The sequence below is a fragment of the Rutidosis leptorrhynchoides genome, chromosome 4 (assembly GCF_046630445.1).
Source record: "Rutidosis leptorrhynchoides isolate AG116_Rl617_1_P2 chromosome 4, CSIRO_AGI_Rlap_v1, whole genome shotgun sequence".
Taxonomy (NCBI): Eukaryota; Viridiplantae; Streptophyta; class Magnoliopsida; order Asterales; family Asteraceae; genus Rutidosis; species Rutidosis leptorrhynchoides.
This window is the reverse complement of record NC_092336.1, coordinates 612140193-612212281: the sequence shown is the minus strand read 5'-3', so window position 1 is coordinate 612212281 and position 72089 is coordinate 612140193. Positions and strand designations below refer to the sequence as shown.

The 72089-nt window shown below is 32.9% G+C and overlaps 3 protein-coding genes and 1 long non-coding RNA gene across 5 annotated transcripts; 2 read left to right on the top strand and 2 right to left on the bottom strand.

Moving 5' to 3' along the window:
• The first annotated feature begins 39346 nt into the window (after positions 1–39346).
• Positions 39347–40519, top strand: LOC139843024 (uncharacterized mitochondrial protein AtMg00810-like). The gene has a single exon (XM_071833111.1). It carries the CDS (start codon positions 39347–39349, stop codon positions 40517–40519), a length of 1173 nt encoding a protein of 390 aa, XP_071689212.1.
• Positions 40520–43967: 3448 nt separating this feature from the next.
• On the bottom strand, positions 43968–45040 carry LOC139843023 (uncharacterized). The gene is made up of 2 exons (XM_071833110.1): positions 44155–45040; positions 43968–43972 (listed from the first exon to the last, which is right to left on the bottom strand). The coding sequence occupies exons 1-2, from the start codon at positions 45038–45040 to the stop codon at positions 43968–43970; spliced, it is 891 nt and encodes a 296-aa protein (XP_071689211.1).
• Positions 45041–56259: 11219 nt separating this feature from the next.
• On the top strand, positions 56260–58691 carry LOC139904054 (FCS-Like Zinc finger 14-like). Its single transcript, XM_071885986.1, has 2 exons — positions 56260–57073; positions 58480–58691. Exons 1-2 carry the CDS (start codon positions 56520–56522, stop codon positions 58637–58639), a joined length of 714 nt encoding a protein of 237 aa, XP_071742087.1. The 5' UTR covers positions 56260–56519; the 3' UTR covers positions 58640–58691.
• A 2383-nt stretch (positions 58692–61074) lies between these two features.
• LOC139904053 (uncharacterized) lies at positions 61075–62952 on the bottom strand. Of its 2 annotated transcripts, XR_011778637.1 has the most exons (5): positions 62737–62952; positions 62617–62660; positions 61695–62274; positions 61461–61574; positions 61075–61229 (listed from the first exon to the last, which is right to left on the bottom strand). It is a non-coding gene; the product is annotated as an uncharacterized lncRNA (long non-coding RNA). The 2 variants fall into 2 exon arrangements; XR_011778636.1 differs by having other exon boundaries at positions 62617–62952.
• Positions 62953–72089: the final 9137 nt, after the last annotated feature.

Sequence of the window (72089 nt, the reverse complement as noted above, 5' to 3'; positions counted from 1 at the left end):
AAATAATGATAATAAAAGTTCTCGTCCCTCCCTCGGGTAAAGCAATTTCGGTTCAAAGACCTAGTCTTCAACTTACGACGAATTTTAAAAATCATATTCTTAACTTAATGAGATAAAGTAAATTTTTGTTTTTAAATTCACACAACTTAAATATAAAATTCAAAATTAATATTAAAAATTCACACCAAACTTAAAATTTGAAATGCATAAAATTAAAAATTTATATTTTAAAAATTAAAAATTCACACCAAACTTAATTTAAAAATTTATAAATTCATACCAAACTTATATTAATTTTTCAAATATTTACAATTTTAAATATATTGTTTTTACAAAGTTTACAATATTAATTTAAGATTTAAATATTAATTTTAAAAATATGGTAAAAATAAAATTAAAAATCTTTTTGTCTTTTTATTCCACTTTAATCAATCAAATATTATCAAAAATATGCGCCCCTCTTTTCGGTAAAGTAATTTCGGTTCCAAGACCTAATTTAACTCATGACGAATTTTTGAAATATTTTGGGTTGATTGATTAAAGATATTTATACCTTAAGAATAAACGTTAAATTTCGCAGTGATGTAATAAATTTTTGAATGATATCAATAATTTCGGTCGCCAAACCTAATTTTATTCAATACCAATTTAATACTTTTTAGCGAACAAATTAGCGTTTATTATCAAAAGGTTAAAAATAAAAATAAAAATAAAAACTGTACAGACATACCTGTGAAATAGATTTCTTAGTTATATGATCTATCCCATTCATAAGATAGTCGGTTTAATTGGTTTTCCATGGCTACATAGGCGTAACCTCGAGCATTCAGTGTCTTTTCTTCTAAACATATGAACGGTCCGTCTCTGCATAAAGTAACAAATTCGGTATTTGAATAGGTTTGATTATTTGAACATTTACCTCCATGTGACCATTTTCCGCATTTGTGACATCGTTCTAGGTGTCGTGCTCTTCTTTTCGCTGCGGATTTTGATTTTCCTTTACCAAATTGTAACTTATTATCTTCGCATCTGGATTCTTTTCTAACTCCGTCCATTCTTTCTCTGATTACTGATACTATTTCACTCGGGTGTATGTCATTATTACGTTTAGTGATCAAAGCGTGTAGCATTAGACCATGGTTTAGTTCACAGGCAGTCTTCATTTTGTAAAAACCTAAAAAAATAAAAATTCAGAATGGGGGGAGAAGACTAGTTCTTTAGGGTCTGCTAGGGAAAGACCATTCGGGTTCCATTTTCGAGAACTACACGAAAACAGACAATCTAACTCTAACAGAAATACATATTATCCTTTAAAGACTTGATTCTCCCCACACTTAGTTAGCTGTGGTGTTGAAATTGTGATTAACTTCGTTGTCGACTTCCATCGGACCATGTATGTAATGTTTAACTCTGTGACCATTAACTTTAAATTCAATCCCATTTGAATTTATTAATTCTATCGTTCCGTATGGGAAAACTCTTTTGACTATGAATGGTCCAGACCATCTTGATTTCAATTTTCCAGGAAATAGCTTGAATCGTGAATTGAAAAGAAGAACTCTGTCTCCTTCTTTAAATTCCTTTGAACTTCTGATTCTTTTATCATGCCATTTATTCGTTCTTTCTTTATAGATTAACGAATTTTCGTATGCTTCATGTCTTAATTCTTCTAATTCGTTTAGTTGACTTAATCGTAGACGTCCGGCTTCATGTAAATCAAGATTACATGTCTTCAAAGCCCAAAATGCTTTGTGTTCAATTTCTACTGGAAGATGACATGCTTTTCCATAAACAAGTCTAAAAGGTGTGGTTCCAATTGGAGTTTTGTAGGCTGTTCTAAAAGCCCAGAGTGCATCCTCCAATTTAATGGACCATTCCTTCGGATTTGATCCTACGGTTTTCTCTAGAATACGTTTTAAAGCTCGGTTGGTATTTTCAACTTGTCCACTTGTTTGTGGATGATATGCGGTGGAGATTTTATGAGTTACTCCATATCTTTTAAGAACTTTCTCAAGTTGATTATTACAGAAATGAGTACCCCGATCACTTATTAAAGCTTTCGGTGTTCCAAACCTTGCAAAAAGACGTTTTAAAAAGTTAACTACAACTCGTGCATCGTTAGTTGGGAGAGCTTGTGCTTCCGCCCATTTAGATACATAATCAATGGCTACGAGTATATATAGATTATTATGAGATTTTGGAAATGGACCCATAAAGTCAATACCCCAAATGTCAAATACTTCACATACTTGGATGACATTTTGTGGCATTTCATCACGTTGACTTATTTTTCCGGCCCTTTGACATGCATCACAGGATTTGCAAAGAAGGTGTGCGTCTTTGTAAATTGTAGGCCAATAGAATCCAGCTTCATAAACTTTTCTTGCTGTTAGTTGAGGCCCATAATGCCCTCCTGTTGGTCCTGTGTGACAATGGTTTAAAATTTTACTAGCTTCATCTCCAAATACACATCGGCGTATTATTCCATCGGGACAACTTTTAAACAAATGTGGATCTTCCCAGAAATAGTGTTTTATATCACTGAAGAATTTCTTTCGTCTTTGGTACGATAATCCTTTCTCAAGGAATCCACAAACTAAGTAGTTTGCATAGTCTGCAAACCATGGGATTTCTTTATAATCTATCTTCAATAGATATTCATCAGGAAAGTTGTCTTGTATGGCCGATTCATTTAGAACTTCTAACTCAGGATTTTCAAGACGAGAAAGATGATCAGCGGTGAGATTTTCTGCTCCTTTTTTATCTCGGATTTCAATATCAAACTCTTGTAAGAGTAAGATCCAACGGATTAATCTTGGTTTAGCATCTTGTTTTGAAAATAGGTATCTAAGAGCAGAATGGTCGGTATAGACCACCGTTTTTGCTAGAACGAGATATGATCGAAATTTGTCAAAAGCAAAGACAATAGCAAGGAGTTCTTTTTCAGTAGTTGTATAGTTCGTTTGTGCTCCTTGTAATGTCTTACTAGCATAATATATAGGTTGAAATCGTTTTTCAATCCTTTGTCCTAAAACGGCTCCCATTGCAAAATCACTTGCATCGCACATTAGTTCAAATGGTAGATTCCAATTTGGCGTTATCATGATCGGCGCATTAGTGAGTTTCTCTTTAAGAATATTAAAAGATTTGATACACTCATCTGAAAAGATGAATGGCGCATCCTTTTCTAGGAGTTTATTCATAGGAGTGGCAATTTTAGAAAAATCTTTTATGAAACGTCGGTAAAAACCGGCATGCCCTAGAAAACTCCTAACTCCTCTAACATTGGTGGGATGTGGAAGTTTAGCAATTACATCTACTTTAGCTCTATCCACTTCAATTCCTTCTTTTGAAATTTTATGTCCAAGAACGATGCCTTCTTTAACCATGAAATGGCATTTCTCCCAATTAAGTACTAGATTTGATTTTTCGCATCTAATTAGCATTCGTTCCAGATTAACTAGACATGATTTAAATGTATCACCGAAGACTGAAAAGTCATCCATGAATACTTCCATGCATTCTTCTATCATGTCGTGAAAAATCGCCATCATACACCTTTGAAAGGTTGCAGGGGCGTTGCAAAGTCCAAATGGCATGCGTTTGTAAGCAAAAGTACCATAAGGGCACGTGAATGTGGTTTTCTCTTGGTCCTCGGGTGTTATTGGAATTTGAAAATATCCGGAAAATCCATCTAGAAAACAATAGTAACTATTTCCGGCTAATCTTTCCAACATTTGATCAATGAAAGGTAAGGGAAAGTGATCTTTTCTGGTGGCGTCATTTAATTTTCTATAATCAATACATACACGCCATCCTGTTACAGTCCTAGTAGGAATAAGCTCATTTTTCTCATTTGTAATGACAGTCATGCCACCCTTCTTAGGTACGCATTGAACTGGGCTTACCCATGGACTATCAGAAATTGGATATATCAAACCTGCATCTAGCAGTTTAATAATCTCTTTCTTAACTACATCTTGCATATTAGGATTTAGTCTTCGTTGGCGTTGCACATACGTTTTATGACCTTCTTCCATAAGGGTTTTATGTGTGCAATACGAAGGACTTATTCCTTTAATATCATGAATCTTCCATGCAATGGCTGGTTTATGAGCTTTCAACACAGAAATGAGTTGTGATTTCTCATTTTCAGTAAGAGAAGACGATATTATTACAGGTAATTCAGATTCACCATGTAAATAAGCGTATTCCAAATGGTTTGGAAGTGGCTTTAACTCTAATTTCGGAGGTTCTTCTATCGATGATTTATATCGATATCTGTCTTCTTCTTTTAGCATTTGAATTTCTTCTGTTATTGGTTCATATCCATTAGCTATTAGTGTAGCTAACATTTCAGCTTCATCAATTGGTTCATTACCTTCTCCTAAAGAACATTCTCCTGTTCCTTGTAATTCTGGAAATTTTTCTAATAATTCCGCATGTGCATCTATAGTTTGAATATAATAACATGTATCATCTGCAGATTGTGGTTGTTGCATTGCTCTATCAACTGAAAAGGTAACACTCTCATCCTCTATACTTAGGGTCAGTTTCTTACCGAACACGTCTATCATTGCTTTAGCCGTGTTTAAGAATGGTCTTCCTAATATGAGAGGAACTTGAGAATCTTCTTCCATGTCTAAAACAACAAAATCTACTGGAAATACTAAAGTACCAACTTTAACTAGCATGTTCTCCATTATCCCTCTAGGATATTTTATTGATCTATCGGCTAGTTGTATGCTTATTCTTGTTGGTTTCAATTCTCCAAGGTCTAGTTTAGCGTATAGTGAATACGGCATTAGATTTATACTAGCACCTAAGTCTGCCAATGCTTCTATTGAACTAAGACTACCCAGAAAACATGGAATTGTGAAACTTCCTGGATCGGAGAGTTTTTCGGGTATCTTATTCAACAGCACTGCTGAACAATTTGCATTCATAGTAACAGCCGAGAGTTCTTCCATTTTCTTTCTATTTGATATTAGATCTTTCAAGAATTTAGCATATCTTGGCATTCCTGAAATCACATCAATGAAAGGAAGATTTACATTTATCTGTTTAAACATATCCAAGAATTTGGATTGCTCGGCTTCAAGTTTTTCTTTCTTCATTTTACTCGGATAAGGAAGTGGTGGTTGGTATGGTTTAACATAAGGTTTAGCCTTAGCTGTGTTATCTTCATTAATCTTTTCAATTACCGGTTCTTTTTCCTTATCTTGATCAGGTTGTGGTTCTTGTGGAGTAGGAATAGTTTCATCAGAAGTTACAGGTATTTCAGGTGGTTTAAGTGTTGTACCACTTCTTGTGGTAATAGCTTTAGCTGTTTCATTCCTGGGGTTAGCATTTGTATCACTAGGTAGACTTCCCGGTTTTCTTTCACCTATTAACCTTGCTAGGTTACTTACTTCTTGTTCCAGATTTTGAATAGAAGCTTGTTGATTTCTAAGTGCTTGAGCATTTTGTTCATTAGTTTGTTTTTTAGATGTGAAAAACTGCGTTTGAGTTTCAACTAGCTTCGTCATCATATCTTCTAAATTCGGCTTTTTATCATCGGTTTGTTGTGGTGGTTTGTTTTGAAAATTAGGTCTTTGCTGATTGTAAGTATTATTGGATACTTGTTGATTGCTAGGACCTTGTTGGTTGTTGTATGGAATATTTCGGTTATAATTCTGGTTTTGATTGTAAATCGGTCTTGGCGGTTGATAATTATTCTGATAATTATTTCCAGGCCTTTGGTTTATGTATGAAATATTCTCTCTTTGTTCCATTGTTAATTCAATACTGAGACAATCTTTTGTCAAATGTGGTCCTCCACACTGCTCACAACTAATTCGTATTGAGTGAATATCTTTAGTCATCTTTTCCATTCGTCTCTCCACAGCATCTATCTTTGCGGAAATGGAATCTAAGTCATGGCTAGAATCGGCTCTAGCTGCTTTAGATGATCTAATGATATCTTTTTCTTGGTGCCACTCATGTGAGTGGGAAGCAGTGTTATCAATAATTTTGTAAGCATCAGTTTCGGTTTTCTTCATAATAGAACCACCAGCTGCTATATCTATGTCTTTTCTTGTAATGATGTCGCATCCTTGGTAGAATATTTGTACTATTTGACAGGTGTCTAAACCATGTTGCGGACATCCTCTTAACAACTTTCCATATCTTGTCCACGCCTCATATAGAGTTTCATTTGGTTTATGTGTGAACGTAACAATTTCTGCTTGAAGTCTTACGGCTTTAGATGCAGGAAAGAATTGTTTAAGAAATTTGTCAACTAAAACGTCCCATGTATCAATCGCCCCTTCAGGTAACGATTCCAACCAATCTTTGGCTTCTCCCTTTAAAGTCCAGGGAAATAACATGAGATATATCTGTTCATCCTCCACTTCTCGGATTTTAAATAGTGTGCAGATCCTATTAAAGGTACGTAGATGTTCATTTGGATCTTCCTTCGGCGCACCACTAAATTGGCATTGATTAGTCACCATGTGTAGAATTTGTCCTTTGATTTCATAATCTGGCGCATTAATGTCTGGATGAGTAATTGCGTGACCTTGGCCAGTGCGTTTAGCTCTCATTCGGTCTTCCATACTTAAAGGTTCCAGATTCTCCATAATTGAATTTGTTGAATCGGTATCACTAGATGATTCTGATTTAATGGTTCGTTCCTCAACAATCTCTGTTTGAATGATTGGTGGCTCCGGAGGAAAGTTTAGTGGTTCAGGATCTACGAACCGTTCCTGAATATTTTCCGGATTCTCAATTGTGATGTCGGGTTCAAAAAATGTATTATCGGAAATTTGAACTGAAGTACTTGGTCGACTGGATGACGATTCTAAAGAAAAATCAACGGCGGTTATATTTGCTAAATGTCTTGATCTAGTTACAGGTGGTGAACGTACAAAAGGTGATGAACGTCTTGCTCGGTGCATTCACTGAATATCCTATTAGTTTTTAAAAGGAAAGAAAAATTATAATAAGTTATCCAATCAATAGACTTTTCTGATTTTGCCCACGTTTCGAATAGCCAAAAGATGCAGCAGAGGGGCAGGATTCGTTTGGTCTCAATATAATTGAGGACTGTTTGGCTCCAATAACCCGGTCCACGTACAAATCCAACTATTACTACGAACCAGAAAATTTTGATGTCTATCAATTTAACCACTTAAAATAAATTTTCGTAATTTTAAGAAATTTAGATAAGAAGTAGAATAAAAATCTATATCCTAAAACTAGAATAGCGAGAAATAAGAAAGAAAAAGAGTTCGTCGAAAAAGGTCGAAAAAGAAAAAATGGTTGAAAAATAAAAGGTGACGGAAAAATAAAAGAAACTTATAAAAACTTAAAAATACTTTACTAACCTAACCTTATTACTACAACTAACTTAAAATTATAATCGCTAATTGAAATTACTAATTGGAATGATAATTGATACATAGTAAAAGGTGTCTAAAAATATTAAAGCTTACAGGAAAAACTAAATCCCAAATGGAAATAACTTAAAAAGAAACTAAAACTTAAAAAGGCGTCGCAAAATTCTAAAGCACTTAAATCTTAGTCTAAAGAAAAAGCACTTAAGGAATTCTACGGCAAAGCCTAAAAATCTAGGAGTAAAAATAACTATGGCAAAAACTAAGAATTAAAATTAAATATGAGCTAAAAATACAAAAGTTATGCTAAAACGATTAAAAAGGGACAAAATATAAAAATATACAAAAAGTTGTAAAAAGTACAATTTTTATAAAAATATTATTTTTATATTATTTATTTAATAAAACTACTAATTTTACAATTTAATAAAACTAATTAATACTAAATACATAAATTAAATAAAAAGTAAAAGTAAAAATAAAACTAATAATAATAATAATAATAATTAGGGTTAAATAATAATTATAATTAATTAAAACCCGTAATTAATGCTGAATTAGGGCTTCTGTTCGCCTGTCAGAGAAGCTCCGCGACTTGCGGTATTTAATGCTTCAAACCCCGCGGCTCGCGGGGTTTCAAATTTCAGCTGACAGATTTAATCTTCGACGCGTTTTTTCTTTATTTATTTATTTTTATTTTCTGTTTTCTATTTTTAAATAAATAAAAATTATATTTTTATAAACTAAAATAAAAATAAAGAAACTTATAAAACTTAAATATTTAACAAAATCTTAAAAATACTTATATTTTTGTTTTTCTTTTTATATTTTTGAATATTTAAAACGTATTTTTACAAAAACGAATTTTAATAAAAGTTAACTAAAAATCTTTTTTTTTTTTATATTAGCGTTGCGCTTCCGGCGTTTAAGAGTGTCCCCGGCAGCGGCGCCAAAAATACTTGATGTTATGCGAGGTGTATACGAAATAGTTTATATTTTACTAGGAAAAACTATTAAATACGATACAATTTTATACAAGATATTTATTTATTTATAGAATGGATATACTTAAACCTTGCTACAACACTTATAGGCAGTGTACCTAATCGTACAGTAGTGTAGTTTTTAGTAAGTCCGGTTCGTTCCACAGGGAAATCTTTAAACAAAGCTCAACGCTATATTAATTTACTTTTATAAAAATACAAACATATATATAAGTAATATTATTATTATAAAGGGGGGTTTTTACCGTTTAATGACCGGTTTGTCGATTTTAAGATTTTAGTCGCAGTTAAAACCTAATGTAAAATATAAAATAAATACAAGACTTAAATTAAAGCGTAAAGTAAATAACGATAATGAAATTGCGAATAATAAAAATGCGATAAAATAAAATTGCGATAATTAAAAAGTACGATAATTAAAAGTGCGATTAAATAACAATAAATAAAAGTGCGATAATTAGAAGTGCAATTAAATATAAAATAAAGGAAATTAAATATGAAATAAAAGAATTATGCTTATTTAAACTTCCGTAATCATGATGTTTGACGTGTTGATTTTAGTTTTATGCCCATGGGTTAATTGTCCTTTGTCCTGGATTATTTAATATGTCCGTCTGGTTTTTGTCCATAACAGTCCATCAGTCATAAATATAAAGTGCAAGTGTCCTTGTCAAATTATTATTATACCCGAAGTTAAATATTCCAACTAATTGGGGATTCGAATTGTAACAAGGTTTTAATACTTTGTTTAATGAATACACCAGGTTATCAACTGCGTGTAAACCAAGGTTTTACTACTTTGTTAACAATTACACCAATTACCCTTGAATGTAATTTCACCCCTGTTTTAATTATTCTAGTGGCTATTAATCCATTCCCGTGTCCGGTTAAATGAACGATTATTCGTACATATAAATACCCCGCCCATCGTGTCCGATCGAGTGTATATGGTAATTTATAGGGACGCCCAATTGTAAATCTTTATATTAACATTAACAAACTTTCATTTAGTTAAACAAATATAAAGCCCATTAATAGTCCATAGTCTAATTTCCACAAGTGTCGTTCTTTTGTCCAAACCCCAATTATGGTACAAAGCCCAATTACCCAATTTTAGTAATTAGCCCAACATCATGATTACTTCGGATTAAATAAGCATAATAATAACTTAGCTACGAGACATTAATATAAAAAGGTTGAACATAACTTACAATGATTAAAAATAGCGTAGCGTTACACGGACAGAATTTCGACTTACACCCTTACAACATTCGCTAACATACCCTTATTATTAGAATTATAATTAAAATTAAAATATAAATATAAATTTTACGTATGATAAGAGAAGAAAAAGATGATGATTTTGATCAGAATTCGGTTGGCTTTATAGGCAGTTTTCAATTTTGGGGCTCCGCGACTCGCGGTGAATTTTGCCTTCAAACTCCGCAAGTCGCGGAGTTTGAAATTCCAGCTCATATCTTGGAGTCTTTCTCTGCCGACGGTTTTTATTTATAAATATAATATATATATAATTAATATAATTAATTATATATTATATTATATTTATATACCTAGTTAACTTGTAATTTTTAGTCCGTTGCGTCGAGCGTTAAGAGTTGACTCTGGTCCCGGTTCCGGATTTTCGAACGTCCTTGCGTACAATTTTATATTTTGTACTTTGCGTTTTGAATCTCGTACTCTTGTAATTTCGAGACGTTTCTTATCAATAATTGGAACCTCTTTGATTGTCTTTTGTACTTTTGAGCTTTTTGGTCGTTTGCATCTTCAATTCGTCGAATCTGTCTTTTGTCTTCACCTTTTATTATTTAAACGAATATCACTTGTAAATAGAACAATTGCAACTAAAAGCTTGTCTTTCTTGAGGAATAATGCTATGAAATATATGTTCGTTTTTAGCATTATCAGCCCCCCATTGTACGAGATAAATCCTTCTCATGGTTAGGATAAATCTGACCACTTGGCGACCCTGTTTGATGCTGAGGTCCGTGGATTTCCTGCTGATTTTAGTGATGACTTTTCTAGGCTTTTCGTCAACCTACAGCTGGTCTGGACGATAACTTCCTGACCTAAATCAAGAAGCGCGTTTCTTTTTCGGAAGACTTTACTTCCTTTTAATGATGGAATTGATTCATCGTGTAGATCCATCTTTCTTACAGTAAATTGGGTAAAACAGTTAATTATCGTCCAAAACAAAAGTATTTTCAATTATTTGTACAAAAATATGTGATATATATTTTGAATAACTTGGTGAAAATTTCTCACACTTGGCTTTTATTTTCCTTTTTATTCTCCTCTATTCCATTTTAAATGAATTCTAACATTTTGGTTTGTTTCTCAATTTATGTCCTTTCCAAGGTAACAATAATTTTGGTGTTAACACCTAGTTTTATCGTTTATAAATATGTATAAACATGATTTTGAGTTCATTTAATTGAAAATTTTGAAAAATTTTACCAGAATTGGGTAGTCAGTATATAAGACTAGGGCTGTTCTTTATTATCAGAGAGCACTAGATTCTAATACAACTACTGCTTTACTAGTATTTCTAATGGTTACCAAGTGTATAAAGTAAAAAATTTTAAAATTCCGAAAGAATTTAACCTCTTCCCACACTTAAGATCTTGCAATGCCCTCATTTGCAAGAAATTAGTAACAATTTAAATTATTGAGGGTGATTAGCGTAGAAATGATTAAATTTTACCAAAGTTTCCAAACATATTTGTGTTTGTTTGCTGAATGATAAATGGTGCACATCATTTGTTCATTCCGTCTTGTTGTTATTTCACATATATTTTGCATCTTGTCGTCAAAATTAGTTGCTTTTGCTGAACTTAATGTCAGTCTTTGAAAATGCGTTGTTTTACCCTGTTGTGTACATAAGATAAACTGCAAATATATATACATATTTTTGAAGTTTGGTATATTACCCCACATTCAAAAATTATTAAAATCTAATAATAAAAGTTAGAAAATTATAAAAACTATTACAATATTAACATAAGTGCTTAAATGTAGTAATATTACAAAAATAAAATAAATAAAACTAAATAAACTAGGGATGATACTGATATCAGTAGGGGTTCCATGCATAACCGTATGTGTTATAGAATGCTTCGGCTGGGTTATACGTAGGATACGGTGGTTGGATCTCTATAGACCAAGGAGGAAATACGGGCGATGGAGTAGGAATATAGTTTCTACCTACATGTTGGCAATGAGCTATGATTTGGTTTTGATGAACTTGCCAATCTTCAAATGCTCTATGTCTAGCATTTTCATACTCTTGTGAAGCTATAAACCTTTGCATTTCTGTCATTTCGTTTCCCCCTCCCACATTACCTGGCTGTTGGTTTCTCTCAACCTGTGGATGTCTACCATTATATCGTACTGCGGCGTTATTTTGCCTCTTCAAAACCTTCGCACCATGGTATACATTTAAACCAATTGTATCGTGGGGTTCTGGTTCTTCGACTAATAATCCCCCCCCCCCCGACTTATATCCACACCGAGATATTCAGCAATTAGTGTAATAAATATACCACCTCCTATTATACTGTGCGGTCTCATCCCCCTAACCATAGCTGATAAATAATAACCCACACAATAAGGTATACTTACAGCGCTTTGTGGGTCTCGAATACACATGTGGTAAAACAAATCATGTTCATTTACCTTTTCCTTATTCTTACCTCTTTGTGTAATCGAATTAGCTAAAAACCTATGAATTACTCTTAACTCTGCTCTATCTATATCCAAATAAACGGTATAAACCTATGAAAATAATCGAATTAGCTAAAAACCTATCGACTTGCGGTGTTTTTGTTCTTCAAACTCCGCGAGTCGCGGCGTTTGGTTTTTTTTCTTTTTCTTTTTTTTTTATAATAAGCCTTAACTTATAAAACAAATATAAAATAAATTTAAAATTTTGTTTTCCTTTGTTTTAGGATGAGGTCGTTTCGGATCGAAGTCCTATTCTGTCCCTCGACAAAATTTTAAAATTTATCTTTTTCAAGCGATTGTTTTAAAAGCTTAGATTTTTGGGTTTTTTTTTTTAATGTTTTTGGCATACTTTAATTCAATAAGATTAAAAATAATGATAATAAAAGTTCTCGTCCCTCCCTCGGGTAAAGCAATTTCAGTTCAAAGACCTAGTATTCAACTCACGACGAATTTTAAAAATCATATTTTTAACTTAACGAAATAAAGTAAATTTTTGTTTTTAAATTCACACCAAACTTAAATTTAAAATGCATAAAATTAAAAATTCACACCAAACTTAATTTTAAAATGCATAAAATTAAAAAATTCATATTTTTAAAAATTAAAAAATTCACACCAAACTTATATTATATTTTTGTTTTTATACATACAAACTTAAAAATATCAATTGTTCAAATATTTACAATTTTAAATATATTAATTTAAAAAATTTACAATATTAATTTAAGATTTATATATTAATTTTAAAAACATGGTAAAAATAAAATTAAAAATCTTTTTGGTCTTTTATCCCACTTTAATCAATCAAATATTATCAAAAATATGCGCCCCTCTTTTCGGTAAAGTAATTTTGGTTCAATGACCTAATTTAACTCATGACGAATTTTTGAAATATTTTGGTTTGATTGATTAAAGATATTTATACCTTAAGAATAAACGTTAAATTTCGCAGTGATGTAATAAATTTTTGAATGATATCAATAATTTCGGTCGCCAAACCTAATTTTATTCAATACCAATTTAATACTTTATAGCGAACAAATTAGCGTTTATTATCAAAAGGTTAAAAAATAAAAATAAAAACTGTACAGACTTACCTGTGAGATAGTATTCTTAGTGATATGATCTATCTCATTCATAAGATAGTCGGTTTAATTGATTTTCCATGGCTACATAGGCGTAACCTCGAGCATTTAGTGTTTTTTCTTCTAAACATATGAACGGTCCATCTCTGCATAAAGTAACAAATTCGGTGTTTGAATAGGTTTGATTATTTGAACATTTACCTCCATGTGACCATTTTCCGCATTTGTGACATTTTTCAAGGTGTTGTGCTCTTCTTTTCGCTGCGGATTTTGATTTTCCTTTACCAAATTGTAACTTATTATCTTCGCATCTGGATTCTTTTCTTACTCCGTCCAATCTTTCTCTGATTACTGATACTAGTTCACTCGGAAGTGTGTTATTATTACGTTTAGTGATCAAAGCGTGTAGCATTAGACCATGGTTTAATTCACAGGAAGTCTTCATTTCGTAAAAACCTAAAAAAATAAAAATTCAGAATGGGGGGAGAAGACTAGTTCTTTAGGGTCTGCTAGGGAAAGACCATTCGGGTTTCATTTTCGAGAACTACACGAAAACAGAAAATCTAACTCTAACAGAAATACATATTATCCTACACTTAGTTGAAATTGTGATTAACATTATTTTCAATTGAATCATCAACAACTTGTATATCTTTGACTTTTACTTCAATCCATTTGTTGATTTTCTCCGTAACTTTCACAAATTCAACTAACATCGCCTTTTCTTTTGGCGATAAATTGGATAATAATCGGTTACATAACTTAAAGTTTCCCTTAATCTTAGCATCGTGAATCCGTTTATAAAGTTTCTTCGTTGAACTGTTAAAAATTGGTTCATCTAATTTCGTATCATCAACGGTATTCTTTATGATTGGATCATCATTAAGTGTTTCTTCATCTTCCCCACACTTATGCGTTTTTATTGGTCTAACAGTTTTGGTTGGTGGAGATCTAAACTTTCGGTTCACAAAGGTGATCGATGTATCACTATCCCTAAGTGTCATTCTACCTTCTCTTACATCAATGAATGCCTCGGTGGTTGCTAAAAATGGGCGACCTAGAATTAGAGGAATATCAAGGTTTTCCTCCATATTAATCACTATGAAGTTTGCAACAAAGGTCAAACTTCCCACGTTAACAAGTAAATTATTTGCTATTCCAACCGGGTGTTTAATGGTTTGGTCAAATGATTGAACACCTATTTTGGTTGGTTTTAATTTACCCATGCCTAATCTTTTGTATAAGGAAAGAGGCATAATATTTGCACTTGCTCCTAAATCTGTGAGTCCATTATATACAGCACCATCATTAAGCAAGCAAGAAATGATAAATTCAACCGGGTCTCCTGCTTTAGTAAGTCGAGTTGGTTTGTAAACCTTTTTCGGGTGTTCTTTTCTTGGTTCTTTCACTTCTATTTGAACTTCTTGTTCACATTTTTCTTCGTTTCTTGGAATGGGAGGTTTGTATAAGAATTCTTCTTCATCACTCAAATTTGAATCCTCCTTATATTTCAATTTTGATTTTCATATGTTGTTGATAACATATTTATGTTTTCATTTTGAAGGTTTTCTTGGGTGGTGAAATTATGATTAACTTCATTGTCAACTTCCATCGGACCATGTATGTAATGTTTAACTCTGTGACCATTAACTTTAAATTTAATCCCATTTGAATTTATTAATTCTATCGTTCCGTATAGGAAAACTCTTTTGACTATGAATGGTCCAGACCATCTTGATTTCAATTTTCCAGGAAATAGCTTGAATCGTGAATTGAAAAGAAGAACTCTGTCTCCTTCTTTAAATTTCTTTTGAACTTCTGATTCTTTTATCATGCCATTTCTTCGTTTTTTCCTTATAGATTAACGAATTTTCGTATGCCTCATGTCTTAATTCTTCTAATTCGTTTAGTTGACTTAACCGTAGACGTCCGGCTTCATGTAAATCAAGATTACATATTTTCAAAGCCCAAAATGCTTTGTGTTCAATTTCTACTGGAAGATGACATGCTTTTCCATAAACGAGTTTAAAAGGTGTGGTTCCAATTGGAGTTTTGTAGGCTGTTCTAAAAGCCCAGAGTGCATCCTCCAACTTAATGGACCATTCCTTCGGATTTGATCCTACTGTTTTCTCTAGAATACGTTTTAAAGCTCGGTTGGTATTTTCAACTTGTCCACTTGTTTGTGGATGATATGCAGTGGAGATTTTATGAGTTACTCCATATCTTTTAAGAACTTTCTCAAGTTGATTATTACAGAAATGAGTTCCCCGATCACTTATTAAAGCTTTCGGTGTTCCAAACCTTGCAAAAAGACGTTTTAAAAAATTGACTACAACTCGTGCATCGTTAGTTGGGAGAGCTTGTGCTTCCGCCCATTTAGATACATAATCAATGGCTACGAGAATATAGAGATTATTATGAGATTTTGGAAATGGACCCATAAAGTCAATACCCCAAATGTCAAATACTTCACATACTTGAATGACATTTTGTGGCATTTCATCACGTTGACTTATTTTTCCGGCCCTTTGACAAGCATCACAGGATTTACAAAGAAGGTGTGCGTCTTTGTAAATTGTAGGCCAATAGAATCCAGCATCATAAACTTTTCTTGCTGTTAGTTGAGGCCCATAATGCCCTCCTGTTGGTCCTGTGTGACAATGGTTTAAGATTTTACTAGCTTCATCTCCGAATACACATCGGCGTATTATTCCATCTGGACAACTTTTAAACAGATGTGGATCTTCCCAGAAATAGTGTTTTATATCACTAAAGAATTTCTTTCATTTTTGGTACGACAATCCTTTTTCAAGGAATCCACATACTAAGTAGTTTGCATAGTCTGCAAACCATGGAATTTCATTATAATCTATCTTCAATAGATATTCATCAGGAAAGTTATCTTGTATGGCCGATTCATTTAGAACTAATAATTCAGGATTTTCAAGACGAGAAAGATGATCAGCGGCGAGATTTTCTGCTCCTCTTTTATCTCGGATTTCAATATCGAATTCTTGTAAGAGTAAGATCCAACGGATTAATCTTGGTTTGGCATCTTGTTTCGAAAATAGGTATCTAAGAGCAGAATGGTCGGTATAGACCACCGTTTTAGCTAGAACGAGATATGAACGAAATTTGTCAAAAGCAAAGACAATAGCAAGGAGTTCTTTTTCAGTAGTTGTGTAATTTGTTTGTGCTCCTTGTAACATCTTACTAGCATAATATATAGGTTGAAATCGTTTTTCAATCCTTTGTCCTAAAACGGCTCCCATTGCAAAATCACTTGCATCGCACATTAGTTCAAATGGTAAATTCCAATTTGGTGTTATCATGATCGGCGCATTAGTGAGTTTCTCTTTAAAAATATTAAAAGATTTGATGCATTCATCTGAAAAGATGAATGGAGCATCCTTTTCTAGGAGTTTATTCATAGGAGTGGCAATTTTAGAAAAATCTTTAATGAAACGTCGGTAAAAACCGGCATGCCCTAGAAAACTCCTAACTCCTCTAACAATGGTGAGATGTGGAAGTTTAGCAATTACATCTACTTTAGCTCTATCCACTTCAATTCCTTCCTTTGAAATTTTATGACCAAGAACGATGCCTTCTTTAACCATGAAATGGCATTTCTCCCAATTAAGTACTAGATTTGATTGTTCGCATCTAATAAGCATTCGTTCAAGATTAGCTAGACATGTTTCAAATGTATCACCGAAGACTGAAAAGTCATCCATGAAAACTTCCATGCATTCTTCTATCATGTCGTGAAAAATTGCCATCATGCATCTTTGAAAGGTTGCAGTGGCATTGCAAAGTCCAAATGGCATGCGTTTGTAAAAAAAAGTACCATAAGGGCACGTGAATGTGGTTTTCTCTTGATCTTCGGGTGCTATTGGAATTTGAAAATATCCGGAAAAACCATCTAGAAAACAATAGTAACTGTTTCCGGCTAACCTTTCCAACATTTGATCAATAAAAGGTAAGGGAAAGTGATCTTTTCTGGTGGCGTCATTTAATTTTCTATAATAAATACATACACGCCATCCTGTTACAGTCCTAGTAGGAATAAGCTCATCTTTCTCATTTGTAATGACAGTCATGCCACCCTTCTTAGGCACGCATTGAACTGGGCTTACCCATGGACTATTAGAAATTGGATAAATTAAACCTGCATCAAGCAGTTTAATAATTTCTTTTTTAACTACATCTTGCATATTAGGATTTAGTCTTCGTTGGCGTTGCACATACGTTTTATGACCTTCTTCCATAAGGATTTTATGTGTGCAATACAAAGGACTTATTCCTTTGATATCATTAATCTTCCATGCAATGGCTGGTTTATGAGCTTTCAACACAGAAATGAGTTGTGATTTCTCATTTTCAGTAAGAGAAGACGATATTATTACAGGTAATTCAGATTCACCATGTAAATAAGCGTATTCCAAATGGTTTGAAAGTGGCTTTAACTCTAATGTTGGAGGTTCTTCTATCGATGATTTGTATCGATATCTGTCTTCTTCTTTTAGCATTTGAATTTTTTCTGTTGTTGGTTCATATCCATTTGCTATTAGTGTAGCTAACATTTCAGCTTCATCAATTGGTTCAGTACTTTCTCCTAAAGAACATTCTCCTGTTCCTTGTAATTCTGGAAATTCTTCTAACAATTCTGTATGTGAATCTATAGTTTGAATATAATAATATGTATCATCTGCAGATTGCGGTTGTTGTATTGCTCTATCAACTGAAAAGGTAACACTCTCATCCTCTATACTTAGGGTCAATTTCTTACCAAACACGTCTATAATTGCTTTAGCCGTGTTTAAGAATGATCTTCCTAATATGAGAGGAACTTGAGAATCTTCTTCCATGTCCAGAACAACAAAATCTACTGGAAATACTAAAGTACTAACTTTAACTAGCATGTTCTCCATTATCCCTCTAGAATATTTTATTGATCGATCGGCTAGTTGTATACTTATTCTTGTTGGTTTCAATTCTCCAAGGTCTAGTTTTGCGTATAGTGAATACGGCATTAAATTTATACTAGCACCTAAATCTGCCAATGCTTCTATTGAACTAAGACTTCCCAGAAAACATGGAATTGTGAAACTTCCTGGATCAGATAGTTTTTCTGGTATCTTATTCAACAGCACTGCTGAACAATTAGCATTCATAGTAACAGCCGAGAGTTCTTCCATTTTCTTTCTATTCGATATTAGATCTTTCAGAAATTTAGCATATCTAAGCATTCCTGAAATCACATCAATGAAAGGAAGATTGACATTTATCTGTTTAAACATATCCAAGAATTTGGATTGCTCGGCTTCAAGTTTCTCTTTTTTCAATTTACTTGGGTAAGGAAGTGGTGGTTGATATGGTTTAACATAAGGTTTAGCCTTAACTGTGTTATCTTCATTAACCTTTTCAACTACCGGTTCTGTTTCCTTATCTTGATCAGGTTGTGGTTCTTGTGGAGTAGGAATAGTTTCATCAGAAGTTACAGGTATTTCAGGTGGTTTAAGTGTTGTACCACTTCTTGTGGTAATGGCTTTAGCTGTTTCATTCCGGGGGTTAGCATTTGTATCACTAGGTAAACTTTCCTGTTTTCTTTCACCTATTAACCTTGCTAGGTTACTTATTTCTTGTTCCAGATTTTGAATAGAAGCTTGTTGATTTCTAAATGCTTGAGCATTTTGTTCATTAGTTTGTTTCTGAGATGTGAAAAACTGCGTTTGAGTTTCAACTAGCTTTGTCATCATATCTTCTAAATTCGGCTTTTTATCATCGGTTTGTGGTGGTTTGTTTTGAAAATTAGGTCTTTGCTGATTGTAAGTATTATTGGATACTTGTTGATTGCTAGGACCTTGTTGGTTGTTGTATGGAATATTTCGGTTATAGTTCTGGTTTTGATTGTAAATCGGTCTTGGCGGTTGATAATTATTCTGATAATTATTTCCAGGCCTTTGGTTTATGTATGAAATATTCTCTCTTTGTTCCATTGTTAGCTCAATACTGAGACAATCTTTTGTCAAATGTGGTCCTCCACACTGCTCACAACTAATTCGTATTGAGTGGATATCTTTAGTCATCTTTTCCATTCATCTCTCGACAGCATCTATTTTTGCGGAAATGGAATCTAAGTCATGGCTAGAATCGGCTCTAGCTGCTTTAGATGATCTAACGATATCTTTTTCTTGGTGCCACTCATGTGAGTGGGATGCAGTGTTATCAATAATTTTGTAAGCATCAGTTTCTGTTTTCTTCATAATGGAACCACCAGCTGCTATATCGATGTCTTTCCTTGTAGTGATGTTGCATACTTGGTAGAATATTTGTACTATTTGACAAGTGTCTAAACCATGTTGCGGACATCCTCTTAATAACTTTCCAAATCTTGTCCACGCCTCATATAGAGTTTCATTTGGCTTCTGTGTGAACGTAACAATTTCTCCTTGAAGTCTTACGGCTTTAGATGCCGGAAAGAATTGTTTAAGAAATTTTTCAACTAAAACGTCCCATGTATCAATCGCCCTTTCAGGTAACGATTCCAACCAATCTTTGGCTTCTCCCTTTAAAGTCCAGGGAAATAACATGAGATATATCTGTTCATCCTCAACTTCTCTTATTTTAAATAGTGTGCAGATCCTATTAAAGGTACGAAGATGTTCATTTGGATCTTCCTTCGGCGCACCACTAAATTGGCATTGATTAGTCACCATGTGTAGAATTTGTCCTTTGATTTCATAATCTGGCGCATTAATGTCTGGATGAGTAATTGCGTGACCTTGGCCAGTGCGTTTAGCTCTCATTCGGTCTTCCATACTTAAAGGTTCCAGATTCTCCATAATTGAATTTGTTGAATCTGAATCACTAGAGGATTCTGATTTAATGGTTCGTTCCTCAACAATCTCTGTTTGAATGATTGGTGGATCCAGAAGAAAGATTAATGGTTCAGGATCTATGAATTGTCCCTGAATATTCTCCGGATTCTCAATTGTGAGGTCGGGTTCAAAAAATGGATTATCGGAAATTTGAACTGGAGTACTTGGTCGACTGGATGACGATTCTAAAGAAAAATTAACGGCGGTAATATTTGCTAAATGTCTTGATCGAGTTACAGGTGGTGAACGTACAAAAGGTGGTGAACGTCTTGCTCGGTGCATTCACTGAATATCATATTAGTTTTTAAAAGAAAAGAAAAATTATATAAGTTATCCAATTAATAGACTTTTCTGATTTTGCCCACGTTTCGAATAGCCAAAAGATGCAGCAGAGGGGCAGGATTCGTTTGGTCTCAATATAATTGAGGACTGTTTGGCTCCAATAACCCGGTCCACGTACAAATCCAACTATTACTACGAACCAGAAAATTTTGATGTCTATCAATTTAACCACTTAAAATAAATTTTCGTAATTTAAAGAAATTTAGATAAGAAGTAGAAAAAAAATTCTAAGTCCTAAAACTAGAATAGGGAGAAATAAGAAAGAAAAAGAGCGCGTCGAAAAAGAAAGAATTGAAAAATAAAAGGCGTCGAAAAATAAGAAAGAAAAAGAATGAATTATAGAACTTAAAAACACTCGACTAACCCAACCTTATTACTATCACTAACTTAAAATTAAAATTGCAAATTGAGATTACTAATTGGAGTGATAATTGATACATAGGTAAAAGGTGTCGAAAAATAAAAATAAGAAAGTAGCGCGTTGAAACTTAACTAAAAACTAAAAATTGCGTCTAAAAATATTAAAGCTTACAAGTAAAACTATATCCCAAATGGAAATAACTTAAAAAGGTACTAAAACTTAAAAAGGCGTCGCAAAATTCTAAAGCACCTAAATCTTAGTTTAAAGAAAAAGCACTTAAGGGATTTTACGGCAAAGCCTAAAAATCTAGAAATAAAAATAACTATGGCAAAAACTATGTTTAAAACTAAATATGAGCGAAAAATACAAATATTACGCTAAAATAATTAAAAAGGAAAAAAATATAAAAATATACTAAAAGTTGTAAAAATTACAATTTTTATAATAATATTATTTTTATATTATTTATTTATTAAAACTATTAATTTTACAATTTAATTAAACTAATTAAACAAAATAATAATAAAAACTAAAATAAATAATTAATTAAAACCTAATTAGGGTTTTATAATAATAATTATAATAATTACCCCGTAATTAATTGCTGACTAGGGTTTCTGTCGGTGTCAGAGTGGCTCCGCGAGTTGCGGTTCCACCTGGCAAAAATCTCCGCGAGTCGCGGTGAATGAAAATTCAGATCAGGTGCAGTATTAAATTCGACGTTTTACTTTTTTTTTTTCTGTTTTATATTTTCTGTTTTAATAAAAAAATTTATATAATAAAAACTTATATTAAAAAACTAAAATAAAAATAGAAATACTTTATAATTTTATAAATAAAAAATCTTAAAAATAGATTTATATATATATTTTTTTTCGGTTTTTGATTTTATGTTTTAATAAAAACAAAATATTTAAATAAAACTTATATTTTTTTTTAAATAAAGAAACTTTATAAAACTTAATTATTTAACAAACTCTTAAAAATATTTAAATTTTTGTTTTCTTTTCTATGTTTTCGAATATTTAAAACGTATTTTTACAAAAACGTATTTTTATAAAAGTAAACTAAAAATAATTTTTTTTTTATTTAGCATTGCGCTTCCGGCTTTTAAGCAAGAAATTGGGTTCCCCGGCAGCGGCGCCAAAAATACTTGATGTTATGCGAGGTGTATATGAAATAGCTTATATTTTACTAGGAAATACTATTAAATACTATACAATTTTACACAAGATATTTATTTATTTATAGAATGGATATACTTAAACCTTGCTACAACACTTATAGGCAGTGTACCTAATCGTACAGTAGTGTAGTTTTTAGTAAGTCCGGTTCGTTCCACAGGGAATCTTTTAAACAAGCTTAACGCTATATTAGTTTTATTTTATAAAAATACGAATATATATATATAAGTAATATTATTATTTTAAAGGAGGGTTTTTACCGTTTAATGACCGGTTTGTCAATTTTAAAACTTTAGTCGCAGTTAAAACCTAATATAAAATATTAAAAATAAATACAAGACTTAATTTAAAGCGTAAAGTAAATAACGATTAAGAAATTGCAATAATTAAAAAGTACGATAATTAAAAGTGCAATTAAATACAATAACAATAAATAAAAGTGCGATAATTAGAAGTGTAATTAAATATAAAATAAAGGAAATTAAATATGAAATAAAAGAATTATGCTTATTTAAACTTCCGTAATCATGATGTTTGACATGTTGATTTTAGTTTTATGCCCATGGGTTAATTGTTCTTTGTCCTGGATTATTTAATATGTCCATACGGATTTGTGCATAATAGTCCATCAGTCATAAATATAAAGAGCGAAAGCCTTCGTCAAATTATTCTTATTCTCGAAGTCAAATATTCCAACTAATTGGGGATTCGAATTGTAACAAGGTTTTAATACTTTGTTTAATGAATACACCAGGTTATCGACTGCGTGTAAACCAAGGTTTTACTACTTTGTTAACAATTACACCAATTACCCTTGAATGTAATTCACCCCTGTTTCAACAAGTCTATTAACTATTAATCCAGTTCCGTGTCCGGTAAAATGAATAATTATTGGTATTTATATATATCCCGCCCACCGTACCCAGTCAAGCGTATGTGGTTATATATAAATACGTCAAATTATAAGTTTGTATATTAAATTAACAAGGTATTGTTTACTAATATAAAACCCATTAATAGCCCATAGTCTAATTTTCACAAGTGTTGTTCTTTTATTCAAACCCCAATTATGGTACAAAGCCCAATTACCCAATTTTAGTAATTAGTCCAACATCATGATTACTTCGATTTAAATAAGCATAATAATAACTTAGCTACGAGACATTAATGAAAATAATATAAACATAACTTACAATGATTAAAAATAGCGTAGCGTTACACGGACAGAATTTCGACTTACACCCTTACAACATTCGCTAACATACCCTTATTATTAGGATTTAAAATTAAAATTAAAATTAAAATTAAAATTAAAATATAAATATATATATATATATATTACGTATATATTGAGAGAGAGATAGATTAATGGATATAAAAAACGATCAAACTGCGTTGCCTTTTATAGGGATTTTCGTCCAGGGTGTCTCCGCAACTCGCGGCATTTTTTTGCCTTCAAACTCCGCGAGTCGCGGAGTTTGTTTTTACAGCTCACCAAGCCTTGGCTCCTAGCTTGTCGACGGATTATATAAATAAATATAATATATAAATAATTTTAGTAATTATTTAAATATTATATTATATTTATGTGCATAGTTGACTTGTAATTTTTAGTTCGTTGCGTCGAGCGTTGAGAGTTGACTCTGGTCCCGGTTCCGGATTTTTGAACGTCCTTGCGTACAATTTAATATCTTGTACTTTGCGTTTTGAATCTTGTACTCTTGTAATTTCGAGACGTTTCTTATCAATAATTGGAACCTCTTTGATTGTATTTTGTACTTTTGAGCTTTTTGGTCGTTTGCATCTTCAATTCGTCGAATCTGTCTTTTGTCTTCACCTTTTATTAGTTAAACGAATATTACTTGTAAATAGGACAATTGCAACTAAAAGCTTGTCTTTCTTGAGAAATAATGCTATGAAATATATGTTCGTTTTTAGCATTATCAAATATTCTCACACTTGAGCGTTGCTTGTCCTCAAGCAATATAGTCTTGAAATACTAGAATCACTTCTTTATTCTTCACACTTTGTACATCAGTGATTTCTTTACGGCGGTATAAACAATGGTAGTAACGATGTGGTTTACAGTCCCACATGACTATAAAATTTAGATCCTTTAAGGAAATTGGATCTTTATGAAAACATTTGATCTTTTTGAAAATTCAATCTAGCTTTTACCCTAGATAAGTTTTCTGAAATAACCCTTCACCGGTGTTTGCAAATTCTTTTTGTGGGTTTGGTGGGTTTCAGATTTGAAATTTTAGCTCAAAACTTGTGGTTTTGTGTCACCCACTTGCTAACCTTGTATTGGGAAAGCAACACATCCAGTTTACTTGTTCCGTATATTACCTTTCGGTAAACTACCGTCCGGTTGTAAAGAAAAGCGTTGAACAAGCACTGTTTAAGGCAATGTCCCCTGACATGCTTTTAATTATGGTCTATAACGTGTCGGACGCAATTACTATCCTTTGTAGGAGCAATAGTAAAGCTCACCCTTATAATTTTTCGATCTGGCACAAGGTCCTGTCTTTGACCATGCTATGCAACCACCGTTCTTACGGTTGACACCCGATTTGGTTCAGGTGACCTAATGAATTCCAGGTGAATTCCTAGGATTTTACTTTCAATGGTAATGAACGCATTGAAAATGGGTTTTCAGAAAACAAATCGGTTTTAATTTGATCAAAATATTTTCTCGTTCAAGCTCGAGTTTAGATATCATCGAATTCCATGAGTTTGTAATTCTCAATCTTTAAGGTCAATCTCTAGGATTGAGTAATATCAGTCTTAAAAGCTGATTTTTGATCTTTAAGGAGATTATCCTTTCTGGGGATCTGATTCATTAGTCTTATCCAGCTAATTTGCACGGTGCCCCCCCATTGCATGAGATAAATCCTTCTCATGGTTAGGATAAATCTGACCACTTGGCGACCCTGTTTGATGCTGAGGTCCGTGGATTTCCTGCTAATTTTAGTGATGACTTTTCTAGGCTTTTCGTCAACCTACAGCTGGTCTGGACGACAACTTTCTGACCTAAATCAAGAAGCGCGTTTCTTTTTCGGAAGACTTTACTTCCTTTTAATGATGGAATTGATTCATCGTGTAGATCCATCTTTCTTACAGTAAATTGGGTAAAACAGTTAATTATCGTCCAAAATAAAAGTATTTTCAATTATTTGTACAAAAATATGTGATATATATTTTGAATAACTTGGTGAAAATTTCCCACACTTGGCTTTTATTTTCCTTTTTGTTCTCCTCTGTTCCATTTTAAATGAATTCTAACATTTTGGTTTGTTTCTCAATTTATGTCCTTTCCAAGGTAACAATAATTTTGGTGTTAACACCTAGTTTTATCGTTCATAAATATGTATAAACATGATTTTGAGTTCATTTAATTGAAAATTTTGAAAAATTTTACAAGAATTGGGTAGTCAGTATATAAGACTAGGGCTGTTCTTTATTATCAGAGAGCACTAGATTCTAATACAACTACTGCTTTACTAGTATTTCTAATGGTAACCAAGTGTATAAAGTAAAAAAATTTATAATTCCGAAAGAATTTAACCTCTTCCCACACTTAAGATCTTGCAATGCCCTCATTTGCAAGAAATCAGTAACAATTTAAATTATTGAGGGTGATTAGCGTAGAAATGATTAAATTTTATCAAAGTTTCCAAACATATTTGTGTTTGTTTTCTGAATGATAAATGGTGCACATCATTTGTTCATTGATATTGATAACAGGATGATACAATATATACAAGTCTTGGAGAGCAAGCTTAATTAAATGTACAGAAGATATTCATAATCTACATTCTACATATACATGTGATAAAATAGGAATGAATATCAAATGATATCCTTGACAAATATAATATATCCAAAAATAATTTTGTAGACCACTCAAATTTCTATTTTAATCAATATATTCCAGTTTACATTCACACTTGAAAAACAAATATAAATACAAACAAATTTTTTAATTAATATAATTACTACTATCTATCTTTTCTTGAAATTTAAGAGTATTTAGATTTAGTTTATTCAACATACACATTATTATGATAATTTTTCAGCCACTATTGTATTTGTGAAATAAGAAACAAATTTGGATGACTACAAAGTAATTTTTAAATACAGAAGACCTATAAATACTTAAACAGGTAATGATATAGTCCCTATTTGAGTGTCATTGTAATGTATAATCCGGATCCCTAAGCAAACTATGTTGATTTTAATATGTCAATTTCTAGTTCCCACGATGTTTAAACTTATTTATTTTTATTAAAATTTTAAATCACACATTCAATACATTGAATGCTACAGAGTATTTCACTTCAGATAAACAAATTACGATGTTTAACGATTATACATGCATTGTACATAAAGTTCATGCATTGTACATTTTTATTCTCGAAAATAACGAAAACCCATATATAACTGAGATCGTTTCTCAAAAGAAAACGTCCTCAACATAGAATACAAAAGGACGGGAAAAACCAGGAAACTCACACCCAGAAAGCAACCAACTAAAACTATCTATAAACGAACGTCCCTATCATCCGAAAAAACAAAACCAACCAAACAAAAACCATAAATCACATGAAACTACAAGGTACGAAACCAACCAAAGAAAACAAGTCAGACCACAACAATCAACTTCGAGGACCCACCATTTTCAAATTTTCATTAACCGTCTCTTTTAAAGAATTCTTCCCGAACCGATTTTCGGTGTTTTAAGTTAACACATTAACAGATCCATCATCCGACGCGCTCTCATCGGCCAAACGTGGCATAATAACATCGAATGCCTGAAAGCCTCCACAGACATATTACTTCTCCTGATTTCCGATGAGCCGCCAACTCTTCCATCTTGAGGACCCATAACAAATTTTTGAAATTTATCTCCGTAATCCAAGTTGTAAATGTTATCTTTAAGCTTATAAGCACCCAAAGTGGAAGCCTCACTCGCCTTCTTTCTTGATCTCGGGTTAGCTTCACTAAATAAACATCTTGGAACATCTTTATTCATAACATACCACTCTTTACAAAAACCGTCACACGAGGGGACCTCACAATCATAATAACATCTTCCACTACAACCATTCAAACATAATGTTATATCATCGGCCCTTACACACTAATAGAAACGTCATTGGCCACACCAATAGAAACGTCTCTACCACTATATACATATACATATACATATACATATACATATACATATACATATACATATACATATACATATACATATACATATACATATACATATACATATACATATACATAAAGTATGGCCAGGTTGTAGAACAGATCACCAGATTGTTCCTTGAATCGTGTAGTCACTTTCATAATTAAGCATTTTGACCCTATTAGCTTCTAGTTACACGAAATCTTGATAGGGATAAAACAGGGAATGGTTTGACGTCTAGGCTAAAAGATAACGAATCTAACAATTGTAGATTGTATAATCTGGATGTTATGTGTTGAAAGTGTGCTTAGAATGATAAAATTCTGGAACCTTTCTTCAATGAATGAATGTTTGTAATTATAATTAATTAAAAGGTGCAATGAAGTGTTACAACCCTTGAAAATGAGTCATGATTAAATGACACATCACTTGGCAATAGACATGTTTGAAAGAGTGCATTATGACACTAAAAAACCACTTAAACATGTCTCAAAACGTCCAGGATACAAGACAACATTTTATGCATAACCTGCAGCATGGTGCAGCACACCATGGAAGAGGTGCGGCGCATCAAGAAGTGATGCGGCACAACCAAAATCACCCATAATCATTCAATAGTTTCTGATGTTGATTTTGTGTTTTCACGTTATATGGTGCAGAGCAAATGCGCAATAAGTGTTTATTGCGGCACAACAATCCACCACATGGTGCGGCACACCAATCAACCACATGGTGCGGCACACCTTTAGCATGGACAACCACTTTAGTTTGTTTCACCAACAAACCAAAACCCAACTCAAGTTATCTCTTTAACGCTTTGACGGACGCGTACTCCGCACTCTTCATATCCGTTCTAGAGTATTAGAGAGTACTTCTACCTTCAACTTAATAAATCTAGTCCACTAAAATATATTGTCTGATTTCACTAGAATCACCAATATACATATACATATACATATACATATACATATACATATACATATACATATACATATACATATACATATACATATACATATACATATACATAATTAAGTAATAAGTAAATATAAGTATAAGAGAAATACCAATGACGCTTTAGTAGTAGTTCAACCAAAAGCAAAGAAGATCACCTAGTCTTCTTATAAAGACTTGTAAAATCTACATAAATTATAAGCTTTACAAGTTTTTGAATCATTTATATTTTTTGGTAAGTGAAGAAATCCTTCTATGAACGAGCACATTGATTCTCCCACAGAAGGTAAAACCTTGGGTAATCAAGCCTCCCGAGTGCGAGACCCATTACCGGGTGAATTGCGCATTATACACACTCTCTAGTCACTCTGCTTTTTTGAACAATTTGGCATAGCCAGGAAATAAACCCTGATGGTGTGCTTCGTTGAGCAACTCGTAGCCATTCAGTCAAACCTGCGTGGTTGAATCGTTTATATTTAATAATTAATAATCCGTATATGTATTTTATTTTTTTGTAAATAGTAGTTCAACTAACAAACAAATGTGGGGCATGTACCCTAGATTCAATTGTACTTTATTCCATACTTTCATATATATTGATCACCAAACATATTAGAAACTAAAAATTAAAATTATTATTTATTATAATTATAATTTTTTTTCGGCGAAAAAATTGAAATATATTAGAAGCGATGTCTTGATCAAAACGATGAATCAATCAAGAGAAGCATACAATGACGGAGATAAACTCTCGGTCATGATAACCAAAATACAACAACAATTGCTAAAAACTAGTAACATAAAAGAGAGGGATTAAATTCCCAAACATAAGAATGCAATCCACGGCACAACTTGAGATTGGTAGCCCAAAGATACACCTTGAGTTTGATATTCCTAACAAGGACCGAACGGCACGTGAATTTACCGTTAAAAATGAAGTCGTTCCTAGCCGTCCATATTGCCCAAAAGGTAGCGGAGCCAATTAACTTCCAAAACTTTGAAGCCTTAATTCCCATTCCATGAAACCAATCAAATGAGAAGGCTTCAATCGATTGAGGGATCACCCACAAAATATTCCACCACTTAAAAAGATCCGACCAAATAAGATGAGACCACTTGCAATGTAATAACAAATGGCTCGTTGATTCGACCTCGATCATGCACCACACAAAGGGTCTACTGAGAAGAGGGAATAATGTGTCTTCTTGATAAAATATCTTTAACGGGGATACAATTACGAATCGCCAACCAATGAAATAACATGATTTTAGAAGGAACCATATTACCCCACACCACTTTTGGCCAAATAGGAGACACAACATTGACGTTAGCCGATTGTAAAAAAAATTCAAACACCATCAGAGACAGAAAACGTATTCGAGGGGACGGCAGTCCACAAAACCTCATCTTGAGCATTGTCTGTGAGAGAAAAGTTATCAAGAAACAAGAGAAGCTCGTTGTAACGCATAGAATCGTATTAAGATAAAGGGTGTATGAGATGACAATCCCATCCTACATGCACTTGATCGAAAGCAGAAGGGTACCTGCACCCTTGAACTGTAATAGTAGGACAATGTAGGAAAGTCATCTTTAAGGATTCGGTTGTTAGCCCAAGTATCGAACCAAAAAAGAATACTAGCCCCACTTCCGACTTTCCATTTCCAAATATTAGAGTCCACTATACTTTTTACAGAATCATCACTGTGCAAATTTATAATGTCCCTCCAAATGGGTGATAACTTATTTGTATGAAGAGATGAAATGTTATTCATAAGTTTACCCGAAAACGAAGGTCCAAAAGAAGTGGCAACAACTGTTTTCCATAGACTTTGTTGATTAGAATTCATTCTCGCCCACCATTTAGCCAATAACACAAGATTTTTTACACGAAGATGAGTAACACCCAACCCTCCCATATCTTTGGGGAGGCAACCCGTATCCCACTTAACAAGAGAGGTCTTCTTTTTAGAGCAATCGCTACCCCAAATAAAATTTCTTCGAAGCCTTTCTAGATGTTTGATAATTGAAACCAGAGCTTTGTATAAAGACATGTAATGAATCGGTAAATTTGAAAGAATCGCATTCACCATGATTAAATGTCCACCAAAAGATAAGAATCTCCTTTTCCAACCCGCTAACCTCTTTTTGAATTTGGAAATGATGGGATCTCACATTGTAATCTTGTTATAGGTGAGACATATGGGCACACCTTAGGATAGTAGCTATCCAATTTTGTCTTTTCCACACTTGAATCAAAGAGAAGAAATCAAGCCTCCAAATTGAAACTAAACCGCCTGATCTTCCGTTAGCTCCTACTTGTATTGACTCAAAAGCAAAATGTTTATAGATTTCATTTAGGGTTGGTTGTGCCACTTGTTTAACCATTGTTTCTTGTAAAGCAACAATTTGAATTTGAAACGAATTGACAAGATAACCCACCATACGACCTCTAGACTTGTTACCTAGGCCACGGGTGTTCCAAGATGTTAACCTCATTGCTTTGAAAGATTGGCAGGCTGCTCATCGTCGGCTGCCATATTCTTCATCAATTCCCCAAAATTAACTAACTCTTCCTTAAAAGAGAGCTTTTTCGACCCAAATTGCCGACCTTTGGTGTTACACTGTTTAACCGATGATTCGTTACCCACTACGTGATTGATCTCACTTGTGGTATCAAAAGCATCGTAACAATTTGGTACCTCCTCAACCCAGGAGACTGATTTGGCTTTATCTTTCTTTTAAAGATTTGAATTTAACTTGCAAGCAGGCTCTTTCTCAACTGGTAAGCATCTTGACTTAATTTCTTCACACAATTTTTTGCATCCATTATCAATGCATTGCTCAAGATTGATTTCGACTACTTTTGAAGCAAATGAGGCTTTGGAATTGGAACAAGGCTGAGCTGTCACAGGAGTGTTTGAAACATATTTGGAAGATGAAGGGATACAAGGATTGTTTTGACCAACGGGGTTATTTTTAAGAAGGGTACGGTAGTCATTAACATTGAGGACAAAAGGGACATTATGGAGGTTGGAATAGGCATCTGACATTGCACTTTCTACCTTGTCTGTTGACTTTGTACTTCACCCATGTCCTTTGAAGCAAACAAAGCTTTTTTGATGTCGTCAGCCGATTGTTTGAATTGAACACCTTTCTCCTTTTGTAAACTAATTGACTTAGTTACTTTTTCCATTGAAACATGGACCCCTTTTGGACTAGTTACCTTTTGGTGACTAGATTGTTTTTGAGGTGTTTGAAATTTGAATTGTTCATCCGTACAGTGTACCTCTTCTTCTTCCAATTGATCATTAACCGCCGGTTATTTCACTTCCGGTGCCGGAGAAGATCTAGCATTTAGATCTTTGTTATTTTGGTCTACAAACTCTTTATAAGACCTTTGCAAGAATTCATTAAACTCATCAATAATAGCACCACTAACTATTTTGATATAATCGTCTTCAATCACTTCTTCCACCCACAAGTTACAAATAGTAGAGTTATCAATTTTAGCCTTTGTATAAGTACAAATTGGTGCAGGATCTGTAACCTCAATAATGGCGTGTAACGTGTCGGGTTGCTTGAGGGAGTGGGTCATACTATCGATGTGAATCATTCTTCCAAATGAATTTGCAACCACAATTGCACAATTAACTGAGCAGCAATCAAAAGGGATACCCTTTATTGCTAATTTTGTAATCCTTGAGAATTTGTTTTTCTTTTCAATCATTGGAATAAGTTTAGTGAACTCCAAATCGTTAACTGTTGGGCCCATCGTTAATCGTTTAAAACTGTCTTCATCACTACAACACACAATATAATCGTAAACTCCTCAAGCAGCTATAGAATCAATGGCGATGAAACGACTCTTCAACCACTTAAATAATTTGAGAGCTTTGATAGGCTTCCTATCAATGATAAGAGCTGTAAGTGCGAGACGATTGCTAGTATCTTGGTTTGTGGATAAGTTTATGACTGGGTCAGTAGTGGTATTCGAAACGTTTTGAACATTCTCAAATTCTTGAAGCAAAAATCTTGTGTTGAGATCTTTTTTAGCGAACCCAACGAACAAATTTCTACCATTGAGCAGTTTTCCATTCATCTCTTGGACAACTTTAACTGCTTGATTTGTATCATGAAATCTCATAAATGCAAAAGCCCTATCTTGCTTCCAAGAGATACCAGTAATTGTTCCGTATTTTTGAAAAACATTCTTGAGAATGTTTGGATTTGTATATCTTGACAAACCACCCAAGAAAATCGTTGATTTTTTAGGGAACGAGGGATGATTGGGTTGTTGATGATTACGCTTTTGATGGAAATTAGCGGTTTGATTTGTTAATTTGATAGCATTTGGGTAAGTGGGTTTGAAATTTGGTAGAGTTTGAGAGAGTTTTGGGTTTTCCATTGAGAGAGAATTTTTTATTTAATATTAACCAACCTATATAATTATAATTTATAATTTATAATCATAATTAAAGGAATAAAAACTGGTCGAAAGTAGGGATGACAATGGATACCCGGTCCAGTGGATATCCATCCGATCCACCCGATTATTCGTGGATATGGACAATCTAAATGGATATGGATATGAAAGTGGATGAAAAAATTTCATCCATGGATGAACCCGCTTTCACCCGAAATAACTAAGTATATAAATTTATCACTCAAATTAGTATCATTTATGTAGTGATATTTCATTAATTATATTCATATTCATCTTTCTTAATATTTTCTCTAAAAATATAACTTTCTTCTTATATTTTGTTTTGTTTAAATAATCAAATGTATTTATCGTACTTTGGTGGTTCAAATGTGATTTCATGTAACTAAAAGTAAGCAACTTACATGTCGATATCTTTACACGTTTAATAGGTTATCTATTGATTATTTGTTATATAGATTAGTAAAATGTGACTTTCAGTGGCATAAACTATTAAAAATATTACTTTTGATCGTATATAGTGAGCCACCGCTTATAATTGTTAAAAATAAAATAAATTTAAACGGATATGGATAATTATCCATTAACCCGCTTCACCCGACGGATATGGATATGGATGGATGAAAAGTAAAAAAAATAAATGGATATGGATATGGATACGGCCTCACCCGATCCATATCCGATCCATTGTCATCCCTAGTCGAAAGTATCTTAATTAATGTTCATTAAAAAATATAACATTGGTTTTAAATGAGAAAGTGCCTAACAAATTAACAATTCACTTCACTATCTTTTACGCAGTATTTCAAATACAAAAACATTAAATCACATTTTCTTGCAATGATCATTTCATATTTTATTAGGCTCGTATAGGGTGGCGATGTGATCAATTAGAGTACGAAATCGTCTGTGTTTAACTTTAAAATATGTTTTAGACAAAACTAACTGAAATTGATATTGAAAAGCTTGTAGTTTGTTTATTTTCAGATATACTTAAAAAGCATATTTTAATGTATACTTAGTAATTTAGTATATTTATACTTATTATTTCTACCATCTGATTAATGACATTTCCGATTAAGTATGCATATATAGAAAAATTGGACCCCTGAAAATTATGAATTCTGAGCGGTCGATCATTTTGCTCCCATTCCGGCCTCCCATGTAGAGTTGTCACTAATATTTTTTATTCCATGACATTGTTACCTTGAAAAACTTTTTTAAGTTCAATTATGGGTGATTATTCGTACATGACAAATTTATTGTCATGCATAATCAAACATCATGTTTTAAAGTGTTGTATTGTATCATACCATGAAAAATATTTGATTGTATACAATTAAAAGTTGATTGTGTACATATCATTCCTTTAATTAAAGACAAAATTATGATCAATCCTTTAATTAAAGATAAAATTATGTGGATAGTCCTTGTGATTTATTAAAAATATTTTGAACAGTCAAACTTTTATTTTTTTACATGTATAGTCCTTGTGCTTTGCAAATCCGGTGTGGATAGTCCGACTGCATGTCTGACAATCGTTAATTTGCTCCTTTTAGTTCAGTCATCTTCTAGACATGTGAAAGTATTTTTATACTTTTAACTTCTTTTTTATCGTCATCACCATCCAAAATAGTAAATCCTAATTGTTACATATATCTAAACACACACAAAATCATAGTATATGAAATTAATTAAAAGAACCAAGGGTGATACACTTGCGAGTAAACACCTTTAATCATCTTCTCGATTTCGACCAATATCATACCTGTAACTCAGAAGTAAACACTTGTTCACCATACTACAAAGAAACAATATATAAAATGTCTGTCCCGCGTAAATTAGCTGTCAAAATACCCAACAAAATAAAAAAGAAATAATATTAAATCCAACACATACGTTCTCATCAATTAGGTGTAAAAAAAAACTTTGATTAAAAAAATTAGAAAACCAAATTCATCACTTGGGCATTTGTTAAAACATATATATTTTAAGTGTTCAATCTAATTTCTTTATTTTTGATTTCTACTTATTCTCTATGATGAGATTGTGCAGGTGAGTAGATAGCAAGTGATTTGCTGATGATGATGTAGATCTTTGTTGTTGATAATTTCAGAAAAGGGTAGATTATAAAGGAGATGCAGTGTTGGTTATCAAGTTGCAGTGATGATGCTATTACATTAATTTATGTGGCCAATTTGAGAAAAACACAACTTGTGTTTATCATTTCAACACTTTCTGGGCAAAAGTTCACAATTAAGAAGTCCAGGGACCAGATGGTTAATATTTTGCTCCAGAAAATATAAAAAGGCTGTATTTCTCTTTAATTTTTTATTATCAGTTTTCTATTTTCTCTGAAGAAATATCTCTCTCTCACTTCGATCTACTAGGGTTTCTGTTCTTCTCTCACATGTTAATCACCTTGATTCAACTGTGAGATTGATTCTGTGATTTCTTTGTGTGTCTTCATAAATGTATTGTTTATTGAAGAAAGAGTGAGTGTGAGAGATTTCATTTTGTTTGTAAAAGTTTAGATTGAATCTGGTGTATATTTTTTGGATCTGGATCTTGTTATTTCTTTGATCTGTTATAGTTCAGTAATTTTGAGGTTTGTTTACATGGTATCAGAGCGATAGGTTAGATCCGGTGGTGGTTTGTGATATGGTTAATTAGGGTTTCATACGTGGTTGGTGTTTTTCCTCTTAGATTCTCAATCTAGGGGTTGATTTTGTTTCTTTTGGGTTCGATTGAGGCGTGTGGGTGATTGATTGTTGGTAATTCTGTATTGCCCTAATTTGGTCAAAATTAGGGTTAGGGTTTTCTGATAATCGATCAGTTGGTTCTTTCTTATTACGTGTTTCATATTCCGCTGCGTATCTTGACAAGAAGGAGAGTGGAATTACTATTGGCGACCCCACTGTAAGTCTTCTATCCTACTCACTCGGTAGCAATCGAAATTGTTCTTGGAGGGCTTCAAGGACAAGATTGATTGGCCTATAGGTGAGACTTTTCTCTAAATCTGTGTCTACTCGTGAATGTTGAGGGAGGTGATTATACTTGACCGGTCAACTTTGATTGACTTGGAATCCTGATCCTGATCACTTCAACATTCTCAACATTTGCAGCCATTGGAGTTGTCTGGCAAGATTAATCTTGATCAGACCTAATAACTCTATTCTGTCAAGTGTCTTTTATTGTTTCTTTTTCTTTTACTTTAATATTCTTGGATTATTACTAACTTTGCAGGCCTGCATTTACTTTGTTGTTTGATCTCTCTAACTTTACAGGGCTGCAATTGCTTTGTTGTTTGATTTCTCTGTGCTTAATTGTTTTTTTTTTTTTTAGTATATTTTTTGTGTTGTATGATATTTTGCTGATATCTGTGTTAAAATTGCTTGTCTGCTATCTGTTGTTTTTCTGACTTCTTGATCATATTGTTAATATGGGTGATGGTACCACTTCATCTGTAACTTTGATAAATAAATTAGATTTTGGTGATCCCTTGTATCTTCATGCAAGTGACACTGCAACTGGAACACCTTTTATTTCAATCAAATTGAAAGGGACTGAAAACTATAACATATGGAGCAGATCCATGTTATTGGCTTTGGGTACTAAAAATAAAATTGGTTTTATTGATGGTTCAGTTAAAAAAGATGTAACAAATGAAGTTTTAGCAAAACAATGGGACAGATGTAATAATGTGGTACTGTCATGGATTCTTGGTTCTATGTCTGAAGATTTATACAGTGGACAAATTTTTTCTACTAATGCAGCTGTTGTTTGGAAAGAGTTATCTGAGACATATGATAAAGTTGATGCTTCAATTGTTTTTAATCTGCATTATAAAATAACTACAATAAAACAAAATGGGCAGTCAATATCTGATTATTATCACACTTTGAATTCTTTATGGAAACAATATGATGCTTTAGTAAAGTTACCTACATGTGTATGTGCTGCTGTAACTGAATTTGCTGAACACAATAAAATGCAGAAACTTATGCAGTTTTTAATGGGGTTAGATGATGTTTATATGACCATTAGAAGTAACATTTTGTATAGAGACCCTGTACCTGATGTGAAAGGAGCTTATGCTATAATATCAATGGAAGAATCTCTTAGGGTTGGGTCTGGTAAAGAAAGTGGTAAAGGAAGTGTGTCTGCTTTTGTTGCTCAAACTGGAAAGAATAATGTAAACAATAACAATAGCAACAATTCTAGATTTAATAACTTCAACAATAATAATAACAATAGGTTTAATAATCAAGGAAATAGAGGGCCTAATCCTAATCTGAAATGTTCTAAGTGTAATAAATTAGGTCACACTATAGACAGATGTTTTGAAATTGTTGGATTTCCTCCTGGTTATAGAAGACCATTCAATTCTGGGTCTTCTAGAAATGTTTCTGCTAACAATTCTGTTTCAGATAGTGTTGCTGCTGCACCTAGTTCTAGTGTTCCTGTTCCATTTAGTCTCACTAACGAGCAGATGGTCAAGCTGATGAGTCTTTTAAGTGATAATAGTTCAACTAGTCAACCTGAAGTTCAGTCATGTATGGCTGGTAGGTTTTATAATTATAATGTGTTTTTTAACAAAAATTTTAAAAGATTTTATAACTGTAACAGTGATGTCAATCCCAATCAGGGTTGGATCATTGATTCAGGTGCAAATCATCATATGACTGTCTGTGAAAAAGGTTTACATGATATTGTTGATATTTCAAACTTGAATTTAAAAGTGTGTCATCCTAATGGTACAGAAGCTAGAATTAATAAGATTGGAAACTTAAAATTAACTAGTTCTGTTACTTTATATGATGTTCTTATTGTACCTGGTTATTGTGTTAGTCTATTATCTATTAGTAGGTTAACCAAAGATAGCAAATACAAGGTAACATTTAATGATGCTAAGTGTTATATACAGGATTACAATGCAAAGATGATAAAAGGGACTGGTAGTGAATCTGGTGGTCTGTACTTGTTTGATATGCCTAAAGGTGGTCAAGTTGTTAATTGTAATAGTATTGTATCTTATGATTCTTTTCTTATCTGGCACAATAGGTTAGGACATCCATCAGATCCAGTCTTACATGTTTTAAAAAACAAACTTAGCATCACTAATGTGGTTGATGATCTTCCATGTGAAATATGCCATAAGGCAAAGCATATTAGAGAACATTTCCCACTAAGTGAACACAAAACTAAAACTCTTGGAGATTTGATTCATCTGGATCTATAGGGTCCTTATAGAGTCACTAGTAGAGATGGTTATAAGTATTTTCTTACTGTTGTAGATGACTACAGCAGGGCTGTGTGGGTGTACATGATAAAAACAAAAGATCAAGTCAGTGACCAAGTTAAATTTTTTATTAATATGATTAAAACTCAGTTTAATAAAAACATCAAGGTCTTTAGAAGTGATAATGGTACTGAATTTGTAAATCAACAAATGAATAACATATGTTTTGAAAATGGAATTATTCACCAAACATCATGTGCATACACACCTCAACAAAATGGAGTTGTTGAGAGGAAACATAGACATCTTTTAAATGTAGCTAGATCTCTTATGTTTCAGGAGGGAATTCCTCTCTATATGTGGGTTGAGTGTGTTCTAACTGCTACTTATATTATCAACAGATTGCCAACTAAGGTGTTAGCAGGAAAATCTCCCTATGAAATAATTTTTGGATTTGAACCAAATTTCTCCCATTTTAAGAGCTTTGGGTGTTTATGTTTTGCAAAACTTTTAAATGTTGTTGATAAGTTTTCTGAAAGGTCTGAAAAGTGTGTTTTTAATGGGATATTCAAATGAAAAGAAAGGTTATAAGTTATGGAGTTTGGATAGCAAAGTTATGTTTTATTCAAGGGATGTTAAGTTTTATGTAGATATTTTTCCCTTCAAACTTTTAAATAAACAGTCTGATAATATTTCTGGTTTAAATCAAATTAATTTCTTTGACTTATTTTACCCTGAAAAATCTAATACTCAAAGTTCTTCAAGTCCCAATGATGAAGGGAGATCTCTTAATCCCAGTGTTCATGATGTTGCAACACCAATACCACATACTCAATCTTCAAGGGTTGATACAGTAGGTAATGGTGATGGCACTTCTGATGCATCTGGTAGTGGTGATAGTTGTTATCAATTCCCTGAGGGCAATTTACAAAATACAAATATTTTTATTGAACCTTCATCATCTGGGAGACAAAGTTCTGCTACTCATCCTAGTTCTGTTGACACTAATACTCTTAGGAGATCTGAAAGGCCATCTGTCTTACCTAAAAAATTTGATGACTATGATGAATTCAAAGGTTAAGTATAGTTTACATAATGTGGTCAATTATTCTTACCTGTCTAAGGAAAATTTCTATTTTACATCTAGTCTGAATAAGAGTATTGAACCTAAAAGTTATAATGGGGCTGCACAAGATCCTAGATGGGTTAATGCAATGAATGAAGAAATGGAAGCTTTACTTAGAAATAATACATTGGTATTAACTGAACTTCCAGAAGGAAGGGAACCAATAGGTTGTAGGTGGATCTATAAGATCAAGTATAGGTCAACTGGAGAGATAGAAAGGTTTAAGGCTAGGTTAGTTGCAAAAGGCTATAGTCAAAGAGAGGGAGTTGACTTTGATGAGACTTTTTCTCCTGTTGCAAAGATGGTAACTGTTAGGTGTTTAATTACTCTAGCTGTTCAAAATGGTTGGAAATTGTTTCAATTGGATGTTAATAATGCTTTTTTGTATGGTGACTTGTATGAATAAGTGTATATGGATCTTCCTCAGGGTTATTTTTCTAAAAATGAAACTAAGGTTTGTAGGTTAGTGAAATCTTTATATGGCTTAAAACAAGCACCTAGACAATGGAATGAAAAATTGACTCAAGCCTTAAAAGAAAATAATTTTGTTCAAAGTGTTAGTGATTATTCATTGTTTGTAAAAAGTGAAAATGATATTTTTGTTGCATTGCTTGTGTATGTTGATGATATTGTGATTACTGGGAACAATGAATTTGAAATTGAAAAGTTTAAAACTTTTTTGAAAACCAAGTTTTTAATCAAAGATTTGGGTGAGTTGAAATATTTTTTAGGAATAGAAGTTTTAAAATGTGAACAAGGTGTTTGTTTGTCACAAAGGAAGTATTGCATTGAGTTGATTAATGAGTTTGGTCTGTTGGGAAGCAAACCAGTAGCTGTACCAATGGATTTTAATGTTAAGCTTAACACTGAACCAAATAGTAATGATGCATTGTTGTCTAATGTTACTAAATATCAGAAGCTGGTGGGTAAACTTATTTATCTTACAAATACCAGACCTGATATAGCATTTGCTGTTCAGTGTTTGAGTAGATATATGCACTCACCTTTGAGTTCACATTTGAAATTGGCTCTCAGAATTTTAAGATACCTTAAAGGATCTCCAGGTAAAGGAGTGTTGCTTTCCAGGTCTGCTTCTATTTCTTTATCTGCTTATGTTGATGCAGATTGGGGTAAATGTCTTCAATCTAGAAAGTCCATTACTGGTTACTGTGTTTTCTTTTGTGGTTCTCTAGTTTCTTGGAAAAGTAAGCAGCAAGCTGCTGTATCTAGATCTTCCACAGAGTCTGAATACAGAGCTATGGCTGCTACAACTGCTGAAATATTGTGGATAATTAACATTTTAACTGATTTAAAAGTTAATAACTTGCTTCCTGTTAATTTATATTGTGACAATAGGTCTGCAATTCAAATTGCAGCCAATCCTGTGTTTCATGAGAGAACTAAACATTTTGAAATTGATTTGCATTTGGTTAGAGACAAATGTTCAACAGGAGCAATCAGAATTGTTAATGTTCAGTCTGCTAGTCAATTAGCAGATATTTTTACCAAAGGTCTTGGTGTTAATTCACACAAGTTTATTTGTGATGAGTTAAAACTGATAGACCTGTTCCAGAAATTAGATTGAGGGGGGGGGGGGGTGTTAAAACATATATATTTTAAGTGTTCAATCTAATTTCTTTATTTTTGATTTCTACTTATTCTCTATGATGAGATTGTGCAGGTGAGTAGATAGCAAGTGATTTGCTGATGATGCTGTAGATCTTTGTTGTTGATAATTGCAGAAAAGAGTAGATTGTAAAGGAGATGCAGTGTTGGTTATCAAGTTGCAGTGATGATGCTATTACATTAATTTATGTGGCCAATTTGTAAAAAACACAACTTGTGTTTATTATTTCAACACTTTCTGGGCAAAAGTTCACAATTAAGAAGTCCAGGGACCAGATGGTTAATATTTTGCTCCAGAAAATATAAAAAGGCTGTATTTCTCTTTAATTTTTTATTATCAGTTTTCTATTTTCTCTGGAGAAATATCTCTCTCTCACTTCGATCTACTAGGGTTTCTGTTCTTCTCTCACATGTTAATCACATTGATTCAACTGTGAGATTGATTCTGTGATTTCTTTGTATGTCTTCATAAATGTATTGTTTATTGAAGAAAGAGTGAGTGTGAGAGATTTCATTTTGTTTGTAAAAGTTTAGATTGAATCTGGTGTATATTTTTTGGATCTGGATCTTGTTATTTCTTTGATCTGTTATAGTTCAGTAATTTTGAGGTTTGTTTACAGCATTGATTCAATGATTGATGGCCGGTAGTGTTTATAGCAAAAATTGTCACAATTTTGTGACTTTAGCAACGGTTCATCTGCAAAGATAATAACATCATAATCATGGTTCTTTATTTAAACGTAAGAAACAAAACAAAACCCACAAGCAACTTTCTTCTCCTTCTCGACACCAACAGGTTCAACTTCACGACGGTAGTCCGGGGCGTCAACATATGGACCAGACTTAGAGTAGTGATTTCACACAGATCTGGCTACCATGGTAAAGAAACGTTTGTAGTTGGTGTTGGAGATGGCGACTATGATGAAGATCAAGCAGATCTAGTTAATATTGCAAAATCAAATCTTGTTAATATCGATTTGTTAATTTCTTGTAAATTAAAGGATGAACTCTAGAGAAAAATTAGAAGATAAAAAATGAAAGTATGGTTGTAAATTAGAAGATAAAATTACAGACTGTAACAACGTACGTTTTTTAAACATAACGGAAGAAATTAAAACCATCTATAATGATTTCTATTCTAGTATACAACATCAAATCATACAACGATTGCTATCCTACCACATCTATTACAACAACCAGAGGACCGGCGGCTTGTACGGTCCTTCAGTCGCTAGCTGATCGAGTTAGAGTTTACCGATAGTCCATACTACTAAATCAACTAGGTATAGTCATTCATACGCAACACATACATCATTTAGTACTATACTCAACAAACAATAGCACGTGGATCCAACCTGACAGATCACGGTTGACCTTTTGAGTCCAACCTAACAGACCAAGGCCAACTCCTAGTAACTAGTCAACTTGTGCATATACAAACATACAATCCACATAGTATATCAACAATAATACTATCATACAATCCTATCATGCATTAAATTAATAGTAGCACAACTTGCTACTCTATACTAATAACTGATAGGATAGTTCCACTTACCGAGTCTTTTGCTTACTCTTATCACCTGAGAATAATATATCACAAGTTAGTATACTTATCCAAATCATGTTCTATCAATGGAATAGTTTAAAACAATAAAACGCATCACATGGGTCAAGAATGCACTTGACCCATTCACAGAACTAAGTCACTAGTGCACGTAACGTCAGGTACACGCGAACGACCCGACATGCATATTAAAATCTTCATCTAATTACAAAAATAAGTTATACATGTCTTTACATGCAAAACGAGCTACTACACGCGCGTATAAGCCTCAAATTGTCCAATTAGCACTTAGCGCGTATTGAAATTCTCACCCTAGTGGCCGAGATCTCACTCCATTGTCACTCAGTCGGATGACCATCACTCTGGTGTCACTCTCACCCTGGTCTCACTCGGTAGGGTGACCGTCACTCTGGTGAGTGACAACAACCATCATCAACAACAAATTCGAGTTTTAACACCACAAATCATGATTTTAACGCATTTTGAGCAATCTAATGGTATACAAACATCATATAACATATATAGAAGCTATTTAAAGCATCAACTCTTGTTTGTAAACATAAAACAACAAGATTCAAGTATAAATCCCAATTTGTATAAAAACCCATTAAACTCATACCATAATCATTTAAATTCATACACACACACACACACACACACACACACACACACACATATATATACCATGTTATGATCTTGTCACAGAGAATTAGATACACAACTTGATCAAATCCAAAAGCAAGATGAATTGAGCTAAGGTTTTAAATAGAAAGAACTAGGGTGTGTGCGTGTGTTTTTGTTGCTAAAGATTGGAATGAAACAAGTTCCAGATACATTTATTCACTTAGACCATTTGTAATGGTGTGCTATGTTGTGGGGTGGTGTTGTGAGTTATTTGATGATTAGGATGTGTTGTGGGAGAGAGTGAAGTAGTGGTGGTGTTGAAAGTTGGTGTTGTGGTAGTGGAATGCTGATGTGGCATTTATTTTTGTATTTTCCTGTTTTATTTTATTTTTGTAACTTATTATTATTATTTAATGTAATAAAATTAAATTTAAAAAAAAAATTTGAATTGCAACGGCTAGAAACTAGCCTTTTTTTTTTTCAATTTTCCTCTATATAAACACTCATTTACCTCAACCTAAAACACACACTTATCATATTTACTCTCTCAAATTCATCTCAAATTCCTCTCAAATTTCAAAATGAGTCCATTGAATGTTCACATCAAAGTTCATCACGGAGGTCAATTTTTCGACGACATGAAGAGTTACACACCCTGCGACACACTTAGTTATTGGGTCGATACGCGTGAGTATCGTTATTGGTATTCTTTCCTTCCAATTATCCAGCGAGACGTACCATACCAACCGAGAGAAGTTTGGTATTTCAAAAACCCAAACGTCCGCGCAACCAAAATTGAAGAAGACTTTCAATACTATGGTTTGATTGGAAAAGCTTTGGTTAGTGAAGAAGCAATTAATCTATATACTGAATTTTTGGATGAAAGTTACGCCATTTCAAGCAGTGAAGAGGATGTACCAGAAAGCTCGGACAGTGAAGATCCGGAGTTGCGAGCCTCATTTTATGCAACAACTGACGATGAAGTTGCACCAAATGAAGGTGGTGCTGCACCAAGTGACGATGACAAGTAGTCAGTTGTTCAAGATAGCCGTTAGGAAATAATGTAATATCGTTTTAGGAACTTATGTGGTTTTTTATTTTAATGTAATCGTTTTATGAAACAATGCAATAAACGGCTATTTTAAGTAAACAACATTTGTATTAATATTATCGGAACTAGAAATACATAAATTATTAAATTGATAAAAAAAGTACATCAAACTGAAACACATAAAAAATAAAATTAGATAATACATCACATACTACTCGACATTATTAGCGGAACGAAAAAAAGGTGACAAGTTCCAAACATGTTCGGTTAGATCGAGTTCCAAACATATTGCGTGGTTCGTCAATCGGGTTGTGGGGAGCTTTTACCAACATAGCCCAATCCAGGTATATACCATCACCTAAGTAATACCCTCTCTCATAGTGATGTCCGTTTACTTCAAATGGTGAAGGTGGAGCAGTGCCATCTTTTATGGTGTTGAATAATGGCGACATATTTAAAACATTAATGTCGTTGTTTGAACCCGCCATACCAAAAAATGCATGCCATATCCACAAATCTTGAGAGGCTACTGCCTCGAGCATAACAGACGGGCCTTTTTGATCACCTCGAGTATATTGCCCTTGCCACGTAACAGGGCAATTTTTCCACTCCCAATGCATACAATCAATGCTACCAAGCATACCCGGTAAACCATGTTTTTGTGAATGAAAATTATAAAGCCGAGCAATATCATCTGCGGTTGGTTTACGTAAATACTCTCTTGCAAACAAATGAAATACGCATTGACAAAAGTTTTCTAGACATTGGCCAGCAGTTTTCTCACCAATTTTTATATATTCGTCAAACATATCAGGTGTGGTTCCATACGCCATTTGGCGTATGGCCGCCGTACACTTTTGGTATATTGTCAAACTTTGACGTCCAGTACAATCGGGACGCTCCCTAAAGTACAAAAAATAATCGGGTATATTATGACTATTATAGTTAGATATACCTTCGATGATACGGAGCAACAATTGACGACTCATTCGAAACCGTCGTTTGAACTTTTTTTCTGGATAAATAGGTGACTCCGCAAAATAATCATTGTATAACCTCTCGGCAGCAGCCTCACGATCTCGTGCAATATAAGTGCGGGGACGAGGGACTCGTGAACTACTCGCCTCTCCTTCTACTTCTTCTTCCTCTTCTTCCCATAAACTGTTAACGAACGTAACAATTTTTTCATCATCCAAATCATCGATTAAAAAGTTAAACATTTTGAAGGCCTTATCCATTTTTGTGCTTTTTTTTAGTAAGAATAGAGTTAAAGAATGAAAGAAAGATAATTGTTGTGTGTAAAGTTATAAGGTAATTATGTATATATATAGATAAAATAAATATATTAATTTTTTTTTTTCCGTTGGCCAACGGCTAGATTTCTAGCCCAACCACATTCATCCACCTGTCCACCACTCCCGTTTCCCTATCCGTTGCATCTTCCCCAACGCCGCCGCAACGCCGCCCACCACGGCGCCGTTACGGCATTTTTCCGGCGTTTCGAGTCCTCCAGCTAGGCTACAACAGCGTGGGGAGGGCCTGTTACGAAGGGTCTTATGAGGTTAAAGACCTACTCCCTATATTACATGGGTATAACTTATCTACTACACTACACATCTTTTTTGGCGGCTTTAACGAAGTTCAAATCTAAAAAAATGATTACTGCAACATCCCGCCTTTTTCCGTTAAAGTTATTTTAACGCCGTCTTTTTTTTTAGATAATATCTTTCATTATCTAAATTCGTATCATCCGTTAATTTGCGTTTTCAACATTTCCGTTATTTAATTATAACATCTCTCGTTTACTCTAGCGTATCAAAAATAATTCATTCGGTTAATTCACGCACCCGCTTTTAAACTCGGGGGACTAAATTCACCATTTGACCATAGTGGCAACTAGTTGAACTAGTCACCACCTCCCTCCCCACCACTCATTATATTTTCTTTTCTTTTCTATTTTCTCTCATTTTCTTACTTCCAAACTATCATCCTTTTCATCTTCAACATTAAATCATCATCTAAATCATTTCAAGGAAGCTTACAATAAAACGAATCATACTTTTGGAATCCTCTCTTCATCCTCTACGTTTTGGTACCAATTTCACTACTTGGGGTAAAGTTTCTAAAAACTCTAGATTTCTCTAAATTCATTTTATAGACTTGAAATGGTGTTAATTAGTGTCTATGGCTCAAGTCTAACATGGATATGTGATTTGTTTGCTCGATTTTGTTGTTTTGAGTAACTAGCATGAACACTTGAAATGGGTTAGTTTAATCCTTGATTTTGGTTGAGTAAATGTTGTTTAAATGTTAAAGTTCATGTATTAAATGTGTTACTAGCATCATTAGCTTCGTTTTGGTATGTAGGATGATTTAGAAAAACTTCATTTACAAAATGGTTGAATTCATGATTCTTGGTTAGGGTTTGATGAACTTTAAAATAAACTTTTGATGCATTGAATGCTATGAAACATCATTAGTAAGTGTTTAGTTGCAATGTATGTTTAATTACCTTCGTAACGGCATATCGCATGTGTAAATTGGATGCCCGAATCATCTTATGCGTTTATGGAGTTGAAGCATTGAATGATGAACTTTCAATGATCATTCAATGTGGATTTGATTATTGTAAATGTTGGATTTGATTGATGATATGTTCTTAGTTGTATTCCTTGTCAAAATACCTTTTCAACGATATAAGATACGTGTTTTGACTGTTTTCGGTTCATAAGTTGTGATTGAAAGAGTTTTGGTTCGTGCACGTGACTTTTCAGCAGACATCATTTTTTGTGTACAAATGCGCGGTGCGCCTTAAGCTTGATCAGCAGACTGTCCAACTTTGCGTTTTCACGTTTAATTCTAACTATGCTACGCACCTCCGATTAACATCAAAATATTCGATCCCCGGCAGCGGCGCCAAGAAGAAAGAGTGCAACTGATATGCCACTAACGGATGGTTTTATTTGTGCGGTGTCGTTATGTCGCAGGATGTCCGATTCGGTAGCACACAGTGTCTTTGTTTATTTATATTTTGCGGGGCCTAAATTTACTTTTACTTTCTAAGGTGTAGAAGGTGTAAGTTAACCTATTGTCGTATTTTTATGTTGATTAACGAATTGAAGATCAAGTGGATAATTGTCTTTTAGTTAAATTACCTGGATAAAAGATAGTAGTTGATTTTAGCTAAAGGTCCTAAATGCAGAAAAGTAAATAAAGTGGAAGGATATCCGGAGTATGCAGATCAGGAAAATGTTGACCAAGATATCAGTATTGGGTTAGGGAAAAGTAATTATGCTTATGTTAAGACTATGCTTGGAATGATGTAGATCTGGTTGGATGAGCCAATTACACAGACCTACTTATCTCTGAACTCTCGGAGTTCTCTTTGAGCAGTGAGAAGTATGTCACTTGGTCGTATAACTGAAGTGTAATAATACCTCGGAGGTTATCCTCAGTAGTATACTAGGTTTATTAGTGAGTTAAGCTCTAATCCTAAACCTCGTTATCAGTTTAGGTAACTGAATAACAATGTGCCGTGTTGATTGAACACTGATCACAAATGGAAGGAGTCCGTCGGTTTAAGTTGGCAAAACCTTAAATGAAAACTAGCAACCATTACATCATACTAATGAGATCTCAACAATTCAAACATTATACAGCATCACAGTTAATATACTGATAGTAAAGCAGATAGAAACCTATTGAATACCTAAACAGTTGGTATGACTAAGACCTTGGGCAACAATCAAACAAGAACATGCAATAGGCTTGGGTCATTCAGTAAAGGCGCTAACTAGATCTTAACAGCTCATAAGAGGTCTCTTCGGAATAGTCAATAGGCATACTAGGTCATTCATGTCTCAATTCCTAAGTTCCGTGTCCTAAAAGTGCATTAGATGCCTGTCGGGAACTCCGGCCATACCGAGTTCATAGAATCTTCAGATACAGTATAACCAGGGATCTTAATCCTATGAAGTAGCTAATTTCATATAGGTGGACAAGTCCTGATCACAACCTAGGTTGGTCAATCCTTAAGATGCTAGCATACAAATCTATCAGACTTCCTAGTTCAGTATTATAACAGTAATCGTACTAAATTAACATAATTACGCTAACCCAAACTTTTATCATGGCAACATACAGATAAATTAAGCTATCATGGCAATATCGGAACGCATTATTAAACATAAAAAGTAAGAATACATGTTTAATACAAAAGACAAGCGTTTCGGATAAAAACCTGAAAAGGCCGAACAAATCTGCCCGAGATCGCAGGGACTCGCCGGGATATCCTCCGGAAAATAAAAGCTAAGCTAGCTACTACTAAAACTAACTAAAAGATTGAAAATATAAAATGAATTGCAAGTTTGAGTGTGTGTTGGAATGGATGGAGAGAGCCCTTTAAATAGACCTCATTTTTGCCTGCAAACGGCTGGCAGGCCGTATGGCAGGCCGTATTTGGCAGGCCGTTTGCATAGCAAGCCGTATTAAGGGGCCGTTTGCTGGACCGTTTGGCAGGTCGTACCCCATACTGGCAGGCCGTATGGCAGGCCGTATGGCAGGCCATTTTTGGTGCTGGTCAGCCTTGATTCACTGGATCGTAACTTGATTTCTTGTCTTTCACCGTTTTCGCTCTAGAATCTTCGTTTTAGCTCCGTTTTACTTGATTCTTTTTGCATCGAATTTGTAATTACTTAATCTATAAAATCAACCGAAAAAGCGATAATTTTGCCGACAAATTTTTAGTCTTTATTGTTTTAGGGCTTAATTTAGGGGGTAAAAACGTAACTTTTTGCCCGATATCAGCAAGTTATTTCATTCATACTTCACAACTTTTATAAACTTAAACTTGTTGTCAAACCGTTTGGTAACTTAAAACTTTACAAGTCATGCATGTTTCAAATAAATGCGACATAATTTTGGTCAAATGCGTCTCATTTAGGGACTATGACCACGCAACGGGACCTAAGTTAACGGCGCCGTCAATGACGATTTTTTCGGGTCGTTACAGATGGTATCAGAGCGTTGGTTGTAGGGATCTAAGATGTGAATTAGTGTGTCTGACATAGTCGTTAGGACGCATTAGTGAATCTAGACTACAACCGGATAGTTAATCATTGCATTCTGACTTGCATTTGCTATAGATAGCACTTACTTGACTACTTGTGCATATATACTTAAACCATTCTTAGGTGAACTTCTTAATGGTACCAAATTTTCATCATACGAATACGTACTCTACCACTTTCGGGTAACACACGTAAACTTAAGATTCATACACGTGAGAATGACGACGACTTCATTAGTTATACTAGTTCGGGAACTCTGTCTCCCAGGTTGTTATTCATCACCGTCCCGGCTTACTATCCACGAGTACTATAAAGTTTCCACCACTATGGAAATCATTAACCACTACCGATGTTACACCGGTGATCTTCACTATCTACCACTTCTTGTTACTACCACCACTACTCTAGATGAGTATCGTCATCACTGCTTATCACTACGGGTGCGTACTACTCGTTATCATAATTCGTTACTCTTTTCGTACCTAAAGACATTATTGTTCGACTTGAACCGCATTGACGTGAACAACCAGTTATACACTTCCCTCGGGAAACGCATCTTCAGAGTTGCACTAATTCTTTCGATTAAATACGAGTCACGTTAGAGACGTCATTACACTTTGTTCATTTTAAATCTTCAGGATTACACGAACTCGATTTTATGGAGTGATGTGGGAATGGAGGTATGAGTTAGTGTAATATAATGACACTCGATCAACGTAGTTATATTATAGTAAGTCATACCAAAGTTCTAATGACACGTGATGGTGATTGGACTCGATCAACCTACTCACCACCACGTGCCATGTACATGACATTATAATTTTGTTTTGAACATCCGAAAACTCCGTGAATATTGATAACAACCATACCAAGGACACACCTTTGATTATTGCCAAATCATATTTATGCTTCTGAATAAAGGACCAATTCTTTCAACTTCAAAACATATGCTACACGTGTATACTATCTCGTTTTCGCACAGTTTTATCAACGAACTACAAAATGCTTGGTATGCTCACATCGAGGCGAAAATTTCTCTCGCATCACACTCGTACTTTCGTATAAGGAAATCTTCTATCTAAATTCTCAATGGAGAGAGAGACTCTTCACGTTATACTAGTATTCGCCACGAGGGTGAATAGTCCTAACGAATGTTTTCAAAAATCGATAAGAAACTTGCTCTAGCAAACGTTTTCAAGTCCTAACAAACTTGTTTAAATATTTCTTAAAGAAATGTACCTCGTTTCGGATCGAGATGCTCGTTTCACTTCTAGATTTGGAGTGCCTTACAAGAAACTTTGGGAACAAAATTATTCATGAGTACCGCGTACCATCCACAAACCGACGGACTAAGCAAATGTACGATTCAAACCTTGGAAAACATATCACGAACTTGTATCGTTGCCGTTAGCCGATTCCTCTTACAATGATAGTTATCACTTGAGTATTAACGTCGCACTTTTCTTTTTGAAACTTTATATGGCCGCAAATGTCGTTCTACTATTTGTTGGGCCGCCGTAGGCAACAATCAAACCACCGAATCCTACTCATTCATGAAATTAACGTTAAGATCGTTCAAATCCAAGAAAGGCTCAAGATAGCCCGTAATCGCCGCTATGCCAATGTTAGACGTAAACCTCTCGAATTCCAAGTGGGTGGCAACGAAATGTTAAAAGTCGCACCTTGAAAAGGTGTAATCCGTTTCGGGAAACGTAGGATGCTAAATCCGCGATGTTCTGATCCTTATGAAATCTTGGGGCGTATTGGACCCGTTGCTTACCGTTTCGAACTCCCAACTCAAACAAATTCCGTTCATCCTACATTCTGTGTATCAAACTTAAAGGCGTGTCTTGCGAAACAAGAACTTGTTATCCTTTTCGATGAGCTTACTATCGATGACAACCATCACTTCCTAGGAGAACCGGTTGAAATTATGAATCGTGAAACCAAACTTTAAAAAAACGTAAAATCCCGACTGTCAAAGTTCGTTGAACTGCCCAAGCAAGTACCCTCACTTATTCGTAGAATTGGCAACGCAAGGTCTCGAGGAAGAAACAACGACTACTACTTCCAACTAAATTTCGGGACAAAATTTCTTTTAATGTATAGGTAATGTAACATCCCGCCTTTTTCCGTTAAAGTTATTTTAACGCCGTCTTTTTTTTATAGCTAATATCTTTCGTTATCTAAATTCGTATCATCCGTTAATTTGTGTTTTCAACATTTCCGTTATTTAATTATAACATCTCTCGTTTACTCTAGCGTATCAAAAATAATTCGTTCGGTTAATTCACGCACCCGCTTTTAAACTCGAGGGACTAAATTCGCCATTTGACCATAGTGGCAACTAGTTGAACTAGTCACCACCTCCCTCCCCACCACTCATTATATTTTCTTTTCTTTTCCATTTTCTCTCATTTTTTTACTTCCAAACTATCATCCTTTTCATCTTCAACATTAAATCATCATCTAAATCATTTTGAGGAAGCTTACAACAAAACGAATCGTACTTTTGGAATCCTCTCTTCATCCTCTACGTTTTGGTACCAATTTCACTACTTGGGGTAAAGTTTCTAAAAACTCTAGATTTCTCTAAATTCGTTTTATAGACTTGAAATGGTGTTAATTAGTGTCTATGGCTCAAGTCTAACATGGATATGTGATTTGTTTGCTCGATTTTGTTGTTTTGAGTAACAAGCATGAACACTTGAAATGGGTTAGTTTAATCCTTGATTTTGGTTAAGTAAATGTTGTTTAAATGTTAAAGTTCATGTATTAAATGTGTTACTAGCATCATTAGCTTAGTGTTGGTATGTAGGTTGATTTAGAAAAGCTTCATTTACAAAATGGTTGAATTCATGATTCTTGGTTAGGGTTTGATGAACTTTAAAATGAATTTTTGATGCATTGAATGCTATGAAACATCGTTAGTAAGTGTTTAGTTGCAATGTATGTTTAATTACCTTCGTAATGGCATATCGTATGTGTAAATTGAATGCCCGAATCATCTTATGCGTTTATGGACTTGAAGCATTGAATGATGAACTTTCAATGATCATTCAATGTGGATTTGATTGTTGTAAATGTTGGATATGATTGATGATATGTTCTTAGTTGTATTCCTTGTCAAAATACCTTTCCAACGATATAAGATACGTATTTTGAGTGTTTTCGGTTCATAAGTTGTGATTGAAAGAGTTTTGGTTCGTGCACATGACTTTTCAGCAGACAACATTTTTTGTGTACAAATGCGCGGTGCGCACTTTTATGCGCGGTGCGCATTAAGCTTGATCAGCGGACTGTCCAACTTTGCATTTTTACGTTTAATTCTAATTATCCTACGCACCTCCGATTAACATGAAACTTGGCCAACATGTTTATATATGACTACTAATTGAGGAAAAATTGTCGGATACCCGACCCGGCCCCGTTGACTTTGACTTTGACTTTGACCAAGTTTGATTTTTAGTCAAACTTAACCAAATACTTATGCAAAAGTTCTGATATGCTTTTATACTTATATATTGCATAAAACTTGAAAAATTGACTCACATGCTATATAATCGAGTCGTAACGAGCCGTATGACTAATTGAACACATTTCGACCGATCTTGTGTCTTACCCGGTATTGATACAACTTACTTGTTTAGGTCAAGACTAAACAACTTTCATGCACACGTTTACTTTGTGAAGTACCTTTATACTCGTGCACTCGAGGTGAGATCATAGTCCCACCTTTTCAACAACTTTTATTTCTTTTAAATCGTGGGCTGAGAAACATATACATTTCATACTTATATACATTTCATACTTTTATACTTTGGACTAGTGTTTTAAAAAACGGAAAAAACGGGGGTGTAGACGGATTTTGGAGTGCCCCGTCCCGTTTATACATAAAACGTTTGAAAAACGGAAATCGGCCAAAAAACGGTCAAAAGACGGTCAAACACGGTCCGAGACGGGAAAAAACGGGTTTTTCTGATTTTTTTCAAGTTTTTTTTTTCAAGTTTTTTTTTTTAATATTAAACGTTGTGCTATTACTTAGGGTTTCTTTTTTTATGTTTGAAATGTTGAAGTATTTAAACATGTGTGAAATGCTTATGTTTGGAATAATGTAATGTACAATATATATATAATATATAACATTTTTATTTAAAAGTCAACGTTAGTCAACATCCGTCTAGACCTCCGTCTCGACCCCGTCTCGCGTCTTTTGCAACCTTGCTTTGGACACAAGTACGAAAACAAACATTCCACGTACGAGTTAGAACAAAAAGCCTCAATTCAATTATCATTAGTTACACTTGCAGGGTGTAAGCGAGAACTTATGTTGTGTGACCATACGGGTTTGACGAACCCTCATTCGGACGGTTCGCTACTGTTAGCGGATGAAATATATTTTCAGGTATAGTGTAGGTTCTAACACTAGATTCAGAGGTACCATTCAGTTAAGCCTTGATAATTGGGTGCTCGTGATACAAACAACAACTTTTGGAATGCAAACGATTTAGATAATCAACTTTATACTTGCTTGTGGTTCAAAACAACGTTTACAAATACAACTATGATTTCACCAACGTTTTTCGTTGACAGTTTTCTATATGTTTCTCAGGTTCATGAATGGCTATTTGATACATGCTTCTGCGTACACTTATACTTGCTTGGGGTCAAGCATACATGCATACACTCTGATTACTTGTTTGGGGTCAACCATACATACATGCATACGCTATTGATAGCATTCGTGATTTACAACTTATGTTATGTCGCAACTTATTTCAATTATACTTCACAACTTTTGTAAACTTAAACTTGTTGTCGAACCGTTTGGTAACTTAAAACTTTGCAAGTCATGCACGTTTCAAATGAATGCTACATAATTTTGGTCAAACGCGTCTCATTTAGGGCCTATGACCACGCAACGGGACCTAAGTTAACGGCGCCGTCAATGACGATTTTGTCGGGTCGTTACAATTATGTTCAGTGACCTTTGTCACGAAACGCACTCAATCAAACACATAAATAATTATAAACACATAACTATTGAAAACAATAAAGCCTCGTGTTCTTGGGCTGGGCAATTTGCTTGGCTTCTAATTAATAAAGCTTACCTTTCGAAAAAAATAATAATATTGACACATAAGGGCAAAAGAGTCATTTTTTAATAGGTCAAGATTCAGGATGTTACACAAACTGAACTTACGGAATTTTAATTTTGTTTTAATGTTTTTATTGTATTAAATTGCGGAGATTGAAGGTAGGTGGTAAAATTAGAAGATACAAGGGGATAAAAAGGGAATATGAAGGCATGTGGTAAAATAGAAGATGAATTCACAATTTTACTCTTACATGTTTGTCAAATGATTGGAGTTAACGAAGAAAACTAACAGCTGTTAGACACACGGGCGGATCTATTATATCCCGAGTGATTGCACGAGACACTACTGAAATACGTGATACAGTGGAATTTTTTTGGGGTTTTTAACTAGTGACACCACTGAATTGTGTAATTTTTTTTGTGTGACATCATTGAAATAAACCATGTAGTAGAATTTTTTTGAGGGTTTTAACCGGTGACACCAATGACTTCCAATCCTAGATCCGCCACTGGTTAGACAGCTAGACTATCCATGCATGATTTGCAAACCTTAAGGACATCCAGATCAAAAATTAAAATAGAACGACTCATTACATTTTTGACAAATTTATCTGCGTAATTTTGTCTTAATTAAACTCACGCTTGAATTTATTATTTTATGAATAGTTGAATACAGGTGTTAGTGCATGTTTTAAAACCTTTTTAACAATTGCAATAATAAAATATTTTATTTTATTATTTTATCAGAATTGAAAGAAAAAAAAAAACAAAAATCTCAATACAGGAGAAGTATTTAACGAATAATAAATATAAATATAAATATTCAGTATAATAAAAGGGTGATGATATATACACAACCAATTTTCTTATGTGTATACAACCAATCATGATTTACATTGTTGTACTGTGCAACACTGTAAATTATGATTAGTTGTGTATATAACAAAAATAGTTGTGTACATATCACTTACGATAATAATAAAACGTCTCTATTTGAAAATCAAATGTTAAATATAAATATAAATAATATATAATTATAATATATATAATATATAATCAAAAAGAATCTTTGTAGGTCGATTGGCAGAAATTATTATATTCCACAAAAATGTGACGGAGTAAAACTTAAAAAAACACGAAATGTGGAGAAGAAGACAATTATATAAATATACAATAACAACCCTAAGGTTTGAGTAATGGGTAATTAAGTCCGAGTAATCTCAAAAGTTACCGATCAATCACTATGGTTTAACCTTCCAAATTAACATGATCATTGTGTCAAATACATTGAAATTTCACCTCATTTTCATATCTTTTTAGTTGTTTAAACTGCAAAAGTTATATTCTTTGTAGTCACTATTTATTTTTATACAACTTTAGGATATAAACATTTAACGTTATTATCATGCAATTTTAGACTTTATGTATATATTAGATTATTTTGAGGCTCAATAAGAGTTCATGACACTATCACTCACACATCAAAGCAACACCATACACTGTACATGAATACTTAACATATTATTATGATCTTTAGAAAATTAAATTATTGATCTGGTACAATACCAAATTTACAACTATCAATCTATATTGATTATATTGATTGATGACGATCATCCCATTGCCAGCTCATACATTTGCAAAAAGACATACTACAGAGTATTTATTATACGCGGAAATATTTACAAGTAATGTCACATTGACGTTGTTTGGCAATTCATTAGGTTTGTTTGGCAAATGGTGAATAATATTGTTCAATCATTATGATAGTTTGTTATGATGATAGAAACTTAGGCAAGTACAATATCTATTTCCCAAATTGTATAGGAATATTTGAAAGGTTGTTGGCCACTACCAAACTAAAAGCATGCTAGACATAAGCAATGATGAAATTCAAGTGAACTATAACCTAAAGTATCATTATTTAAAATACAATTACATATATTTTTTAACTAATTATAATGTAATTGGAGGCTTGTTATAGTTGTACAAACATGATTGAAATAGAAAAATTGTTAAATTTTTTAAATGATTCACTCTTGCCTAAAGTTATTGATTTGAGCCTGGCTAAGATATTTTTAGTAAAATATGATGAAATAGATGATAAAATAACATTTTAATAGGAGTAAAAGATATGAGCGCATAAACTTCAAGGAGTAAAATGAAAACATAGCAAAAAGTAAAACAAATAACCTGGCCCCTGAATTATCAGTTATTTACAATATTGCCATTATAGCTTCTTTATTCTATTTTTTCTGTCTTTAAAGCACTTGAGCCTATTTCACAGAGGAAGAAGCAGAGGAAGAGCGCAGGTGGCCTTCTCTCTCAAGCCATCTCTCTCTCCCACTGCCTTCTAAACTAATTGATACGGAGTACATACATATGTATGTACATATACATAGCATATACATATACAGTCAAATCTGTTCAAATTCTAAATTTTCAAATTTAACCAAAACCCATTTTGCTTCTGATGATTTGTATGTAAATTAGCAATTGAGGAAACAAAAAGATTAAATCTTGATAAGCCCCACTAAAATCTTGCTAAAAATGGCAGATTTCAAGGGAAAAAACACTAACAAAGCAAGATTAGCATTAAAAGCTCTACCTTTTTTCTTATCTTCATCAAATTCCAATGATCAAAACAAATCAGTTAAAAGATTTGGTGAACAAAACGGCGTCGTTGGGTTGGGAATTGTGGTTGCTTTAAATAATGAATCACCGGGTCAAAATAATACCCAGAATCCGGTTTTTGCAGTTTCACCAAGATCCGACCCGATCCCTATATTTAGTAGTAAAATACCCAATATTAAAGATGATGTTGAAATTGAGTTACTGGAAGAGTATACATGTGTGATATCACATGTGGGTAATAATTTAATTAAGAAAAGAGAGTATTTTGATGGTGGGTTTATGAGAAAAAATGGTAGTCTTACAACTAGCTATTGGGTTAATACTAACGGTGGTGGAGGTGGAGTGTTTTGTGCACCATCACCACCGGTGGTTAATGGTGGTGGAATGATGGTTTTGGAGGATGTTGATTTCTTGAGTTCTTGTAATCTTTGCAAGAAAAAGCTTCATGGGTTGGATATTTTCATGTACAGGTATGGATATTTATTTATATAATTAATTTTATTATTGTTAAAGTTTGAATTCTTATGTTTATAGAATATGCGTTTGTTTAGTTAATCAGAAGCTTGTTGTTGTTATTGCTAAATTTGTGGTTTTGTAATAGAATTTTTCGAGTGTAGTACAATACAGAAAGCGGATTATTGCCTGTTTTGGGTTAATGGGAGTTCTTGTTTTGATTTGTTTTTGTTTTTATGAATTGGGTATTCAAATTAGATGATGATGATGATGATGATGATGATGATCAAATGAAGTAGTAGGATTTTTCTTGATTAAAAGATTCATCTTGAGCTAATAGTGCTAGTGGTTAGGAATTAAAATAGATAGTAAAATCTTTTTGTCACCTGTGTGGCTGTGTTTTGGTATTTCATAGTGAATAATTGGGCGATATGTAATATAATTGCGAGATTCAAAGTTTCATATCATTGAATATGCTTGTAAACAATAAACATACATATATGTTAGAGTCTACCCTTCTAAAGTAGAGGTAACGGGTTGAATCCACGATGACTTCGTGCTGCTCGTCTTGGGATTAGTCGGCTCGCAAAGCTGAGTCGGATACTCAGGTATACCAAAAAATACAATGAACATACATGAGAAAATGCAATAGAAAATAGAAAACAACTCACGCGTCCTTTACTAGAATTTGTTAGTATTATCTTTTCTATTTACGGAAAGCCAAGCACAAGGTTAGCTAGATAACGCATTATTGGCCTAGTCAATAATAGCTTTTGCTATCAAGCTATTAAATTGATCTTGTGTGTAGTTTGAGTAAGATCATGGCTTCCCTTTTGACAATAACTTACAATGCAATTAACATTTTGTACTTCTAGGCTGTTTGATATAGTGTTGTCTTGGTCAATACCTTTTTTGGAGGTTACTCTCATGCTTAAGGAAGATAATTTTTTTTTTATTTTTTCCTTATAACAAAAATTGGCAGATGGACTTGATCTCTCTGTATTTTTTTTTTTTTTTTTGAACATCAGTTTGGGATCATCCAGGGGGACTTAACTACCCACGCGTTTATCTCCCGTAGTTGCATAACCCCGCTCCCACTCTGCCCTGGAGAAAACCCGGACCAATCCGAAGGCATGACTGGTAAAACCCCCTCCCCGCAGCCCCCGCACTAAGCGAAAGGCCCCCAACTTGATCTCTCTGTATTGCTTGGTTTAATAATACGGAATATTAGTAATCTGTTTTACGTTCTGGAGGTTGTGGCCTTGTGGGTATATAATTAACGGTCGGATATTTTGGATATAATATGTGGTTAGAGGTGTATATGTCTATACTGGTCTAAAAAAATTAGGTTGTGACCCATTCAAGAAAAAAACTCATATTGATGACATCTTTGACTGATTATTCGTGTGTCTTTTGTTTGTAGAGGTGAGAAAGCATTTTGTAGTGAAGAATGTCGGTACAAGCAGATCTCCGTTGATGAAAACAAAGAAAAGCATGCATCAAAGGTGCGGAAACAGCCTGAATACGTAGAGACTCTATGCTCCAGTCCTATGCAGTTATCTGCCGGGATGGCTGTAGCATGAAGTTTTTCAACATATTCAATATATATTTATATAACATATATATATATATATATATATATATATATATATATATATATATATATATATATATATATATATATATATATATATATATATATATATATATATATATATATATATATAGTAGATATAAATAATGAAAAAGAAATGCATAGTTTGGTTCAAAAATGAACCCGGAATAAGTTAATTCAAGCTCGGCGGCAAGAAAATCTATGGAGAATGATAATGTTGGGAAAGAGGGGTTATAGGGTAGTACTTGTTTTTAACTTTGAAATTTTGTTTTTATAGTTATGGTGGTTTATAGCTTGTAATATCATTAATGGAATTTTGATGTACTGGGTACAACTGATCATGCAAGATATACAACCAGTTGATGTATTGGGCACCCATGACTTATTTAGCAGCTTGTAATCTTGCATCTCATTCAATATCCAACTATGGAATGTTTTATACATCCATATGGATTAATTAATTTATATTTATATATTTATATATAAACATATTTATATAAACATTACAACATTGTCAAATAGTGATAAGTTTTTTCTGTCAATGTTATATGCGATCTATTTGAGTTCTCTCTTTTCTTTTCGCCCTTTTTCATGTCCACTCCAGTCCAATCAAGATATGCTCTACAGAGGTGTTTATACTTCATCCGCCTCGTATTAATAGTCTTTAAACACAAAATACACAATTTAAGATATATAGTCATTATATTGTACTTTTTTATACTTTATAATTTTAACTTATTTTTTACTTACATTTTTGTTTTATATTTCAAAGTTAGAGACATAAAGAAATTTTATGTTATTAACATTATCTATTTATTAAAAGTGAACTATTAATTTGAGACAACAGAAAATCAAATACTGTACTCCATCAATGTGGAACCAAGGGATTATGTGGAACCAAGGGATTACATAGAAATAGTCTTTATTGAAAACTTAGTCCCAAATACACATGTTTAATCCTCTTTTAAGTAATTAAAATACTAAAAAGTTGGTCTAAAACATTCACAGCTATGCTGCCTAATTTTGTAAATGTCTATATAAAAGTTCTCTTAGAATCTAAAACTGTCAAAACATACAAAAGGTGTTAAAGATACAAGTATAAAAATGCTGTATTTTTGGCCTGCCAAATTGATTTATATCCACACAAGAGCTAGTCTGCCATCTTAACATAATTGAATTTTTGGATTACGTGTTTCATTTTATTTCACATATAAGAAAATTATATATATAATTAAAATAATTGAAATAGCAATTAGCAAATGTTAATAACATGGACTTCTGTAAAATCACTAGAATAGAAGTCCAGTAACATTGGGTTAGGAGATTAACAATGGTGGGCCAAAGTTAAAACACATACTATATAGATATTCTTACAAAAGGTCTCACTAACAACACGTTATTATTTCATAGTGACAAGATTACAAATCCACTTAACAGTTGTAGTTTTTACTATACATAGAGTTCATACGATTTGAATAGTTATTATTTATATTATTCAAAATTCAAGCTCGACATCCACAACTAGGGGTGTTCATTGGCTCGGTTTTTTATTTTTTCGGTTAATTTGGTTCGGTTTTTTCGGTTTTGAAACTTATAAAATCAAAACCAAACCAAAACCAAATTTAAATATCAAAATCATAACCAAAACCGAATCGAAAACTGAATTTGATTTCGGTTTGGTTTCGGTTAAAACCGAAAATCGCTAAAAAAAATCATAACTAGCATAAACTTACATATAAATTTGAAATTACAGTTGTGGAATTAATTTAAGTATACAAGGTATATAACATGTTTATTGTTTAATAAAAATGTAATAATACATCAAATATAATATAAATATTATAATTATAAATATGTTTTAATATTTTATTAATTTGAATTCGGTTTTCGGTTAACCGTTTTTAAAATTTTCAAAACCGAAAACCAAACCAAAAACCAAATTACGAATTCGGTTTCGGTTTCGGTTTCGATCGATCCGAAAACCGTTTAAAAAATTCGGTTTGAGTTTTTTTGATTTAGATTCGATTCGATATTCGGTTTATTCGCTTTAAAATCAAATGGGGCACACCCCTATCCACAACCAAATCAATAGTATAGCACTTTTTTACTACTTTCGGTTAAAAAATGGTCCTAATTCTAGTCTAGTTACAAAAATGGTTGCCAATTATTGCATGTGAGCCAATATGCAGTACGGGGTGGAGCCTATGTTGGCAATATTGCATTTTGTAAATAAACTAGTCTTTAAGAGCCCGTACGTTGCACGGGGAGTTTTAATCAAACAAACTGAAAACGTATATGTTATATCAATTAACAGTATGATAAAGCAAATACAAAATGATGATTACATAACAACTACAAAATGACCAAAAACAACCTAGGAGTGATTATTAATGTACATCCCAGTTCCACTTTCAAAAATAATACAAATGCCAAATAAGTTTATATCAAAACCCATAAACATAAAACTTTGCATATGGGTGATAGATCAACCAAAAAGTAGTGCCTGTTTCATGTGCCCAAAACTTCATGTAACAACCTACCATTGATCGTGTAACAACCTATAAATTTAAGGGATTATTTTAAGAGTCCGTGGACAAAAGTTTCAAAAAGGTCAAGTAACTATTATCTACTATCGATTTGCAAAAATTACTATAGCAACGCAAGCTAACAACTTATAAAAACACACAACTAACTACAAATAACACCTAACATAAAGCAACTGATTTGCAAAAAAAAAAAAAAAAAAAAAAAAAAAAAAAACTATTATCAGCTATCGATCACCTACATACCTTGACATTCACTAATAGAGGGGAACCGAGAAGATGGCGTCTTTGGATTTGTATATAAGAGTGTGCGTGCTGCATAATTCCTTGAAACACAGTCGCCAATTCAAATCTAACCACCTAATAGAACATACAAAAGGCCACGACTCTCAATTATATCTACTGAATTTTTCAGAGAAATTATGAGATATTTAGCATAAGTAACAAAAAAGAGCATGTACATCATAATTTATAAATTACCTGTAACAATTTATATCAACAAAGTTGTCCAAAACTCTATCAAACTAAACTGTAATGCATAAGAACTATCCATATCATTTGAATGCAAAATGAACATGAAATGCTTTATATATAAATATTAATTGTAACAGAATTAGAGTAAACTCACATACCTTACACGCCTGTAAAGTTGATTCAATTCACTTCAAATACCCAAAGTTTTCCCATTATTTACTATTTCACTGGCTTTATGCAACTTATTCAATGCGTATAAAAAAATTGTGATTTTTTTTTTTTTTTTGTATATAAAGGAGAAACGGAGAGCAAACAATAAGAGTTGTCTTCCTTCCTACTAAAATGAGGCAATCACACAAAAGCTTTCGAATGTAAGACTCGGCTTATTAAACAAAATACTCTTCGAACACAATTATTCATTTAGTAATAAAGTTGGGTTAACGAACGGGTTTGAAGCTGTAACATAAAAATATAACCAAAAAGGCAAGCCAAGATTATTAAAACATTACCCTCATTTCTTTAGGCGAGAACATATATCTTAGAACGACAGTAGTTGGAATCAATAATTTTTAATCGTCAAGACCACCTAAATCATAAAAAAATTATACATGTAAGTATATGTTCAATCAAAATATGATTATGATCATAACATCGACACAATTGTCTCGACGTTCTTTTAGGCAGCATTATAACACGAAATAACTGTGACTTACAACAACAAAAGCAACTCCATAATAATGAAAACGAAAATAAATACAAACATCAGATTAAAAAGCATAAAACAAAGATATGAGCAATTAAAAAAACCTAACTTGAATTTAAAAAGTATAACCAAAACATAAAAACCAAAATGCAATCGCAATAGATGATACAGTACATAAAAAGCAAACAAAAAAAAAAAGTTCGATTATGAAAAGAAGCAAAGTACCTGACAGCGAGGTGGAAACCCAAAATCGGAAGATAATCCAACCACTACATATAACACCTAACATAAGCAACTAAGTTGCAACAAAAAAAAACTCTTAATAACTATCGATCACCTACGTACCTTGACATTCACTAATAGAGGGGAACCGAGAAGATGGCGTCATTGAATTTGTATATAAGAGTGTGCCTGCAACATAGTTCCTTGAAACACAGTCAATAATTCAAATCAAACCACCTAACAGAACATACAAAAGGCCACGACTCTCAATTATATCTACTGAATTTATCAGAGAAATTATGAGATATGTAGCGTAAGTAACAAAAAAGAGCATGTACATCATAATTTATAAATTACTGTTAACAATTTATATCAACAAAGTTGTCCAAAACTCTATCAAACTAAACAGTAATGCATAAGAGATCGAACTTTGTTCCAATAAAGATTGCACTGGTGTTCTTGATTCTGAAAACATCACGCTGGTGAACTAAAAAAGTAACTTGATGACCATGAAAGCAATACCGTTAAAAAATAACCGATAAATGATATCTGTTATTTTCACAAATTAGTAACTTCATTCATGGTCGCTGTAGTTACTAATGGAGAAACAAAACAATGTAAAGATCAAACGGTTCTGCAATAAAATAAAATATCAGAACATAAATAACAATAGGGAAAAACTTACTTTGTCAGTCTATACCAAATATTTACCATAATATCAGACAAAAACGATTACAACTATATACCTGAAATGATCAACAATATCATACCTTTTATGAATCATGCCAAAATGTTACCCAACCCGCCCGATTTGTCATCTCTGACAAATAATATGACAAGAAAAAGAGTGTGTATTTCGTGTTCTCGTTTCCTCCAATTAAGTTGATAGTACACCAACATCATATCCATAATTACAGACCTAATGTAGTTTAAAATAATTTTGATTGTGTGCCATCATATTCATAATTACTGACCTAAAATGATTTTTTCCCCACTTGTTATATGATTAAATGGATATGGCTTTTGTTGAATGAGATCACCTCAAATAAAAAGGTAAAAGAACAACATAATCCTTTTGGAAGTGCAACGGATTGCCCACATTCTTGGTTTACAGTTTCAAACATAAAAAGCAGGAGATTGGAAGGTCATCAAGCAGGCAGGAGAGGCGAGTACTTGTCGGTAAATGGGCATGATTATAGATCTTCAAGCTCACTGAATTATAGAATTTGAGAAAGATGATAAAAAGATGAAAATTTACACACTTAACTTATTAGTAAGCTTCAATGAACCTTTATTGAAAATATAAAGATACCAAAATATACAGTAAATTAGTTACCAAAGGAGGTTGAATCCCTCTTTCCATATATAATGGGCTAAAAAGGTTACTCTGCCATATGTCTGCAGAATCATGTTTTTTAAAGTATATATTGTATAATAGTAACCTATATTTTTTACATCATATATATATATATATATATATATATATATATATATATATATATATATATATATATATATATATATGTGTGTGTGTGTGTGTGTGTGTGTGTGTGTGTGTGTGTGTGTGTTTGTGTGTGAGAGTAGCTAGTATATGTGTACATACCTTTGCAATAAAGAATCCATCCATATAAATGGTCATGTTGTCTAAAATGTGTTGTCTTCTCGAATGATGGGTGAAATAAGCCTTTATTAAAGGGAACAAATCTGCAAGAACATCAGCTGTTGTAGACACATATAACCATATAAGCGATTATATCATATCAGTAGTAATCAAAGTAGTCAGATCTTTAGATACATCATGAAAGATAAGGTGATAATAAGGTTATACATCATATCAGCGATAACTTACTGAACCGTTTTGGTTGTCTTGGTGCGTATATGAACATCAACCCATACATTAGTTTATGGGTTGTAATTGCCACCTCTGTATACATATATGTACCATACATTCCCAAAACCTTTATTTGATTTACCACCGATATAGACGCTGCCTATGAAATAAACACCAAACATTTAGTATATTACATATGACATACAAAACGCGATAGTGAAACAATTGTACTGTCCATAGATGTTCATAATATGAAAAGGTGTTGGCTCTGCTGAATCCAATTTATAAAGAACAGTAATTTGATAAAATAAGATATCAAGGATCTCCAATGCCAATACAAATCAAATCAATACTTCTAAATTGCAAACACAAATCATTCCATTACTTATAAACACAAATCATACCATTGATTCCATTTCATAATCTACTACAACACGACCATTCAATAACAATTTACATCCGTAAGCCTAAACTTACAGAGTAATTTAAAATTAGGCATTATTAAAAAATGAAATAAATCTCTTAAAAGAGAAGTATATCTTACCTCTACCCAATTGTCATTCTTTGATACAACTGTTTAATAAATATATCGCCACAAGTATAACTCACATCATATACATTCTGTAGACAAATCATATGGTATCAGTTATAATATGAAACCTTTAAAAAAAAGACATCCAATATACATGATAATATAGTGTGACGACCCGGAAATTTCCGACTAAATTTAAACTTTATCTTTATATTATTCTGATACGATAAGCAATGTTTGTTAAGTTAAATCTCAAGGATTTTAAACTATGTTTATACATTCATTTAAACCTCGACCAAATTCCAATGATTTACGAACCATTAAATGAACATATATGAATATGTATGTATATGTGTATATGTTATAAATTGAAAATGTCAAAAAAGTATTTAAAAGTATAATGCTTTATATGAACATATTTGTTTCAATATAATTATCGACGAAATTAAAAAAAAATATATATTAAATGATTGAATTATCAGAAACATTGAATTATGATTACAAGTCTCTGTTGAGAGGTCCACTATGATTTGAGAAATCTATTCCTCTTAACGATATTCGGAATAATTTGTAAAGCTATTTTTAAATAAAAATAAAAAGTGTCATTTACGAAAGTTAGACAAAAGCTAGTGGAGAATTGGTTTCCATAATATTCTATTAATCTATTTTCAAACGTACAAAAACGTTTTCAGTTTAAAAAAAAAACTTTATTATTAAACTTTTATAAATATCTAGAATCACTTTTGACAACTCATTACTTAACCAGTATAATAAATATAACGATATTTATATTTTATTTCATTAAATATATATAACGATTTAAATTAATATTATATATATTTATACGCGTATTATACATACATAGTTTTTATACTTTTACTATACTTTAACTTTACCTTTACTTTACTTTAACTTTAATAATTCACTTTAATAATTCAAAAATCTATTATAAATAGAATTCAATAGGTTTCATTATTTCATAGAAACTTGAAAATATATTTCTCTAAACTCTCTCAATCGATTTACATATATATATATATATATATATATATTTGCTCTGTATTATTTCAAGATATTATTAGTATACATAAAATATTACGACGGAGTGATATCCGAGTGATTTCAAAATAGTTTTTTGAATGAGTCGAAGCTAAGGAAATTATGGGTTATAGCTATGGAAGTGATGGGTATGGTTCATGGGTATGCTCGTGAGGTCAATCTAGTGTTTATCATCTCCGTTGCGTCTACGTACTTTCCTGCAATATTGAATCTCAATATTGATACGTTCGTGAATCCGAGGCCAACCTTGCACTTGTTAAATGACGTTATATGTATTTTTACTACGAAATACAGTATGGTGAGTTTCATTTGCTCCCTTTTATATATATTTTTGGGACTGAGAATACATGCGCTGTTTTTATAAATGTTTTACGAAATAGGCACAAGTACTAAAACTAATTCTATGTGGGTTTAAACCAGAAATATACCCTTAGCTTGGTAACATTAAACTACTTGTCTATGTACGGTAGGCGCGAATCCTAAAGATAGATCTATTGGGCCTGACAAACCCCATCCTGACTATGGGATGCTTTAGTACTTCGAGGTTATTTTAAACACACCTGATCTGGTGTACTTCAGAGGGTAAAACATGAACGTTAATGCTTGTTACCGGGTGCCTACAACTTATAGAATAATTTTATACACTTGCGAGTGTACATATATTTATAAACGGAAATCTTGTGGTCTATTAATATATTGAAATGATTGTTATGATAAACCTATGAACTCACCAACCTTTTGGTTGACACTTTAAAGCATGTTTATTCTCAGGTATTAAAGAAATCTTCCGCTGTGCATTAACTCATTTTAAGGATATTACTTGGAGTCATTCATGGCATATTTTGAAAGACGTTGCATTCAAGTCATTGAGTTCATCAAGATTATTATTAAGTCAATTATAGTTGGATGTATTATGAAATGGTGTGCATACCGTCAATTTTTGTTGTAAAGAAAATTTGTCTTTTAAAAACGAATGCAATGTTTGTAAAATGTATCATATAAAGGTCAAATACCTCGCGATGTAATCAACTATTGTGAATCGTTTATAATGTATATGAACGGGTCCTTTCAGTTGGTATCAGAGCGGTGGTCTTAGCGAACCAGGTCTGCATTAGTGTGTCTAACTGATAGTCGTTAGGATGCATTAGTGAGTCTAGACTTCGACCGTGTCTGCATTTCAAAAGTTTTGCTCATCATTCTTGTCGGAAATTACCTCCTTATCATTCTTAGTCTAGACACATCTTATTGCATTGATTGCATGAATAGTGTATAGAAAAAATTCATATCTTAGCGTATCTGCTAATTCATATCTTAGCGTATCTGTTACTGTAAACTTTGCCTGACATATTCCGTAAATTCCTCCGTAATCTACGAAACCTTTTGCTCTATATAATTAGAATACCACCCGATAGCCGGAAAATCATTTCATATCCAAAAATTCTTTATTCAATCGTACGAAATGGAATTCGTCATTAGTTCAAGTCCCTCGGATTCCGAAATGGAATCCCACTCAAGTTCCGAAAGCAGTGTGACCGGAATGGATCAACCAATTAGTCATCATCTATTCTGGATGAATTGGGGATGGGTTCGTAGCCTCCTTAATCATTGGAGACAAGAAGAAGGTGATCCCTTCCATCCACCACATTGCCCTCTTGGCGAAGAACCTGAAGCACTTACCGGCGAACCTATCCGAAACACCATTTTCTCTCTTATTTCTAGAGTATCTCGTCACGATTACATACTACACCAAATTCTAGATTTTATTTATCCGCTCGTCCGAACCGACAATCACCCCGGTGTAATAGAAGAAGTCAACGAGCTTCGCGCTTGGGTAGTGGCTTTGGAGAATATGGTGCAAAGGTTACAAACACCAGCAGCAGCACCAGCAGCATAAACAGTACCACCATCAGCAACACCAACAGTACCATTACCACCACCAACAACAACCGCATCGCAAACCTCAACTTCACAATCTGTCCCATGAGCATCGACGTCATACGCCCTGTAGATACTAAGGAATACCACAACGATGAAGTATTGATTCATAACTTCATTGGGAAAATATTCTACGACGATTATGTAATTTCTAAAGTTTAGAAATTATCTATCCTAGCTTTAACCATAAATCAAGTGAGTTTAATTTAATATTAACTCATTAAATCTATATTACATCTGAAGAAATATACACATATATTTCCATAAAGACTGTAATAAAATTCTTTTGTACAAAATATTAATTGTGACATTTTTTTTTAACGGGTAGTTAATACCCGAGAGATATATAAATTCACAATTAATATGTTACATTCTTCGAATCTGATTCAGCAAATCATCCATTATACTCCCTACTTTCACAACAATATACATTCTTTTATAGAAATCAAAACAACCATACTCATTCAAAAATCTAATTACATATTCTGATTTTGAAATCGCCGAATTCAATTCAAGTTATAAACGATATCATCACTCTTAGATTCTTACATCTTTCAAAGCTATACTTTAACTTCAAAACTGTGTTAGAACATTGTATGTATATTAACGATTATAATCTGTGTTCAAGCCCTTCGAAATATCTGAAGACACTTCAAATAATGAACAATCGAGATGATGATCCAACCACATGTTATCCACAGTTACGTACCTGAAAAACTCTTGAAACCAAAGTCATAATTTAACATGTATCCATGTCAGACCTTTTGGCATTTACTAGCTAAAATAACTTTTCAATCCCTTCTAAAAATAGACGATTTTGTCACAACTCCAGCAAACCAACTTTAATTGTTCATTCGAATAATCCTTATTATAATGATTACCCCTTCATCATTATTACCGAGGAACCTTTCATATCTCGCCACATAAGCAGTAAACTTATTAACAACTTCATTGATCTTTGACTTTCCGAAAAATCTTTATATTTATCAAAATCCCATCATTTACTCATCTGCATCTTGTAACGAGAATTTCCATATGAATCATCAGAAATTAGCAATCAGTATTTTGAAATCTCGCAGCATGTCTACGCCAACAATTATATGTGTCTATCTTCTGGACTTATATACTTTGAATGTGAAGTTTCTGAAAAACACCTTAAACTGCGAACTAGTTCTCGAAATACTGATGAAGCATCAAAAACTGTAAACGATCTTAACAGTAAAAAGTTTGATGACAAAGAATAGTAAGGTGGAAAAGCTGAGAAAAAGAGAAGGTTTGGAACTGGAAAACGGATTGAACAGACTATGAAGGAGGCTGTGGACAAATCACAAAGACTAAATCTGCCTTCAAAGAATCCAAATGATTCAGTGCCTGCTAAAGTCATTAACGAATACCTTACTCTTTATTCTAAACCTTTACAGACAAATCTTCATCATCATCCATCAATATTAGAAATTCTAAGATATTATCATATCTTTCATTATAAATATCCGCGATATTTCTGAAGATATTTTCACAACTAATCTTATCTGAAGTCATTTATCTCTTTGCGCTATCAGTGTTACATAATATAAGAAACTATTAGTTTCTATATTCTATAAACTTTCGAGTTTAAATTATGAATGTTTTGAAGTAGTGTTGGGAACTGAAGCATGAGTTAGTATAATATAATGACACTTGATCAACGTGATTATATTACAGTAAGTCATGCTGAGTTTCTAATGGGACATTACGATTCACAAACCATGCCATCATCATGTTCCATGTTACACGACTCTTGTATTCTATTTAATCTCTAAAAATATCAAGAATATATTTTCTTGATGATTCGGTCTTTTCAGGGTATTCTGGTAAATTAACAAATCAAGATCGTGCCATTACCATTTCCTTCTTAGAACATTAACTATGTTCATTCTGAAATTCATATCTGCGAATACTGGACCATTACAAACGTTGCTTAATCGCAAGAAGAAGAAACGAAAGGACAAAACTCCAAAATAGAAATTGGAGTATAAATCGCAGCAAATAGAAGGGAGCATTAACTGTGGATGTCAATGATTATAGAAGACAAAAGCAGGGGCTTTGAAATATAAGGGAAGATATAAAACCCAACAACCACCCAAAAATTATAAACCGTATATATCGATGCATATAGCAATATAAAGACACGGAAGAACTAAAAACACTATAAAACCGAGAGTATAGTAGAAGTAAATAGATTCTTCCGGAGGCAGATGAAAAAGAAGAACGACAGATATGAAAGTGAGGAGTATATCGAGAATCAGTACTGGGTGAAGCATATTGACAAATACTTTAAAATATGAGTTGAGGGAGAAAGAATAGAAGGTGTGAGTTGTAAGGAAATGAAGGAGGTAGATTTATAGTGAAATACCCGACAGAGAAATCAAGATGGATTATCGTATTAATTCGAAGAGAATCATAATCTCCTTAATCACCGAAGCATCAAATCCAACATAGATTACAAAGATTTTCTTTAAATTCGGAGATCAATTGTGATGACGTCAAAAGATATGACGAATCACTATAATCTTATTTCCTTCATTTACGATAACTTCCCTCATACGCTTTGAGTAATCGAATTATTTTATCCATACTTCTTAGACATGATAAAACTTCATAATCGTCATAATAACATTCTCATTGTTAGACATAACGACCTCTATCAAATTTCGGGGACGAAATTTCTTTAACGGGTAGGTACTGTGACGACCCGGAAATTTCCGACTAAATTTAAACTTTATCTTTATATTATTCTGATACGATAAGCAATGTTTGTTAAGTTAAATCTCAAGGATTTTAAACTATGTTTATACATTCATTTAAACCTCGACCAAATTCCAATGATTCACGAACCATTAAATGAACATATATGAATATGTATGTATATGTGTATATGTTATAAATTGAAAATGTCAACAAAGTATTTAAAAGTATAATGCTTTATATGAACATATTTGTTTCAATATGATTATCGACGAAATTAAAAAAAAATATATTAAATGATTGAATTATCAGAAACATTGAATTATGATTACAAGTCTCTGTTGAGAGGTCCACTATGATTTGAGAAATCTATTCCTCTTAACGATATTCGGAATAATTTGTAAAGCTATTTATAAATAAAAATAAAAAGTGTCATTTACGAAAGTTAGACAAAAGCTAGTGGAGAATTGGTTTCCATAATATTCTATTAATCTATTTTCAAACGTACAAAAACGTTTTCAGTTAAAAAAAAAAACTTTATTATTAAACTTTTATAAATATCTAGAATCACTTTTGACAACTCATTACTTAACCAGTATAATAAATATAACGATATTTATATTTTATTTCATTAAATATATATAACGATTTAAATTAATATTATATATATTTATACGCGTATTATACATACATAGTTTTTATACTTTTACTATACTTTAACTTTACCTTTACTTTACTTTTACTTTACTTTAACTTTAATAATTCAAAAATCTATTATAAATAGAATTCAATAGGTTTCATTATTTCATAGAAACTTGAAAATATATTTCTCTAAACTCTCTCAATCGATTTACATATATATATATATATATATATATATATATATATATATATATATATATATATATATATATATATATATATATATTGCTCTGTATTATTTCAAGATATTATTAGTATACATAAAATATTACGACGGAGTGATGTCCGAGTGATTTCAAAATAGTTTTTTGAATGAGTCGAAGCTAAGGAAATTATGGGTTACAGCTATGGAAGTGATGGGTATGGTTCATGGGTATGCTCGTGAGGTCAATCTAGTGTTTATCATCTCCGTTGCGTCTACGTACTTTCCTGCAATATTGAATCTCAATATTGATACGTTCGTGAATCCGAGGCCAACCTTGCACTTGTTAAATGACGTTATATGTATTTTTACTACGAAATACAGTATGGTGAGTTTCATTTGCTCCCTTTTATATATATTTTTGGGACTGAGAATACATGCGCTGTTTTTATAAATGTTTTACGAAATAGGCACAAGTACTAAAACTAATTCTATGTGGGTTTAAACCAGAAATATACCCTTAGCTTGGTAACATTAAACTACTTGTCTAT

What these genes read in the sequence shown, in the direction of transcription:
- LOC139843024 (XM_071833111.1), top strand. Translation starts at nt 39,347, where the DNA reads ATGGATCTTCCTCAGGGTTATTTTTCTAAAAATGAAACTAAGGTTTGT.
- LOC139843023 (XM_071833110.1), bottom strand. Translation starts at nt 45,040, where the DNA reads ATGGATAAGGCCTTCAAAATGTTTAACTTTTTAATCGATGATTTGGAT.
- LOC139904054 (XM_071885986.1), top strand. Translation starts at nt 56,520, where the DNA reads ATGGCAGATTTCAAGGGAAAAAACACTAACAAAGCAAGATTAGCATTA. An exon ending in TTGGATATTTTCATGTACAG is followed by an intron (nt 57,074 to 58,479) that starts GTATGGATATTT and finishes TTTTGTTTGTAG; the next exon opens with AGGTGAGAAAGCATTTTGTA.